Genomic DNA, 72,089 nt, shown 5'->3' with positions numbered 1-72,089 from the left:
CTGTGGAAAATTCTGAAAGAGATGGGAATACCAGACTACCTGACCTGCCTCTTGAGAAACCTATATGCAGGTCAGGAAGCAACAGTTAGAGCTGGACATGGAACAACAGACTGGTTCCAAATAGGGGAATGAGTACATCAAGGCTGTATATTGTCACCCTGCTTATTTAACTTACAGAGTACATCATGAGAAACGCTGGGCTGGAAGAAGCACAAGCTGGCATCAAGATTGACAGGAGAAATATCAGTAACCTCAGATATGAAGATGACACCACCCTTATAGCAGAAAGTGAAGAAGAACTCAAAAGCCTCTTGATGAAAGTGAAAGAGGAGAGTAAAAAAGGTGGCTTAAAGCTCAATATTCAGAAAACTAAGATCATGGCATCTGGCCCCATCACCTCGTGGGAAATAGATGGGGAAACAGTGGAAATAGTGGCTGACTTTATTTTTGGGGGCTCCAGAATCACTGCAGATGGTGATTGCAGCCATGATATTAAAACATGCTTACTCCTCGGAAGGAAAGTTATGACCAACCCTAGATAGCATATTGAAAAGCAGAGACGTTACTTTGCCAACAAAGGTCCATGTATTCAAGGCTATGGTTTTTCCTGTGGTCATATATGGATGTGAGAGTTGGACTGTGAAGAAGGCTGAGCACCAAAGAATTGATGCTTTTGAACTGTGGTGTTGGAGAAGACTCTTGAGAGTCCCTTGGACTGCAAGGAGATCCAGCCAGTCCATTCTAAAGGAGATCAGTCCTGGGTGTTCTTTGGAAGGACTGATGTCAAAGCTGAAACTCCAATACTTTGGCTACTTGTTGTGAAGAGCTGACTCTTGAAAAGACTCTGATGCCAGGAAAGATTAAGGACAGGAGGAGAAGGGGACAACAGAGGATGAGATAGTTGGACAGCATCACCAACTTGATGGACATGGGTTTGGGTGAACTCCAGGAGTTGGTGATGACAGGGAGGCCTGGCGTGCTGCGGTTCATGAGGTCACAAAGAGTTGGACACAACTGATCAACTGAACTGAACTGAACTGTTGAAAATTGTTTTTAAGATGGTCTTCCTTCGGATGGCTATTCCTTGTGTCTCCTCTGCCAATGAAGCCACGTGTTGTCTGGATGCACCTGTTAGAAATTCTGCTTTGGAGAATCTTGACAGAAAATTATGACTTTTTGATTCTTCACAGTGCCTTCTGTATCAGCTTTTCTCTTCATTTCAACCTAATATTGTCTCTTGTGTTTTCATTCTAACTGCATACATGTTATACCATTTTTCATTAGTTTTTAGAGTGACAAATACTTTCATGACTTTTCTGTCTGGAAACAGCACTGCAATATTTTCAGAGGTGGTTACTTTTCATAAATGTTCAGGATGATTTTCTATTTCCCTATTTCAATTGTTCATCAACCATAAGGGTTTATTTTTCCTTCCCTCCCTCCTTCTATCTCTTCCTCTCTTCCTTCCTCCTTACCTCTTTCCTTCCCTTGCTCCCTTACTCCCTTCTTTACTTTCTGATTATTTCATCTCAAGTGAAATGACCTTCCATAAGACTCAGTTTTCCTTAAAAGTAAGTGTTGGAATATACTTGCCTTGGCTCCCTTTTGTCTTGGTGATGGTTATAGGTCCCTCCAGCCCCACAGCTAGAATTTAAGTTGATGTGTTCATCTGTCAGTCTAACACTCAATTTCTAGAAAAACATTCTTTGGTGAAACATGATTTTCCCCATCCGTATTGCTCAAAAAGATACTAAAGCAAGCAAATAAGCAAAAAGAAAATAAGAAAAACCTTCCATTCTCCAAACTCAGTGTCCTTAGGGTTAAATTTCCTTGAAAAAAATCACACTTTACTTTTTGGAATTCTTTCACCCAGGCAGTAGTGTAATACAGGATATATCTCTTCCACCCACACCCTACTCATACCTAGTTTCTTCCAGGTCTATTGATTTAAAGGCTAGTTCAGTTCAGTCACTCAGTTATGTCTGACGCTTTGTGACCCCATGGACTGCAGCACACCAGGGTTCCTTGTGCATCACCAACTCCCAGAGCTTGCTCAAACTCATGTCCATTGAGTCGGTGATGCCATCCAACCATCCCATTCTCTGCCGTCCCCTTCTCCTCCTGCCTTCAATCTTTCCCAGCATCAAGATCTTTTCCAATGAGTCAGTTCTTTGCATCAGGTGGCCAAAGTATTGGAGTTTCAGCTACAGCATCAGTCCTTCCAATGAATATTCAGGACTCATTTCCTTTAGGATTGACTGATTTGATCTCTTTGCAATCCAAGGACTCTCAAGAGTCTTCTCCAACATCACAGTTCAAAAGTATCAGTTCTTTGGTGCTCAGCTTTCTTTATAGTCCAAATCTCACATCCATACATGACTACTGGAAAAACCATAGCTTTGACTAGATGGACCTTTGTCAGCAAAGTAATGTCTGCTTTTTAATATGCTGTCTAGGTTGGTTGTTGGCTCAGCTGGCAAAGAATCCACCTTCAATGTGGGAGACCTGGGTTTGATCCCTGGGTTTGGAAGATCCCCTGGGGAAGGGAAAGGCTACCTACTCCAGTATTCCAGCCTGGAGAATTCCATGGACTGTATAGTCCATGGGGTCGCAAAGAGTTGGACACGACTAAGCAACTTTCACTTCCACTTCCACTAGGTTGGTCATAGCTCTTCTTCCAAAGAGCAAGCATCTTTTAATTTCATAGCTGTAGCCACCATCTGCAGTGATTTTGGAGCCCCCCAAAATAAAGTCTCTCATTGCTTCCATATCTATTTGCCATGAAGTGATGGAACTGGATGCCATGATCTTAATTTTTTGAATGTCGAGTCTTAAGCCAACTTTTTCACTCTCCTCTTTCACTTTCATCAAGAGGCTCTTTAGTTCTTCTTCACTTTCTGCCATAAGGGTGGTATCATCTGTATATCTGAGGTTATCGATATTTCTCCCAGCAATCTTGACTCCAGCTTACACTTCATCCACCCACATTTCACATGTTGTACTCTGCATATAAATTAAATAAGCTGGGTGACTATATACAGCCTTGATGTACTTCTTTTCCAATTTGGAACCAGTCTGTTGTTCCATAAAAACACACTAGCTAGCTATTTCACAATTAATGTGTTGCATTGGTCAAAACGTTCATTCAGATTTTCCCATAAGATGTTACAGAAAATCCCAAAGGAACTTTTTCAGCCAACCCAGTAGAAAGCTAGAAGCAGATGGAAAAGAGCTTTCTGCTTAAAAAAAAAAACAAAGCAGAACTGTCAAAAATGACTTCCCATTTTTTCTGAGTGGTACAAATTATAGTGCTCAGGCAGAGGCAACGTGCCATATTTGGAGTCTGTATCATAATAATGTTAAATGACTCACTTGCTTTTAGATATATCCCTAGAATTTCACCGCAGCTTTCCTTTTCAGACCTCAGTTGTGAGTGTGGATTATTGTTTGAGCTCTGTTCTTAATAAAGTAGTATACAGACTCTCAAGATTGCAGACGATGCAGCCATATTGTTTAAAGCTGTTGAGTTGGGAATATTTCTCGCCATTAAAGTGTGTAAAAATATGAGATCATCTAATTTAATTTAACAGCAGTAATTCACTAGTAGAATACTATGAAAGGTAGAAATAGTAACATTTCAAGAGGGTAGATAAAATCATAATGAAATATTTGGCAGTGGAATGATTGATATTTTCACATGTGCAGAAGAAATAAGGCAAACTCAGTTCAGTCAGTCTGACATGACTGAAGCGACTTAGCAGCAGCAGCAGCACAGAGATTAACTAAGAACTGAGCTTAAATTTGAGATCTGCGACTATATGAACTTAGTAACTGCTCTGTTTGTGACCCCGAATAAGGAAGCATAAAATTTCCAGTGGAATAGAGAACATAATTTCTGACCTTAAGAAATCTGCAATTTGATGGATATTCCAACCTTTTGATGTTTTGCAGACCAAATAATTCAATATATTTTTTAAAAAGTAAAGCCATACACATAGCTGATCCTTGAAATGCTGATTTTTCAGCATGGATCACAACAGCAATAAACAGAAAGGAGGGAAATGGCATAGTTTCCTGTGAAGGGTAAATGATTTAAAAGAACTTGAATTTTGAAAGTTTTATTAACTCAGTGTATTTTAAGTGAATTTAATTTGTTCATAGTGTTTTGCCTTCTATTAGAGTTTATTGACTAGCTGAACTCCCAAAGTACAAGGACTCAATACTGAATAAGTAGTAGACTTACATTAATGTATCTTGAGTGATAAGTAAATGAATTAATATAATGTTACTAATTTAGAATAAGGAAACAAGATTTATCTGTCTTTAAAGTTTTTTCCCATGGAAGAGGTTTTGACAAAATTCTTTAAAACTTTGTCAAACTCCTAAGAAGTGTGCAGGTGAGTAAACAATTCTTTTGCACTGGTTAAACAATACACAATTGATTAGTGCATTAAAAGGCATGCTTTGATTCATTATTAACTTCTTAATGTCAACTATATTTAACTTCTATGCAGAGTACATCATGAGAAATGCTGGGCTGGAAGAAACACAAGCTGGAATCAAGATTGCCGGGAGAAATATCAATAACCTCAGATATCCAGATGACACCACCCTTATGGCAGAAAGTGAAGAGGAACTAAAGAGCCTCTTGATGCAAGTGAAAGAGGAGAGTGAAAAAGTTGGCTTAAAGCTCAACATTCAGAAAACGAAGATCATGGCGTCTGGTCCCATCAGTTCATGGGAAATAGATGGGGAAACAGTAGAAACAGTGGCAGAATTTATTTTTCTGGGCTCCTAAATCACTGCAGATGGTGACTGCAGCCATGAAATGAAAAGACGCTTACTCCTTGGAAGAAAAGTTATGATCAATCTAGATAGTATATTCAAAGGCAGAGACATTACTTTGCCGACTAAGGTCCGTCTAGTCAAGGTTATGGTTTTTCCTGTGGTCATGTATGGATGTGAGAGTTGGACTGTGAAGAAGGCTGAGCGCCGAAGAATTGATGCTTTTGAACTGTGCTGTCGGAGAAGACTCTTGAGAGTCCTTTGGACTGCAAGGAGATCCAACCAGTCCATTCTGAAGGAGATCAACCCTGGGTGTTCTTTGGAAGGAATGATGCTGAAGCTGAAGCTCCAGTACTTTGGCCACCTCATGCGAAGAGTTGACTCATTGGAAAAGACTGTGATGCTGGGAGGGATTGGGGGCAGGAGGAGAAGGGAACGACAGAGGATGAGATGGCTGGATGGCATCACAGACTCGATGGACGTGAGTCTGAGTGAACTCCAGGAGATGGTGATGGACAGGGAGGCCTGGCAAGCTGCGATTCATGGGGTCGCAAAGAGTCGGACATGACTGAGCGACTGAACTGAACTGAACTGAATCTTAAGTACTGATTTCTGTTTAGTGAACTCTATCACTGGGTTGCCATGGGCCTTTGTAATGTAAATTCTTAATTTAGCAAAACTCTAGCAGCATATTTGTTTACTAGAAAATCTGGTAAAAATCTAGGAACATTATATAACATTCTGCTTGCTAAATTAGTCCCTTTGCCCCTCCATGTCAGCTCTCTACTTTTCTCTGCCCTGTTCTCTGCTCCCAGAAGGCTGAGTTGGGTGGACACTACTGGCTTCTGACAGAATTTGGCCCATTGAGAGCCTAAGAAGCAGACTGGAAGAAAGGGCTAGTAGGGTATGGAGACCCTTTGAAAGAAGCTTATGGCTTCGCTCAAGGCAGCCCTTCCCTGTAACTATAGCATCTTCTGACCTAGCCTTGGGGACCTAGGGTTAACCCTGTGATCTGACATGCTCTCTAATAGTTTTCTTTACAATATACATGTTACACTTATTTGTTAATATTCTTTGTTAAATCCTTCTGTAATGATTATAATTGGGGACTCAATCTACTTCCTATTGGGACCCCACAAAAAAGAAAGTTTCCTTACTTTTGTGCTCAATACTACAGTATCAGAACACCATGTTTGTCAAAAAGACTCCAACTTGACATGGTAATGTTAAGAGAACCTTTAGGAAAAATAATAATGATACCTTTAAGTCTTTATCTGAATCTCTACAAAGCTGTTTTTGTTTTTTCCTTTTTGAAAATGATATTATAGAAAAACAGAAAAAATTTCTCACTCAGTGATTTTTTTCTTTCTGTTTTACAAGTTTATCAGAAAGAATGTACCAATCATGCATGATGAAGCAAAATTGTTCAGAGAAATGCCCACAGACATCTGAATTAATGAACTAAATTTGTCAATTTCAAAATGCTAACCTTCTTGAATTTTTCAAGGAAATGAAATCTCCTGCCTGAAAATTAAAAAATATATATATGTTCAATTGAAACACTGACAATTGGTATTATAAAACCTATTTTATCAATGCAGTGCAAGGACTTTTTATTAGTGTTGTATAAATCAAGCTGCTTCATAATATTATTATTCATCAGACTTGTACTCTGAGAATGTTATTCGTCCTTGAATTCAGACTGTATAAATCAATTTATACTCATGATCTTGAAGTAAACACAGTCCACATTAATCTTTTGGTTATTTGGTATTTTCTTAGCGCCCATGCAAGGAGCCTCTATACATTATATGTACTTGGTTATGACTCTCTTAGCCTTTTTTCCAAATTGTTTCTCATGAGAAAAAACATCCATCTCTTTTTCAGGATTATGAGGGCCTTTGGATCATGGATTGTGTTTTGTACTCCAGTAGGATTCTCAAAAGTACATGTCACAGTTTATGCATACACTATAAATGTTTATTGTTAGTGTCCAATGATTAAAGCTGTTCCATAGTATATGCTGAACTGTTTGATTATGGAAGGCCTAGGGATATAAGAATAGTTTTCTGAATCAAGGTTTAGAAACATGAAATTTTGGCTTTGGAAAAGACAGTCTTATGCTTATCTCTACTCACTAGTCTGTTAGCAAATGTTACAATGTATACCATAGAGCCAACATTGTTTTGAGCAGAGTGAAGAATGTAAAAATGAGATATAATGAACCTGTAACTTTCAGTTCAGTTCAGTCACTCAGTTGTGTCCAACTCTTTGTGGCCCCATGAATTGCAGCACACCAGGCCTCCCTGTCCAAAACAAACTCCCGGAGTTCACCCAACTCATGTCCATCAAGTCAGTGATGCCATCCAGCCATCTCATCCTGTCATCCCCTTCTCCTCCTGCCCCTAATCCCTCCCAGCATCACAGTCTTTTCCAATGAGTCAACTCTTCACATGAGGTGGCCAAAGTATTGGAGTTTCAGCTTTAGCATCATTCCTTCCAAAGAACACCCAGGACTGATCTCCTTTAGAATGGACTGGTTGGATCTCCTTGCAGTCCAAGGGACTCTCAAGAGTCTTCTCCAACACCACAGTTCAAAAGCATCAATTCTTCGGCGCTCAGCTTTCTTCACAGTCCAACTCTCACCCATACATGACCACAGGAAAAACCATAGCCTTGACTAGACGGACCTTTGTTGACAAAGTAATGTCTCTGTTTTTGAATATACTATCTAGGTTGGTCATAACTTTCCTTCCAAGGAGTAAGCGTCTTTTAATTTCATGGCTTCAGTCACCATCTGCAGCGATTTTTGAGCCCCCCAAAATAAAGTCTGACACTGTTTCTATTGTTTCCCCATCTATTTCCCATGGAGTGATGGGACCAGATGCCATGATCTTAGTTTTCTGATGTTGGGCTTTAAGCCAACTTTTTCACTCTCCTCTTTCACTTTCATCATGAGGCTTTTTAGTTCCTCTTCACTTTCTGTCATAAGGGTGGTGTCATCTGCGTATCTGAGGTTATTGGTATTTCTCCCAACAATCTTGATTCCAGCTGGCGCTTCTTCCAGCCCAGCGTTTCTCATGATGTACTCTGCATAGAAGGTAAATAAGCAGGGTGATAATACACAGCCTCGATGTACTCTTTTTCCTATTTGGAACCAGTCTGTTGTTCCTTGTCCAGTTCTAACTGTTGCTTCCTGACCTGCATATAGGTCAGGAGATAGGTCAGGTGGTCTGGTATTCCCATCTCTTTCAGAATTTTCCACAGTTTATTGTGATCCACACAGTCAAAGGCTTTGGCATAGTCAATAAAGCAGAAATATATGTGTTTCTGGAACTCTCTTTTTTTTTTTCCATGATCCAGAGGATGTTGGCAATTTGATCTCTGGTTCCTCTAGCTTTTCTAAAACCAGCTTGAACATCTAGAAGTTCACAGTTCACGTATTGCTGAAGCCTGGCTTGGAGAATTTTAGTAGCGTGTGAGATGAGTTCAATTGTGTGGTAGTTTGAGCATTCTTTGGCATTGTCTTTCTTTGGGAGTTTAGTGAGCTTATATTATAAATTTCAAAATTGTAGAAATCTCTAAGCATTTTCACTTACTCGAATTTAAACATTTTCTCCATTTGGGAAGCGCTTTCATGGAGTAAGTTGTGCTAACAGTCAAGGCTCCACTGTCACCATACTGAAGCTGAGAAAATTAGATTGTCCTTTTTCCAGTTGCTGGGAAGAGAAGACATAATTTGCTGAGACTTTGAATCCTGAGATTTTATAGCAAATATATAGGGAGTTAAGACATTATTTTTTGGCATGGAGGTTGAGGTACTGAATCAGTAGCAGATAGCTCATCTTAATCAAACTGTTTCTGGAACCAACCTGAACTATTTTTCTGTTTCCTAGCATGCCCAGATCCTGCTTATATCCCAAGCCTGATTCTACAGTCTTCCTTAATCCTATAAATCTAGAGTTGGTTCAGTTGCTTACAGTCAAGAACCAGATGGATGTGTAAGATAAAAGCTAAATGCCTACAAAAATTTAGAAAGTTAAACATTAGCCATGGTAATATCCATGTGTGATGTAAGATGAGTGTGGGCTTGAGTTTTCATGGAAGATTCCATGGAATAGAAGATACATATTTTGGAACTTGATGGATGAGTAGAATCTGAATAAGCAGGAAAGAAAAGAGAGGGAATTCCAGGTCCTATAATCAACACTGTAAATGCCAGTGGTTCAAGGAAGTGTGGGGTTATAGAGAGATAAGGCCTATTTTTCCAGAATAAATTGTCATCATTTCTTTTGAATTTCACTGTAATTTTCTTACATATTTTAATCTTGTTACTTTATCTATAATCTCCAATTTAAAAAAAATCTGGTGATGGATAATGTGGCTTGTGGTTTATATGTATTCACAAAACAAACATAGATATATTTTTAAGTATGTATGTGAATGATACACACATGTTCATATATGAACCACTTTATCCCTGAATCAATAGGTCCCAATCTGCTATGTTCTTTCATTGAATGAATCCCCAGGTGCTGTGAGGGTTCTTGCCATGCTTGTTGGCAGTGAGAGGAGGCAGGTATAGGCACATAAGAAATACTTTAAGTTGAGAGATTCAAAGTATTTCTTACATACCTATACCTGCATTGACATGTCTATACTACCACATGTGAAATAGCTAGCGGGAAACAGCTATATTATCATAGGGAGCTCAGCTTGGTGCTCTAAGATGATCTAGAGGCGTGGGATGGTGTGGTGGGAGGGAGGTTCAAGAGGGAAGGCATATATGTATATATATGGCTGATTCACATTGTTGTACAGCAGAAACCAGCACAACATTGTAAAATAGTTACATTCCAATTAAAAAAGAAAAAAACTTTTGAGTCAATCAACTCTTGAACTCTTGATACCTGGGTGGATCAAAACTATGTTGCAGTGACTTTGGGTAATGTTTACAAAGGTTAAAGAAATGTTAAATAAAGTTTAAATTTAATTATATCAGATTGAGAACAAATAAGAAAACTGAGGTTCAAATTGTCAATTTTATGTAAACATTTGTTTTGAATTTTTCTGCCTCAGTTATTTAGTTGATTGTTCTAACTGTATTTCTCAGTTTCAAAAAAAGGCTGAAAGAGAAATGTCATTAAGCCCCTTTTACTCAGTGAATAAGAGTTCAGTGTTTAAACTTGGTTGAAACTGGCTAAAAATAAGCAAACGTTTGTGCTTTAAAATTCAATTAAGTTAAGCAAAATTTTATTGAATCTCTTGTAAATGTTAGTGTCTTAGTGGGAAAAGAACAATGATAACTAGGATGAAATTCCAGACATCAAAAGCCTTGCATCCAAGAGAAAAGAAGAACATTCTTTTGTTCAATTCTAGGGGTCAGAGTGGGCTTCATGCAGGGCTATAAATGGGAATTCACCTGCTGTGTTTCAGGCCAACAGTTTTTTCCCATTAAATTGTGGAAAATCCTCAAACAAATACAACTCCAAGAGGGCTACCTTGAGATTATACCCCCCCAGAGATTAGTATTTCTTAGTTGAAAACTGGGAGGTAAATTGCTTTCTGTCAGCATTATTAGACCTATTTTATAACTGTTTTATGATTCTTCAGGAAGGAGGAAATGAACACTGGAATCTTGGGGCACCTTGTATCTAAAACTTGGAGCTGCCTCTAGATTCCCTTTTTGTAAGTTCTCTATGCAAAACCGCTGTGTAATAGTATCCTTAATATGTCACATTGTTTTAATGGTAGCAGCTCTTTCATGGTAAATTGCTGAAAAGGAAAGTGCAATAGAAGAAAATTCAGAATTGCTTTTATAGTCCTGGTTCATGTGCTTACCAGCTGTGTAATACTTCAGGAGCACAATAATCACACCCAATTTTCCGATGTCATAGACATATACAATAATGAATATAAAATCTTCAGTGAACTATGAAATGCTGCAAATAGAGGCAATTACATTTTTAAGGTTTTAAAAAGTCCACTCAGAAAATAGAACAGTAATTTAACAATTAGTTTCTACCCTGTGTCATCCCTGACTTTGGAAAGGTTATCATTTCTTAGGGGAGAAGCACAGGGTTATGTTTACCTTATATATAAAAGGTAGTGCTGTGATCAACAATACTTGACATAGATTTTTCACAACAAGAAATCATTCAACAAGGATTTGTAAAAGAGGTAATTTACCCTTAGTCCAGTTTGCCAAGATGTATGCCCTCACCCTGGATTATGTCAGCCTTGAGGAGGGGATTCATTATTCAGTGACTCAATCATCTCTGACTCTTTGCAACCCCATGGACTGCAGCATGCCAGGCTTCCCTGTCCTTCACGATCTCCCAGAGTTTGTTGAAACTCATGTCCATTGAGTCAGTGATGCCATCCAACCATCTCATCCTCTGTTGTGCCCTTCTCCGCTTGCCCTCAGTCTTTGCCAGCATCAGGATCTTTTCCAATGAGTCAGTTCTTAGGATCAGGTGGCCAAAGTATTGGCGTTTCAGATTCAGCATCAGTCCTTCCAATGAATATTCAGGGTTGATTTCCTTTAGGATTTACTGGTTTGATCTCCTTGCTGTCCAAGGAGATCAAACCAGGAAGAGATACTTTATGTATCTGAACCTACTTCTGTTTTGCAATAAGATTGTCTGATGTGTTAGGGACAATTCAAAGAACATGATTTTGAGCAAGCTCTGGGAGTTGGTGATGGACAGGGAAGCCTGGAGTGCTTCCATGGGGTCGCAAAGAGTCGGACACAACTGAGCGACTGAACTGAAGTACCTTCTAAAGATTAGGAATGAAATATTCAAATTATCCATTGTCATTTATATGTATAACATAATGTCCATAGTAGATTCTGGATATCTCTTAACATGAGGTTTATTCTGAGTAGAGGTAAAGAAATGGTCGTGATGATTTGTTTCCTTAAGACTGATAATCATGGGAAGTCCCTGGCATTCCAGTGGTTAGGACTCTGTACTCTTGCTGCTGAGGGCCCCAGTTTGATCCCTGGTCAGGGAACTAAAAATCCTACAAGTCATGTGGTGCAGCCAAAACCAAAAAAAAATTGATAGTGTCCTATCTCTCTATTTAGACAAATTTAATAAAACTATCAAATTGTAATATGAAATTGCAAGCATTGTGGTTAACATTGTTTAAGATTATCAAAATTTGGTGATACCTATTCATCCATGATCAAGATAGTCCCTACATTTAACTATTGCTCATCTTAATGGTTAATTTATTATTCCCCCAAACTAATACAACAATAACTCCTAACTTTTGATACTGTGTATCTTGAATTATAGTGAATTCTTTGATACCCTTCAGTGTGTTTTGAAAGCAATATTTACTGCCAGAGAGATCAATGAATATGAGATAACACTATGATGAATTAAATAGACATTTAATAAGAACCATATAAAGTGAATATATATGTGGGTCCTATATTAAAAATATTCTGCATAAGTACTGTTATCTAAAAATCTTGAAAAATACAAGAAGATTAATTCCTCTCCTAATATACTAGCTTTAGAACTTATTTTCTTTATAAACTAGTCTACTATATTATCAAAATAATACAGTATTCAACAGAGACACAACTTTCAACATTCCATGCCTCCTCTTATACTGGTGAGAAGCTAACATTATATAGCCACCATCACATTTAGTTTTGTGTATATTTTTACTGAAGTAACACGCTGAACTTTAAAAGAAAGATAAATATTTCAATCCACTCTGCTTTGCTTTCTCTGCTTTATTATTTCATCAAAGTCACCCTTTCACTGTGAAATCCAGATGGCATATAATAATGGAAAATGCCATCAATAATAGAGTATCTGGTTTTTCATAGGAAAGAATAGCAAGGTATTCCTAAAATTCTGAGACTGCCTTCCCATATTTGATATGATACATGTCTACTGATGGGCCTCCTTTTTTGCTGGATAATGTTTCTCACACACATACATACATTTTAGTATAAGAAGAATCACAAAAATTGCAATTAGTTTAAATGTTTTAAAAAAGCCAACTAATATTTAAGTTTTAAACTTTAATATCAAATTTAGGATATACATGCATGCATGCTCAGTCATATCTGACTCTCTGACCCCATGGACTGTAGCCAGTCAGACTCCTCTGTCCATGGGATTTCCAAGTCAAGAACACTGTAGTGGGTAGCCATTTCCTTCTCCATGTGTGCTCTGCTGTACTAAGTTGCTTCAGTCCTGTCTGACTCTTTGCAACACTATGGACCATAACCTGCCAATCTCTTCTGTCCACAGGATTCTCCAGGAAAGTATACTGGAATGGGTTGTTGTGCCCTCCGCCAGGAGATATTCCCAACTCAAGAACTGAACCAGAGTCTTGTGTCTCCTGCACAGGCCGAAAGATTCTTTACCACTAGCACCATCTGGGAAGCCCCAGTTATTAGGGTAGACCTTAATATATTTGTTTTATTATTTTTCATAGATTTCCAGCTTTTGTTAAAAAATATCATTTTCCTTTGTAGGAATTATAAGTCAGTTCAGTTCAGTTGCTCAGTTGTGTCCAACTCTACAACCCCATGGACTGCAGCACGTCAGGCCTCCCTGTCCATCACAAACAACCGGAGCTTGCTCAAACTCACGTCCATCAAGTCGGTGATACCATCCATCCAACCATCTCATCCTATGTCCTCTCCTTGTCCTGCCCTCAATCTTTCCCAGCATCAGGGCCTTTTCCAGTGAGTCAGTTCTTCACCTCAGGTGGCCAAAGAATTGGAGTTTTAGCTTCAACATCATTCCTTCCAATGAACACCCAGGACTGATCTCCTTTAGGAAGGACTGGTTGGATCTTCTTGAAGTTCAAGGGTCTCTCAAGAATCTTCTCCAACACCACAGCTCAAAAGCGTCAATTCTTCTATGCTCATCTTTCTTTATAGTCCAACTCTCACATCGATATATGACTACTGGAAAAAACATAGCCTTGATCAGATGGACCTTTGTTGACAAAGTGATGTCTCTGCTTTTTAATATGCCCTCTAGGTTGGTCATAAGTTTGCTTCCAAGGAGTCAGTTCAGTTCAGTTCAGTCGCTCAGTCGTGTCCGACTCTTTGCGACCCCATGAATTGCAGCACGCCAGGCCTCCCTGTCCATCACCAACTCCTAAAGTTTACCCAAACTCAGGTCTGTTGAATTGGTGATGCCATCCAGCCATCTCATCCTCTGCGTCCCCTTCACCTCCTGCCGCCAGTCCCTCCCAGCATCAGGGTCTTTTCCAATGAGTCAACTCTTTGCATGAGATGGCCAAAGTATTGTAGTTTCAGCTTCAACATCAGTCCTTCCAAAGAACACCCAGGACTGATCTCCTTTAGGATGAACTGGTTAGATCTTCTTGCAGTCCAGGGGACTCTCAAGAGTCTTCTCCAACACCACAGTTCAAAAGCATCAATTCTTCGGTGCTCAGCTTTCTTCACAGTCCCAACTTTTACATCCATATATGACCACTGGAAAAACCATAGCCTTGACTAGACGGACCTTTGTTGGCAAAGTAATATCTCTGCTTTTGAATATGCTTTCTAGGTTGGTCATAACTTTCCTTCCAACGCGTAAGCATCTGTTAATTTCATGGCTGCAATCACCATCTGCAGTGATTTTTGGAGCCCCCAAAAATAAAGTCAGCCGCTGTTTCCACTGTTTCCCCATCTATTTGCCATGAAGTGATGGGACCAGATGCCATGATCTTCATTTTCTGAATGTTGAGCTTTAGGCCAACTTTTTAACTCTCCTCTTTCACTTTCATCAAGAGGCTCTTTAGTTCCTCTTCACTTTCTGCCATAAGGGTGGTATCATCTGTATATCTGAGGTTATTGATAGTTCTCCTGGCAATCTTGATTCCAGCTTGTGCTTCCTCCAGCCCAGCATTTCCCATGATGTACTCTGCATATAAGTTAAATAAGCAGGGTGACAATATACAGCCTTGACGTACTCCTTTTCCTATTTGGAACTAGTCTGTTGTTCCATGTCCAGTTCTAACTGTTGCTTCCTGACCCATATACAGATTTCTCAAGAGGCAGGTCAGGTGGTCTGGTATTCCCATCTCTTTCAGAATTTTCCACAGTTTTTTGTGGTCCACACAGTCAAAGGCTTTGGCATAGTCAAGAAAGCAGAAATAGATGTTTTTCTGGAACTCTCTTGCTTTTTTGATGATCCAGAGGATGTTGGCAATTTGATCTCTGGTTCCTCCGCCTTTTCTAAAACCAGCTTGAACATTCGGAAGTTCAGGGTCCAAGGAGTAAGCATCTTTCAATTATCTTTTAGGATTTGAAATAGCTCAGCTGGAATTGTATCACCTCCACTAGCTTTGTTCATATGGTGTTTCCTAAGGCCCACTTGACTTCACACTCTGGAATGTCTGGCTCTAGTGGGTGGGGGCTGGTCTCACCATCCTGGTCATCTGGGTATTTAAGATCTTGGGAATGGTTTTGATCACTGCCTTCTGTACAGTTTTACAAATCTCTCTCCATAGTTTTAAGGCACTGTATCAGATTTAATCCCTTCAGTCTATTTGCCATAGCCTCTCTTATTATCAATAACCACCACCAGAGTGGTACATTTGGTGTGATCAGTGAACCCATACGGACACATCATCACCCCATCATAGTTTACTTTAGAATTTACTCTTGGTGTTGTACATCTGGATTTTGACCAATGTATAACAGTATACATTCATGTTTAAAGTACAATGAAGACTGTTTTCACTGTACTAAAAAATCCTCTGATCTTCCTATTCATCCCTTGCACTACCTTTAGCCCCTGGCCAACACTGATCTTTTTACTGTCTCCATAGTTTTGCTTTTTCCAGAATGTCATGTTGTTGGAACCATATATTATGTAGCTTTTTCAAACTAACTTCTATTTAGTTATATGCATTTAACTTTCCCCTATATTGATGGAGGAAGCTTCATGGCTTTATAGCTCATTTCTTTTTAGCACTGTGGTGTTGGAGAAGACTCTTGAGAGTCCCTTGGACTGCAAGGAGATCCAACCAGTCCATTCTGAAGGAGATCAGCTCTGGGATTTCTTTGGAAGGAATAATGCTAAAGCTGAAACTCCAGTACTTTGGCCACCTCATGCAAAGAGTTGACTCATTGGAAAAGACTGTGATGCTGGGAGGGATTGGGGGCAGGAGGAGAAGGGGACGACAGAGGATGAGATGGCTGGATGGCATCACTGACTTGATGAACGTGAGTCTAAGTGAACTCCAAGTGTTGGTGATGGACAGTGAGGCCTGGCGTGCTGCAGTTCATGGGATCACAAATAGTCAGACACGACTGAGCGACTGAACTGAACTGAACTGACTGAATATTACATTTTTGAATACCCAATGGCTCATTTATCCATTCATATATTGTAGGACATCTTGATTGCTTCCAAGTTTTGGCAGTTATGAATAAAACTACTGTAAACATCCATGTACAGGTTTTGTTTTTGTTTTTGTTTTTTCGGGGGTTGGGGTATCATAAGTTTTCTCTTTCTTTGGGTAAATACTGAAGAGTGATTCCTGGACCAAATGATAAGAGTATGATTAGTTTTGTAAGAAACTGCTGAACTGTCTTCCAAAGTAGCTGTACTATTTACATTTCCACAGTTAATGAATTGAGAGTTCCTAAAGTCCACATGCTCACCAGCATTTGATGTTAGTGTTCCAGGTTTTGGCCATTCTTATAGGTGTTTAGTGGTATCTCATAGTCGTTTGGGCTTCCTTGGTGGCTCAGATGGTAAAGAAACTTCCTGTAATACAGGAGAATAGGGTTCAATCCCTGGGTTGGGAAGATCCCTTGGAGAAGGGAATGGCTACCCACTCCAGTATTCTTGCCTGAAAAATCCCATGGATGCAGGAGCCTGATGGGCTACAGTCAGTGGGGTCACAAAAGATTCAGACACAACTGAGCAATTAACACTTCCTTTCATAGTTGTTTCCATCTGCATTTCGCTAGTGGTAAAGAATCTGCCTGCCAATGCAGGAGACACAAGAGACCTGAGAAGATCCACTGGAGAAGGGGATGGCTACCCACTCCAGTGTTCTCGCCTGGTAAGATCCCATGGACAGAGGAACCTGGAGGGCTACAGTCCTCAGTGTCACAAAGAGTCAGACATGACTGAGTGGCTAAGACGTCCCCTTTCCCTGATGACATACGATGTTGAGCATCTTTTCATGTGATTACATGCCATCTGTATATTTCCTCTGGTAAGGTGTCTGTTAGGTCTTTGACTCATTTTTTATTTGGGTTGGTTGTTTTCCTATTGTTGAGTTTTAAGAGTTCTTTTAATATTATGGATAACAGTTCTTTATGAGATGTCTTTTGCAAAGATTTTCTTCTAGTCCGAGGTTTGTCTCTCATTTCTTAAGGTTGTCTTTCACAGACCAAAAGCTAATGCTACGTTAATGCTAATGAAGTCCAATTGATCAATTTGTCTTTCATGAATTGTGCCCTTTGTATTGTATCTAAAAAGTTATTGCCATGCCTAAGATCATCTAGGTTTTATCTGATGTTATCTTCTAAGCATATTATAATTTTGCATTTTACATTTAGGGCTATGATCCATTTTGAGTGAAGTTTTGTGAAGGGTGTTATATATGTGTCTAGATTCATGTTTTTGCATAGGGATATAAAGAGCCTCCTGATGAAAGTGAAAAAGGAGAGTGAAAAAGCTGGCTTAAAACTCAACATTCAAAAACCAAAGATCGTGGCATCCAATTTCATCACTTCATGGCAAATAGGTGGGAAAACAATGGAAACAGTGACATTTTCTTAGGCTCCAAAATCACTGCAGATGGTGAATGCCACCATGAAATGAAAAGACTCTTGCTCCTTGGAAGAAAAGCTATGACCAACCTAGACAGCATATTGAAAAGCAGAGATACAACTTTGCCGACAAAGGTCCATATAGTCATAGCTATTGTTTTTCCAGTAGTCATAAATGGATGTTAGCGTTGGACAATACAAAAAGCTGAGCCCTGTAGAATTGCTGCTTTTGAACTGTGTTGTTTGAGAAGCCTCTTGAGAGTCCCTTGGACTGCAAGGAAATCAAACTAATCAATCCTAAAGGAAATCAATCCTGAATATTCACTGGAAGGACTAATGCTGAAGCTCCAATACTCTGGTCATCTGATGCAAGGGCAGTCCCAATAGAAAAGACGCTGAGGCTGGGAAAGATTACAGGCAGGAGGAAAAGGGGATGACAGAGGATGAGATGATTGGATGGTGTCACCTACTTGATGGCCTTGAGTTTGAGCAAGCTCTAGGAGTTGGTGATGGACAGGGAAGCCTTGTGTGCTGCAATCCATGGGGTCACACAAAGTCGGACGTGACTGAGTGACTGAACTGAATGGAACTGATATAGTCGTTGGGCTTCCTTGGTGGCTCAGTGGTAAATAATTCACTGGAGTGCAGGAGACACGGGAGACATTCAATCCCTGGGTCACGAAGATCCCCTGGAGGAGGAAATGGCTGCCTACTCCAGTATTCTTGCCTGGAGAATCCCATGGACAGAGGAGCCTGAGGGGCTACAGTCCATAGGGTTGCAAAGAGTCGGACACAACTGATGCTACTTAGCAAGTCTGGCTTCACTTAGTGTGATAATCTCTAGGCCTATGTTGCTGCAAATGGCATTACTTCATTATTTTTTATGGCTGATGAATAGCCCATTGTATTTGTGTATATGTGTGTGTGTGTATACACACTACATCTTATTATTCCTCAGTTGGTGGGCATTTGCATTGTTTCCATGTCTTGGGTATTTTAAATAGTGCTGCTGTGGACATTAGGGTGCATGTATCTTTTTGAATTACAAGTTTCTCTCTCTATGCCCAGGATTGGGTTGCTGGGTCATATGGTAGCTCTGTTTTTTGTTTTATAGGGATCTTCATACTGTTCTCCATAATACCTATATTAATTTACATTCCCACCAACAGTGCTGGAAAGTTCCCTTTTCTCCACACCCTCTCCAGCATTTATCATCTGTAGACTTCTTGATAAGGACCATTCTGATTGGAGTGAGTTGGTACCTCATTGTATTTTTTATTTACTTTTCTCTAATTATTAATGATACTGAGCATCTTTTCATGTGCTTCTTGGTCAGCTGTATGTCTTATTTGGAGAAGGGTCTTATTTAGATCTTCTACCCATTTTTTATTTTTTCTGGGCTCCAAAATCACTGCAGATGGTGATTGCAGCCATGAAATTAAAATATGCTTACTCCTTGGAAGAAAAGTTATAACCAACCTAGATAGCATATTCAAAAGCAGAGACATTACTTTGCCGACTAAGGTCCGTCTAGTCAAGGCTATGGTTTTTCCAGTGGTCATGTATGGATGTGGGAGTTGGACTGTGAAGAAAGCTGAGCACCAAAGAATTGATGCTTTTGAACTGTGGTGTTGGAGAAGACTCTTGGGAGTCCCTTGGACTGCAAGGAGATCCAACCAGTCCATTCTGAAGGAGATCAGCCCTGGGTGTTCTTTGGAAGGAATGATGCTAAAGCTGAAATCAGTACTTTGGCCACCTCACACGGGTAGTTGACTCATTGGAAAAGACTCTGATGCTGGGAGGGATTGGGGGCAGGAGGAAAAGGAGACGACAGAGGATGAGATGGCTGGATGGCATCACCAACTCGATGGACGTGAGTTGAGTGAACTCTGGGAGTTGGTGATGGACAGGGAGGCCTGGCGTGCTGCAATTCATGGGATCGTGAAGAGTTGGACATGACTGAGTAACTGAACTGAACTGAACCCATTTTTGATTGGATTATTTGGGTTTTTTGATGTTGAGCTGTATAAGTTGTTTATATATTTTGGAGATTGATCTATTGTTGGCTGCATTGTTTGCAAATAGTTTCTCCCCTTCTGTAGGTTGTCTTTTTGTTTTCTTTATGGTTTCCTTTACTGTCCAAAAGCTTTTAAGTTTGATTAGGTCCCATTTGTTTATTTTTTTTCTTATTTCCATTACTCTCTGAGACAGATCTGAAAAGATAATACTGTGATTTATGTCAAAGTGTGTCTTGTCTATGTTTTCCTCTAGTAGTTTTATAGTATCTAGTTTTACATTTAGGTCTTTAATCCATTTTGAGTTTATTTTTGTTCATGGTGTTGGGGAGTGTTCTGATTTCATTCTTTTACATGCAGCTGTCCAGTTTTCCCAGCATTGCATACTGAAGAGAGTATCGTTTCTCTACTAGATATTCTTGCCTCCTTTGTCATAGATTAATTGACCATAGGTTTATGTGGGTTTATTTCTAAGCTTAAATACCTTTCTGCCTACTTAAGTAAAACCAACAAATATATATATATATATATATATATTTTTTTTTTTTAACAAATATCTGACAAAAAATAACTTTAGGTAGATGGTTAAACTTTACAGTTCAGTTGAGTGTTTTTAAAAGGAAATGACATAAATATGTATGTGTTTTGTAAATATTTTATGGAATAAAAATAGTGCTTTTTATTGCAATTTTATATTATGTATTCTAGAAATGCTACTTTATTCAAACTTTCAATCAGAAATCTTTACCCTGAATTAAGTAAATTTTAGATGATATATTATTTAGATGATATGTTATTAGCCAGCTATTATGAAAGAAATCACAGATGGATTACATTAAAAATTGAACATTAATTTGATCTGTTTAAGATATTTGAAATGTTTGTTTCCAATTAACTCATGAATGTTTACAAGAAATCAGTAGTTGACCTTGCCTGGTGACTTAAACCCTTATTTTAAGCCCAGAAATGGACACCTTTATGTAGCATGAGTTTGGAAATCACAGGGCACTCCAAGGCCCTTTGCTTTGGGGACCTTCAGGGCAATTACACTGGTTTGAAAAAATAACGAGCTCTCTATAAGGCTGACTACGAAAACTTATCTGTCATTCTGACATGTTAGAAGAAATCTACTGGAAATGTTGGTGGCAAGAACATGAAATGGACTTGTTGAGATAAAAGATATCCAAAAGGAGATACATTTAAAGACATCTCATTAATCAAATTGACAGTGGAAAAGCCCATATAGAGAGGAAAAAAAAGTACAGATGTCTTACTAAACCATGGCTCATTAGTTTTTCCTTTTCCCCCTTTCATTCTCTATATTTTCCATTAGAATGTCTCTGAATATAGTCAGTTTTTACATGAATGATTTAAAGCCTGACAGTCACATTACATTACATAGCAATTTGTTTTAGAAGTATAAATAGTTTTTAAAAATTCAGTGTTAGTTAATTTTGAGATTCAAATTTTTTCTAATCTAAGATGAAAATAGGATACAACAATGTTAGATGAGATATCTGAATGTTTTCACACATGTGGAATTCAAAGTGTTAATGAGCCACATGGTTTGCAAAGTGTACTAACAAATGTTAGTAACAGTGCTGACTTTGACATTTGCAGTAACTAAAGTTTAAACATGGTATCATTTTTAAAAGATCTTTAAAAAACTTAAATTTTAAGTTTTATTTGAATATCATATAAACTATAAAACTATATAAATATGTAATACAATTACATATAATAATTTAAGAAGCATAACTCATGAAGTGTGAATGTTTTTTTTCCCCACTATGACTTTAGATTTTGTAGTTCCAGTTCTTCCCATAACTAGATAAAAAGACTGCTTTGTCTTCTCTTGTGAATATTAAGTATAAGAAAGTTCTTTGACCATTGGCTCACAGAAAACTGATTCTATTGGGAACTTAATGTGTCTGATCCAGTGCAATAGTGATACAAATTCAAATTCCATTTCAGTCTCCACTTTTTGGCCTGAAGTCAAGCTGTAATGAGACAGAGCTGGCAAGATCAGGCTCTTCTAACTCTTTGTTAGTTCCAATCTCTCTACTCATTTAGCCATGACTTCTGAGCCTTGGAAAGGAAGGGAGGGACTGGTGATAGTCGTACCTATCTGGGGGTGTGCTGGTATTATCCTTTTCTGAAGCTAGTAGAGTCTCATCAGGTGCTTTCCTTTTCCTTGTGAAAATGTCTACCATCCCCAGTTTCAGTGCGTTGATCAAACATAGTTTTCAACCATACTTTCACTATTTCCCTTGGTTCTTTAGTTGTTCTTCAGTGTCTGTGCATCCAGTATCAACTTCAGCTTATTTTTCCTAAGTTTTTTTTTGCTTTTGTCTGGTTATCTATCCTCAAGTATCCAGCATAATCCAAAAATCCAACACCAACCTTTTTTTCTAATTAAGACCCATATTTGGTCCAAGAAAACATTAATTCTCTCTCCCAGCTAATTCTGGGAATTTCCTAGAACTGTGGCTCATGTTCTGCTATGGCAAAGACCATCAGCCAACCCCTCTATTGACATTTCTAAAGAATGACAGAGACATTATTTTACTGATCATCTCTCAAATAAAACAGGATGTTGACCAAGCTTTCTACTGAATAGCTTTGAAGCCTTTTCACTGGGCTTGTGTTCAAAAGTAGAGTAAACTCTGTATTCTTCTTTGGGAATGGTGACACTCGAAGCAAAATTTTTTTCAAAAATCCTCTTTGAATTTCAACCTTACTTTCTGACAACTTTTACACCAGAAGTATGTGGTTAACCAAGAATACATAACTGATTGTCTTGCAACTTTTATGCAAGTCCTGCATCTTGGTCTCAAACACTACTCTGGAAAGAAGTCTGAATGATCTCAGCAATTTAGTTGAAACTTTAGAGTGAGATACACCATCTAAAAATTAAGACAAAATTATCATTAGGAAATAAAACAAAAGTGGATGGTCTTGAAGCTCATTCCTTCTAATTTCTGGTGAAAAGTGAAAGTTGCTCATTCATGTCTGACTGTTTGTGACCCCATGGACAGTAGCCTGCCAGGCTCCTCTGTGCATGGAATTCTTCAGACCAGAATATTGGAAGAGGTCCAGGGGTTCTCCCCAAACCAGGGATCGAACCCAGGTCTTCCACATTGCAAATGGATTCTTTACCATCTGAGCCACCTGGTAGCTTAACAGAATTAGCCCAGTAGAAGACAGGGAATTACAAGCTATTGAAATACTTCTCCACCGGGAGCCTTCCATTGCTATATAGACACATACAGACACATAGATGTTCCCTGCTTCTTATGCTTATAAATAACAGGACATTTCAAAGATCAGGTTCCTCTCTGTTGAAATATATGCCAATATTGTATGGTCTAACTCTATCTGGTCTAGGTATATCTCTCTGGAAAAATTTAAAGCCTAGAGATTATAGTGTGCTCTGCTACTTCAGTAGTTATTTTTTTTCTTGCAAACCCAACTTTTACATTTTTACTAGCTAGGTGAGTATATCATTTGCAAAAGAGTTGGAAACAGTGAAAGTCCCTGTGCATTGTGTTATTGGAAGTGGTTGTGTTTCACTGGCTTATCTTGGAGATGAAAAACATCCCTTCCTATAGACAGTGGCTGTAGGGAGACTGTAAAATGTGACAGATTTGCTCAAAGAGCCACTTTTCCTGCCGCAGATAGGGGACTACAGTGTTATTTTATAGCCTGGGATCAAGCTGGGTGGCTCCAGTGTTCAGATGCCTTGAAGTAAGCACAGTAACCAGGGAATACAGAAGCCCAGGGGCCTGTGGTGACTGCTCAGTTATCATAAGGACTGTAAGGGGTGGTACTCAGCTGCTATAAGCCACAAACAAGCACGGATTTCTAAAGAGAAGTAGATATGTCACAAAAGGCAATCATGGGTAGTTGGGGCTACAGTTAGCCAGTGAAAAGGAGGCTGGATTTTGCAGAATCTGGAAATTTGCCTGAATAATACTGTATTATGGCTGAAAAGTGGTAGACGACACATTTACAAAGATGAGTTACCTTAGCTATTGCTGCAGACTTTTCTGATAATATTAAAGGGACACATAAACTGAGTTGAACTGGATCTTACCAACTCATGAAAAAAAAAATTCTGAATTGTTTGTTTGTTTGACTATTTCTGGGGGCCAAAGACTCAGATACACCAGTTGGTTGAAGAAAAATCCAGACTTCATAGAATGACGTTGACAAAAAATAAGCCAGAACAAATCTAATATCTAGTGTACACAATCTCAGCTTCCTTGGGGAGTTGAGCTATCCACATTTCTAAACTTACTAGATACCAGAGCTAAGGTGGCTGTGGTTCTACTGTTCATTTTTGGATTCGCTTGCTATTTTTTATGTCAACTTTATAAACATTGATAATGATATCCAAGTGTATGAATGTGTTATTGTTAATTAGATAAATTCATTTACACCCCCATTGTTGGATTCTGTAATGAGCCATGTGTATGTTTAAGAAAGGCTTGAGAGCATAAAACTTGCCAGGATTGTACAAAGGAGACATTGTTCTCACGCTAAGCGATGAACAAAAATTTTGTCTTTTCATACAAGACTTAACATAGTTGGGGTTAATATGCAGTGGTATCTTTTGATTTAATATCCCTTTCTGTCTGGTGAAATGACTAATGCTATGCACCACAGAGGAAGTAGTCACCACTTCTCCCTCCTGTGCCTGACATCATTGCAAATTGCTGACACTACTGGGTCTTGACATGCTGTTTTGAATATTGCTAATACATTTTTACAGAATCACTGCAGATGGTGACTGCAGCCATGAAATTAAAAGATGCTTACTCCTTGGAAGAAAAGTTATGACCAATCTAGATAGCATATTCAAAAGCAGAGACATTACTTTGCCGACTAAGGTCCGTCTAGTCAAGGCTATGGTTTTTCCTGTGGTCATGTATGGATGTGAGAGTTGGACTGTGAAGAAGGCTGAGCGCCGAAGAATTGATGCTTTTGAACTGTGGTGTTGGAGAAGACTCTTGAGAGTCCCTTGGACTGCAAGGAGATCCAACCAGTCCATTCTGAAGGAGATCAGCCCTGGGTGTTCTTTGGAAGGAATGATGCTCAAGCTGAAGCTCCAGTACTTTGGCCACCTCAAGCAAAGAATTGACTCATTGGAAAAGACTGTGATGCTGGGAGGGATTAGGGGCAGGAGGAGAAGGGGACAACAGAGGATGAGATGGCTGGATGATATCACTGACTCGATGGACATGAGTCTGAGTGAACTCCAGGAGTTGGTGATGGACAGGGAGGCCTGGCGTGCTGCGATTCATGGGGTCGCAAAGAGTCGGACATGACTGAGCGACTGAACAGAACTGAATAGATTTTTACATTTCTTTTTTTAATTTAAAGTAGCGTTGATTTACAATATTACTTTCAGGTGTGCAGCATAGTGATTCTATGTTTTTATAGATTGTACTCCATTAAAAGTTTTTAAAGATTAATGGCTATAACTGTCTACATTATACAATAATATATCCTTGTTGCTTATCTGTTTTATACATAGTGGTTTGTATGTCTTAATCCTATATCCCTAACTTACCTCTCTTTTCTTGCCTTTGTCCTTTGGTAAGCACTACTTTATTTTCTATATCTGAATCTGTTTCTGTTTTGGTATATACTCTTCTTTTATTTTTCTTAGACCATACATAATTGATACAGGATTTATTTCTCTGACTTATTTCACTTAATATAATATTCTGTAGGTCCATCCATGTTGCTACAAGTGCCATTATTTCATTCCTTTTAATGTCTGAGTAATATGCCATTATATGTGTGTGTGTGTGTGTATATATACATATATATATATATCTTCTACATCTTTTCAAAAAATTATTGAACTATATTTTATTTACAATGTTGTGTTAGTTTCAGGTGTATAGCAAAGAGAATCTGTTATACATAGACATAAATCTACTCTAATTCAGATTCTTTTCCAATATAGGCCAAAACAAAGTATTAAGTATAGTCCCTTGTGCTATACAGCAGGTCATTATTTATTATCTGTTTTACAAATAGTCATGTGTACATGTCAATCCCAGTCTTCCAATTTATCCCTCCCCCTCACTTATCCCCTGATAACCATGTTTGTTTTCAGCATCTGTGACTCTATTTCTGTTTTATAGACACATTCTAAAAAATAAGTTCAACAAATCTACTTTTCTAAAGTAGATTCTGCATGTAAGGGATAGCATATGATGTTTGTCTTTTTCTGTCTGACTTAGTTCATTCAGTGTGACAGTCTCTAGGCTTACCCATGTTGCTGCAAATGGCATTATTTCGTATATTTCTATGACTGGGAAATATCCCATTGTATATATGTACCATGTATTCTTTATCGATTTCTCTGTCGGTAGACATTTAGGTTGTTTCCATGTTCTGGCTTCTGTATAGTGCAGCAGTGAACACTGGGGGTGCATGTATCTTTTTCTGTTATGGTTTTCTCTAGATATTTGCCCAGGAGTGGGATTGCTTGATCATATGATAGCTCCATATTGTTCTCCATAATGGCTGTACCAGTTTACATTCATATCAGAAGGGCTCTCTTTTCTCCAGAATTTATTACCTCTCAAGCATTTATTGTTTGCACAGTTTTTGATGATGGCCATTCTGACAGATGTGAGGTAATAACCTCATTGTAGTTTTTATTTGCATTTCTCTAATAATTAGTGATGCTGAACATTTTTTCATTTGCTTTTTAACCATCTGTATGTCTTCTTTGGAGGCATGTCTCATTAGATCATTTGCCAAATTTTCTGTTGGGTTTTGTTGTTGTTGTTACTGAATATTATGAGTTGTTTGTATAATTTGAAAATTAAGCCCTATTGGTCACATCATTTGAAAATAATTTCTCCCAGTTTATAGGCTGTCTTTTCATTTTGCTTAAGGTTCCTTTGTTGTGCAAAAGCTTATAAGCTGGATTAGATCTCATCCATTTATTTTTGAAAAACTATTATTTTCTCACTGTGTAGAATCAAGTAATTAGGAAAATTTCAGAAGGCATCTAGGAACTGCAAAAATAGCCAAATGTGAGTTCTACAACTGAAAGACACAATAACTAAAGCATGAGTAAATAAATAAATAAAATCAATAACTAAAATTACAGTTCACCGTAGACACAGCAGAAGAGTTAATAAGTTAAATGTGAAATAGATGAAAAGGAAATAGCCAAAATGTAGTCTGGATGGATACATGTGTGAAAAATACAGAAGAGAAGATATATTTCAGAAAAGATATAGAATGACACACACAAGCAGCTTCTGAAGTGGGGGGGATAGCAAATTGGGGCATAAGTAATATTTAAGAAAATAATGACTAAGAATTCATTAAAACATTACATATAACAGACTGTCAAATTTTTCCTGAACTGTTGTCTGTGGGTCTGGAGGTTTACCACCAAATGGAATGACATGTCTACCAGAGAAAATAATAATGATTCCAATAAATCTGAAATGAGATCTCAGAAATTTGAGCCCCTTATTAGGTATGAGAACATAATTTTGTGTTTGTTTTATATAAAGGTAGACGTATTACATTGTTGGATGAATACATAATAAATTTTCAATAGTAAATCACCAGTCTATGTCTGACGCAGGATACAGCATGCTTGGAGCTGGTGCATGGGGATGACCCACAGAGATGTTATGGGGAGGGAGGTGGGAGGGGGGTTCATGTTTGGGAACGCCTGTAAGAATTAAAGATTTTAAAATTTAAAAAATTAAAAAAAATATTTCTACAGCATGATGGAGGCCAAATGAACTTAGAGTAGAATGCAGAGGATTCCTTAAGTGTTTTATCACCTTGCCATGTGTAAGGTTAACTGAACTTTATTGGAGCACTGAATACAGACCAATATAGTCAAGTTGGACTTAGATTCACCTAAATAAAGATATCTTGCAAAAAGTCTTATTGGAAGTACTGGCTCAATACTGTAGAACACAGAAATGAGTAAAGGAAAGAGCTGTTTACTAGCTGCAGAGATTACTACCCACTAATGAAATGGTTTCCCTGGTGGCTCAGTGGTAAAGAATCCACCTGCTAATGCAGGAGTTGCAGTTTCAATCCCTAGGTTGGGAGATCCCCTGGAGAAGGAAATAGCAATATTCTTGCCTGGGAAATCCCATGGACAAGAGGAGCCTGGCAGCTCTGAAAAGAGTCAGACTCGACTTTACAACTAAACAACAATAAAATTCATAGTTATTTCTTATTTTTTTAAAAAAATTAAATAGCGAGTCTGAGTGAACTCCGGAAGTTGGTGATGGACAGGGAGGCCTGGCGTGCTGCGATTCATGGGGTCACAAAGAGTCGGACACGACTGAGCGGCTGAACTGAACTGAACTGATGGTTATTGAATATGTGTTTACTTTCCCCAGTCATTCTTTACTCGATATGTCGGTAACATCTAAAAATGTCAAAGGTAACAGAATGGCATTCACATTGGTATTGAATTTTGATGCCAAAAGCTGCATATACCATGGTTCTATGTATCATTAATATAGAATAAATTGTCTGAATGTGTGAGGAAAGCAAGTGCTTTTAATCACACATGGGATGATATTATATGTGTAGGTAATATTAAAAAATATTGATGATCATGGGTACTGGATGTACTATTTCTAATTCCTGGTTTCTCTTCATCTCTTAGATCTATTCAGCCATGTCAAATGAATGATAATTTATACCACATAATGATCCTACCCTCTCACTCTCATTGCTGACCACAGTTGATTGAATTTGATCTAAGAAAATCAATCTATAAACTGATTAGATACATATAATTTATGTACTGATTAAATAAAAACATTTAGGAAATGTGTCTCTTCTGGCTGACTGGAGATTTGGGAAAATAAAGTTGGTCAGTGGTAGAAGAGTCTAAATATAGACTAAAGATGGGTCTAGGGAAGCAATTACTGCCAAGCTGCTGGTCCCATGAGTTATTACTGCATATTTATTCATATCCTTAAATTTGTCTCCATTAAATATTCATAATAAGGTGTGGAAAATCTAGAGGAGCTCATCTCTGTTTCTCCAGAGGAAGTGTCTGAAGATAGTGATGGTGCATGTATATATCCTCAGGATCAACATTGGCAGAATTGAATACAGACTAATAATACTGGGAATTTCTAACTGTTAATAGAGGCAGTGGTGAAAACGAAACTAGTTTTCTCCCACTGAGGCTGGATCTATGCTTCTCTCTAAAGTTAGAATTAATTTATTACAATTTAGAACTTTGAGGATAAACTTAAGAGGTAAAAAAGAGGTACATGAAGAGGTAAAAAGCATGGCAAACCCAATCTTTCTCTTTCAAATGCAGTCAAACCCTAGCAAGGCTTTTTCTAGGTTTAAATATTATTTAGGTATTCAGGAAAATGCAAAAGAGAAAGATTTTAAAAAGAAATTGGGATGAAAACAGGAAATGTGGAGTAAAACTAAAAGAAGAGAATAAAAGGTGGCAGGTTTTTTAAATTCTTAATTGTTGGTGTCTTGTTTTTACTTTGAAGGAGTCAAGAACTGAAAATTGAAAGTCCCCAGCCAAGCACAGAAACCTTTTTGTAGCCACATTTCTGATAACCTTAATTCCTTTATCCATTCCCACACGCACAGGCCTGTGTACTGAGTCGTTTTAGTCGTGTCCGACTCTTTGCAACTCCATGGACTGTATAACCAGCCAGGCCCTCTGTCCGCGGGACTTTGGAATGGGTTGTCATTTCCTTCTCCGGGGGGCCTTCCTGACCCAGGGATCAGATGCGTGTCTCCTACTTCTCCTGTCCTGGCAGGCGGACTCTGCTACTAGCGCCACCTGGGAAGCCCATGTGCCGGAAAGCCCTTCATCAGCGTACTGTTCGCTCTTCTTAGGTTACAAGTAACTTTATGTGAGGAGAAGGGGACGACAGAGGATGAGATGGCTGGACGGCATCACTGACTCAGTGGACATGAGTTTGAGTAAACTCCAGGAGTTGGTGATGGACAGGGAGGCCTGGAGTGCTGCGATTCATGGGGTCACAAAGAGTTGGACACGACTGAGCAACTGAACTGAACTTTATGCAAAAAGATCTGTGTTGAGTGTATTTGTGGACTATGTTAGAACTGAAAAATTTTCCCAGGAAATGAAGAAACATTAGGTGCTTTGTTAATACTGTAACTTCTTTCTCTTCCATCTCTCTTCCTGCTCCCTCTCTCTCTTTCCCTCTCCCTATCTCTCTCTTGATCTCTGTTTCTCTTTTTCTCTTTTGCAAAATCCTAGGAAAACCATGGTGCTCACCTTCTGCCACATGTAGAAATATGCTTTTGAAGTGCGTCATTTGTATCTTGTTCTTACCAAGCCCTCTGGGAATCTGATATTGTCAAGAATCTTCTTAAAAACTGCTTTTCTTTTGGTTTCTGATTTACCTCATTATTTCAAATAAATCCCTGTATTCTGGAATATACATTCTATTTCTTAAGGAATTCTCAAAGTTAGATCTTCAAAATAATTTTCCATATTTTTCCCACAGTTTTAGCATTCACTTCTATGCAAATGTTTTACAAATTCTTATTTCCATTTCAAAAAAAATCAACTTTTATTTATTTTTAAAATTTCTAAACACTAATATATTTTATCTTATATCAGCCTTAGTGCATGTTTGGTGCTTGATGAATTAAAAAAATGTCACTCATTATGCTTTCCTGAGTTGTGAACTCATTTACAAGTAGAACAAATGAATGGGCAGATTGAGAAGCCAAATCTCAACTTAATGGAAAAGCTGTTTCGGAAATTTTTGCTTATGCCTAATCCTAATGTTGAGACCCCCAAATCAGACAGATTTAGCCACCTCATCACTGACAGCTCTGGCCTAGGTCAGGGCCCTCATGGAGGGGTTCAAGTTGGATCCTCTAGAACTACTGGGTTGGAGATGGGACAGAGCAGAATACTTTCTAGAGACCACTCATCCAAAAGGAAAGAAGGTGGAAGGGGCAGGGATATTCTGCCAAGATCCTCTTTAAATGATTCCTCCATCCTTTGGGAGGAGTGAGTGAGCAGAGAGAGACTAGAACGGCTATACTAATGACACTCCTTCCACACAGGAGGAAACTCAAGGAGGGAAAAGAATGGATATTCACACCATTGAGATACGCAACTGAATTCATTGACTACCAGTTCTCCCTTTCTGCCTTTTTCTTTTATGGTCTAAGATGTTTTGTTTCCTGCCAAAAGAAATTGCATATTTCCACTTCACGTTTTTCAGAACATTTATTTATCTTATATTTTACTTCATGTTCTTCTGTTTTGGCCATCTACCATCTTTTCTTATTTCCAATCATCTATACAGTCTATAGTCTTAGTTTGTTCCTGGGTTGTTGTTATAAACTTTCTGATTTATTTTTTTCCCTCATTATATTGGACTTCAATCTCTATTTCAGGAAAGTGAGTGCTTTTCTGTGTACACAATTTTCACTGGGTTCAGTTCTATTTAGTTCCTCCTTCATATACCATAGTTAGGGAGAATATTTTCTAAAGATATGACTGTGATAGTTATCACAATGGCTAAGAGCATAAGCAATGGAATCCATGGAACATGAGCTAAATTTTTATGTCTGTCAGTAAATGGCAACAGAAAATTGAGTAAATTACTTTTCTCTCAGAGAATGAGAAAAAGGAATTTGAACAGATCAATAAGCAATAAAGAAGCTGAAATGGCCATTGAAGTTTTCCTTTCTCAAGTCTATAGCCCAGGGAGGCTTTACATGCAAGTGCTACCAAATCTTCAAAAAGAGAGCTATTCTCTGTTTTATATGGGAACACATGCAAAATTCATAAGTGGATTATTGGCTAAGTGAATTTGATAATTTAAAATAATAGATTATGAAAGTATAGGTTTTATCACAAAACATGTTTTTCAATATCTAAAAATCAATTAATATACTTCAGATATTAACAGCCTAAATGAGAATAATCATAAATTACTTCAGTCAATGAAGAAAAAACATTTGATAAAGTTAAATATTTTTTGTTAAAAATAAAACTTAGCATACTAGGATAAGGAAAAAAACTTCCTTAATTTAAAAAGGTTTTATAGCCTAAGCCCTAATGAAATACTGTATTCATTTCCTTTAAGACAGGGAAAGTAACAAAGAATTCTATAGTCATCATTAGTATGTAAAAGAATATTGAAAATTCTGTCCAATTGCATAAGAAAAGAAATATAAAAGACTGGCATAAGACTTAAAGGAGAAGAAATACGGCTCACTCCTTGTAGATTGTATGATCATCCACCTAGAAAAAGCAAAGACAGAACAACAAACAATTGGAGCTAATTAGTATTATCTATTAGTTCTGGAGAGAAAAACAATTTGCAAAGCAATAACCACAAGAAAAAAAAATAGTAAGCTGAAATGTTCTTTATAATGACACATTACAACTAACAAGAATTTAACCTAATTAAAATTACAAATGAACTGTCTGATGACATAGAAAGACCATAGATGATCTGGCATTATGCGGAGCTATTCCACAAACTTCTCTGATGAGTTAGTAGTATATTCATGCCAATTCACAGCCATTGCCAGGTTGTGCCTAGTGTTACTAGGCAGAACGGAGCCTGTGCTGAAACACACACTCCAGATTACAGGAGGGACAAGAAAAGCTACTGGAGAAGAGCTACACACTGTTGTAGAAAAAGAATCTACGAACTTTTCAGCTAAAGCAATAATAAAGATGACGAAGATGTTATTGTGGGCCATGACGAGAAAAACTGGATTTTCTTATGTGAAGTGCTTTTAGAGAGCATCTCTCCCAATGCCATAAAGTAGAACATGGAATATGTGATTAGGGATGATTCAAGGATCTGAGGGGATTGTTTGTGCCATTTCTAAAGCTGGTGGTTATGCACAGTTGTTCATTTAATTATTCTTTTAAAAAATACATGTAAGTTACATATATTCTCTATGTACCCCATTATATATAATATATAATATAATATATTTAGATTAAAAAGGAAATATATATACATGTTTTCATATATAAAACAAAGAGAAGTTTTAAAATATATTTAAAATTTTATAACATTATGTATTTTTGGTTAAGGGAAAAACGGTTTGGAGAAAAGAAGTAAGAGATATTTTTAACTTTCCAATCATGTGTATTATATATTAAATAATAAGTTAATCATTTAAAAATAAATTTCAACAAAAGACTACTGAAAGAGGATCAAATTTAGACAACTTAAAAGTGAAATGTTGAAAAAGCATGAAACTGTAGAAAAAATGATAAAAATAATGTCAAGATGTAAAAGGACAAAAAGTTCTAATTGTATAGGAAGATATCAGTTTACTTAATTATTCTATATATTCAATCAAAATCAAGCAAAATTTCTAATGGAACTCAATAAGTCTATTTTTCAAGTACAATGGAAGGATGTAATACAGCCATAATAGTTTTGTGAACCTGTTCTATCAAGTATAAAGAGAAATTGAAGACATAATAATTATTACAGTGTAATTGGTTTAAAGATATAGAAGGAGACTCATCAATAAAAAGAAAACTAGGAAATAGGCCCATATGCTGCTGCTTCTAAGTCGCTTCAGTCGTGTCCAACTCTGTGCGACCCCATAGATGGCAGCCCACCAGGCTCCCCCATCCCTGGGATTCTCCAGGCAAGAACACTGGAGTGGGTGGCCGTTTCCTTCTCCAATGCATGAAAGTGAAAAGTGAAAGTGAAGTCACTCAGTCGTGTCCGACTCTCAGCGACCCCATGGACTGCGGCCCACCAGACTCCTCCGTCCATGGGATTTTCCAGGCAAGAGTACTGGAGTGGGGTGCCATTGCCTTCTCCCAGGTCCATATAAAGAGTGCTAATAAATGACAGGGCTACCATTGGCAATCAGGATAAGAGAAAGGACAATTCAATTAATGGTACTGGAACTACTCATATGATATATTATGATGACTCATACGTTATGATAAATATTACAAAAATATCTTCTAAGGATTTAAAGATATAAATTTGAAAGTAAGGATTATAAATGTTAGAAGGACATTTAGGAAAATATCTTCATGACTTGGGGCTGGGGAATTTTTTCTAAGAAGTAAATGAAAACTTTAAATGAAAAACTAAATTTTAAAAAAATGTATGCATCAACAAATTATAATATAAGATGCAAACACAACCTTGGAGATAATTTTCACAAATACTAATATTGAGAGTTTATAATGATTTACTGTAAATCATAAGAAAAAGGTGACTCTATAGAAGAATAATCAAATATATATATGTATATTTAGACATTTCTCAAAAGAGGAAACCTGAATTATTATAAAGAAATGAAAAATAAATGCTTTACCTCATAGATAACCAAGTAACTACAGCATGAAACCTCAACAATAATAAGATCATCACACATTCTAGAAACTAGGACACATTAAAATATTAGAAGACCAGTATTGGCAAAAATGCAGAATATTGTGAGCACATTAACTTTCCTTGAAATACTGTAAATTCCTTCAACTATTTACCAAAAAGACAGAAAAACCACTTTGACAGGTTAAAATGTATACACACTTTTCTCTAGCAATTTCTCTCCTGGAAAGATTCAAATTTAGATAAATATATTCATTTACAAGAATGCTCTAGCTTCATTTCATTGTAGTTAAGAAATTTAAAAATCCTTGAAACAACATAAATTAAATGCAGTTAAATTATTAGAGCTATATTTATAATATTTGTATACATATCCTTAATTTGTATAAAAATGTGTATAATTCTCAGAAACTCTGAGAGTGAGAACGGAGCAGCTAGCTGCTGGATGAACTCAGTGGTCTGGCAAAGGGGATATGGGGGGGGTACCCAGAGCATTTATGACAGCCTACCACTTGTAGCACTCAGATCTTCTTGCTTCTCACATTGATTTATTACCTTCAGGCACAGCTTATTTCAATTTCTGCTGCTGCTGGGGCTAAGCCACTTCAGTCATGTCTGACTCTTCGCGACCCCATGGACTGCAGCCTACCAGGCTCCTCCGTCCATGGGATTTTCCAGGCAAGAGTACTGGAGTGGGGTGCCATCACCTTCTCCGATTTCGGTTTCTAGTTGGTCACAATTTCTAGGAAGAGTAGGGTTTTATGATCTGTCCCTCCTTCGGCTAGCATTCCTGCTTATCCAGATGGCTTGCCCAGGGGGTGGCCATCTGAGGGGTCATGGCTTATGAGGCTCTTATCAGGCCCTGACTGCTATACTTGTCCAATTAAGACTGGACAACCCTAACTGATGAATCTATTTGCAGAGCAAGAATAAAGATGCAGACACAGAGAACAGACCTGTGGACACAGTGGGGGAAAGAGAAGGTGGGGCAAATTGAGAGAGTAACTTTGAAATAATATACTACCATGTGTAAAATAAACAGCTAGTGGGAAGCTGCTGTACACACAGGGAGCTCAGCTTGGTGCTTTGTGATGACCTAGACAGGTGAGCTCAGGAGGGAGGGGAGACATGTATACTTACAGCAGATTCACGTTTTTGTATGGTAGAAACCAGCACACCCTTGTAAAGCAATTATCCTCCAATTAAAAAAAAAATTGGATGTACCACGCTCTAGTGAAATGGTCACAGCTGAAATGTCAGTGACAATTGAGATTAATCTTGGTTTAGGTTTGCCATAGTCTACTTTCATCCATCACACATTAGCTAATTTTTCCAGGGTTTAAACTGATGACTTAAAAAGGAATATGATGAGGGCCACTACCCCTGCATCCTTGTATCATTGGAGGTCAGACTTATTTCTGCTGTTGCTCACTTTTTTTGAAGTTCAGTCACTCAGTCCCGTCCAACTCTTTACAACCCCGTGGACTGCAACACACCAGACTTCCCTGTCCTTCACCATCTCCCTGAGTTTGCTCAAACTCATGTCCATTGAGTCGGTGATGGCATCCAGCCATCTTGTCCTCTGTTGTCCCCTTCTCTTCCTGTCCTCAATCTTTCCCAACATCAGGTCTTTTCTAATGAGTCAGCTGTTCGCATCAGGTGGCATAAGTATTGGAGCTTCAGCATCAGTCCTTCCAATGAATATTCAGGACTGATTTCCTTTTTTTTTTTTTTTTTTGATGATTTTTTTTTTTAAATTTTAAAATCTTTAATTCTTACATGCATTCCCAAACATGAACCCCCCTCCCACCTCCCTCCCCACATCTCTCTGGGTCATCCCCATGCACCAGCCCCAAGCATGCTGCACCCTACGTCAGACATGGACTGGCGATTCAATTCTTACATGACCGTATACATGTTAGAATTCCCATTCTCCCAAATCATCCCACCCTCTCCCTCTCCCTCTGAGTCCAAAAGTCCGTTATACACATCTGTGTCTTTTTTCCTGTCTTGCATACAGGGTCGTCATTGCCATCTTCCTAAATTCCATATATATGTGTTAGTATACTGTATTGGTGTTTTTCTTTCTGGCTTACTTCACTCTGTATAATTGGCTCCAGTTTCATCCATCTCATCAGAACTGATTCAAATGAATTCTTTTTAACGGCTGAGTAATACTCCATTGTGTATATGTACCACAGCTTTCTTATCCATTCATCTGCTGGTGGACATCTAGGTTGTTTCCATGTCCTGGCTATTATAAACACATGAAAAGATGCTCAACATCACTCATTATTAGAGAAATGCAAATCAAAACCACAATGAGGTACCACTTCACACCAGTCAGAATGGCTGCGATCCAAAAATCTGCAAGCAATAAATGCTGGAGAGGGTGTGGAGAAAAGGGAACCCTCCTACACTGTTGGTGGGAATGCAAACTAGTACAGCCACTATGGAGAACAGTGTGGAGATTCCTTAAAAAATTGCAAATAGAACTACCTTATGACCCAGCAATCCCACTTCTGGGCATACACACTGAGGAAACCAGAATTGAAAGAGACACATGTACCCCAATGTTCATCGCAGCAGTAATTTCCTTTAGAATTGACTGCTCAGAACTGCGGAGAAGGCAATGGCACCTCACTCCAGTACTCTTGTCTGGAAAATCCCATGGATGGAGGAGCCTGGTGGACTGCAGTCCATGGGGTCGCTAGGAGTCGGACTGAGCGACTTCACTTTCATTTTTCACTTTTATGCATTGGAGAAGGAAATGGCAACCCACTCCAGTGTTCTTGCCTGAAGAATCCCAAGGATGGGGGAGCCTGGTGGGCTGCCATCTCTGGGGTCACACAGAGTCGGACACGACTGAAGCGACTTAGAACAGCAGCTCAGAATTGACTGCTGAAGAATTGATGCTTTTGAACTGCGGTGGAAAACTCTTGAGAGTCCCTTGGACCGCAAGGAGACTAGTCAATTCTTCACTAGTTGCAACTGTTTTTGTTGTTGTTTTTAATACACTGTCTTGGCTGGCGAGTGCTGTTTCAGGGTATGGTAGGCAGAATTTTAAGGTGGCCCCTCTGCTGGACAGAATAATGAGCCCCTAAAAATGTCAGTGTCCTAACCCTCAGAACCTGTGAATATGGCAAAGGGGAATTAATGTTGCAGGTGGAATTAAGATTGCTAATTGTTACTTAATAAGAGGGAGATTAACATGGATAATGCAGGTGGGGCCAATGTAATCACAAAGTTCTCAAAAGGGAAAGGGTGGCAAAAGGCACCAGACAAATGGCAGTGTGAGGAAGGCTGAGTTTGACATGGCTGGCTCTGAAGGGACTGTAAGCCAAGAAGTTGAAAAGCTCCTCCTTTAGAGCCTCCCTAAGCCATGCAGCTCAGCCAGCACTTTGATGTAGGCCCAGTGAGATCCATTTCAGACTTCGAGCCCCAGGAGATAAATTTCTATCATTTAAGCCCCTGAGTTTGTTTTTGTTTGCACAGCAATAGGAAACTGATACAGCCTACGTGATTTTTGTCCCAGGCATTACTTTCATGATTGGGCTACATTACATGGCAAAAGATATTATCTTGGTGGGCCTAGCCAAGTCATGTAAGCCCTTTAAAACCAGAGTGTTCTTGCCAACTTGGGGCGAAAGAAGTCAGAGAGCTTTCTGCAAGAGTCACTCAACCTGAGGGAGGCTCTCTCTTGCTGAGGCAGAAGAGACACAGAGCAAGGACAAGATGGAAAACGAATTCCTCCCAAAACCGTAACAAGCATGGACGTGGGTACTTCTCCAGAGTCTTCTGATAAGAGTTCAGTTTAGCCCTATGAGACTCTAAGCAAAGAATACAGTTGAGCCCACCTGGACCTCTGATGTAAAGAATTGTTTACTTTTTTTTTTTTTTAAGTTTCTGTGATAATCTCTTTTAATGTAGCATAGAAAACTGAGACATAGAACTTTCACTTTGCCTATCCAACTACAGCAGCTTTTAAGGGATTTTTTTTTTTTTTTTTTTACCAACTATAAGTCTGTCCATTTCAATCATACATTTGAGAACCTGGGAAATAACCTGGGAAATAACCAATACTGGTTGAGTCTACATGTCCAATGGGCCTGTGATGGTATGGACCCTAGCCTAAGTCAGGACTGCACTTTCTGCCTTGTCAGATGAGACTCTATTCAGCCACCCTACAGAAACCTGAACATTCCTCTTCTTATTGCGTATTACCCAAGTACATGGCTCTAGGTCCCCTGGAAGAAAAGGACTGGGGAAATTACCCTGGTGTGTCATCAGCATGGTGGTTCACAGTCCTTCTTGATGGAGATTTGGTCACTCCTTTAGTTAATGGGCTCTGAGTTTGAGGACTGGCTCAGGTTTGAAAACTGCAAAAGATCATGATTTTCCATTTGTATAGCTGAGCCCAAAGCCTTTTCATCTCTACTTGATTTATTTTTATTGTATATGTTCAGAAATATCCTTACTGTCTGCCACTCTCACAAATTTCTAGGAAAATTATGTTTTACTGTCCATGACAATAGATTCCTGCAGACTGATCTTTTCAAATTGTGTTCTGACCTTGTTGCTTATTATAGTAATGATGTCCACTGCTGTTTGAGGATACTAGCGTCTTGCTGCTACTCAGGAGCCTTGTTCTTGCACAGTATCTCTTACCATCAGTCCCACCCAGCCTGCAGAGAGCAGCCATTGGTGAGCTTCCCAACAATGCTACTGGCTCTTTGCAGTCTGCTTCTCTTACTGCCATGGTCTATGGGGTGTGTTCCAGACTCTTCCAAGAAATGCAGTCAGTTACTGCTTTGTTAATATTTAAATAGTAGAACCATTCTAGAATACCGACTGCTCTGAGTTTTTATCTCTTCTTCCAGAGTCTGAATTGGCAGTCCTGGCACCTCATCTTTATTTAATTTGAGCCTTTTTGTTTTGTAAGCTTCTAAAAGCCATACCCAGAAGTGTATTTGGTCCATTTTAGCCATGTTAATCTCTGTGTCATAGGAGAGTGTCCCGATACTGACAAACTCTCCCATATCTGTTTTGATATTCTACTTCTCTTGATGCTACAGCCTCAGGGTTCACTTCCAGGCATTTTCTTGTTTCCTGCTTGCACATGTTAGCCAAACTCTGCAGCTCTTTGATATATAATATCCGTCCTCTCTTAGCAGGCCTAGAACACTGCCAGCCAGATTTTGCTGAAAAAAAAGACCCAAATTGTGGATCCAGGGGGCCAAGAATGGAGGTGGGAGCAGATCCTAAGGAAAATAAGCCCGTTGTCTTACAGGTTATCTATGGAGCACGTGCTATATTTATGAACTCTGGATGGTCTTTAGGTAAAAGGTTGCTCCTGTTTCAAACAAAGAAATATGGCTCCGTCTGTTATCATACAAGATTCAGGGGAATCTGGGAGTTCAGGTACTCAAGGTGATTTAATCCCAGATATGCCCATGCAAAGCCTCAAGGCTCCCACTTCTTGCCTAGCAGGGCTCTGAGTCTGTTATGAAATACTCGGCTTAGGAAAAAAATGCAACCTTCTTGAAACTCCTGCCTCTCTCACAACTCAGACCTAGGCCCGATCTTCAGCTCTACCACTCTTTAGCTACAGTTGAATTATTGGCATTTTAAAATCTTTCTAGAAGGCTCTCTGGCTCATACTTTGCTTGAAAAGTTGTTATGAAATCTAAGCCTCTTCTTCTCTTTCCAGTATGACAGAGCACTTTGCCATAGTCACCTGACTCCGCAGTACTTATGGTCACTATTTCTCCCTTGTGATTGCACCAACTAGTGCCTCCCTTCCTACTCTATGTTGTGTCCGTTCGCCCAGTGCCAAAGAATAAAGATTGTGAAGGGCACACCAGCACACCTCAGGGCTGAAGTATACCAGAGACTTTCTTTAACTACCACTCACGATGGGTTCACATTGATTGATGAGTAATCAAACTTGAGACTCCTATCAGTAGAGTATGCATCCTCTGACTCCTCCGCATACCAATAGCCTGAGCTCCGTTTTCCTAGGAGTAGAGCCTGAATTACTGTGTAAGTGAATTACTGAGAGTGCTCTCGGGTATTATGGTAATAAATCAGGATATTGCTGCTGCTCAGTCTCTTCAGTCCTGTCCGATTCTTTGATCCCATGGACTGAAGACTGCCAGGATCCTCTGTCCATGGGGTTCTCCCAGGCAAGAATATTGGAGTGGATTGCCATGCCCTCCACCCTTGGATCTTCCTGAGCCAGGGATCGAACTTGTGTCTCCTGCATTGCAGGCAGATTCTTTAGGGCTATGCCACTGGGGAAGCCCCAATAAATCAGGATATGATATAGGAAAAGGTCACTGGGATGGTTTCTGCTGGAGGCAGGGTTCAGACTGGGCCCATGGAAGATCTGGAGCATGAATTGCATCATGGAGTTGGTCCCATTTTTGTGGCACCCTACATAGGTCAGTCAATGGCTACTGGTTGCTCCCTCTTCTCTGGAGGCTTAATTTTATGGGCAAAGCAGCTCCCATTTGGCCATGGACAATTCTGAGTAGGAGGAGGGATCTGGGAGCTATTTGCAATGAATATTCACCCCAGCTGGGGGATGGGCTGCACCTCTTCTGTGAATGGAATGTGGATAGGGCACCACTAGTACTTACTATGGGCTTCCCTGGTGGATTGGTGGTAAAGAATCCACCTAAATGCAGGAAACAGGGGTTTGATCCCTGGGTAGGGAAGATCCCCTGGAGGAGGAAATGGCACCCCACTCCAGTATTCTTGCCTGGGAAATCCCGTGGACAGAGGAGCCTGGCGGGCTACAGTCCACGGGGTCACAAAGAATTAGACATGACTGAGCACACACAGCAGCAGCAGCACCTACTACAGCAGGATAGTAGGAGGACTTCCACTGTATTATTTTATTAGTTGGCTTGGATTATAGGTTACCTGTTTATCAATTTTCATATTATATTTTATGTTGCAATATGTTATGATCTTATGATATGATCTTTGATGATATGATCTTTGCTTTATTCAGACTTGAAGCAATGATAAAGAAAGTGGATAATAAAATTTTATCCTCTCTCACTAACATATTAAGTTATATATGTTCATTTATTATGAACAACGAGCTGAATTGTGTAATTAAAACTTCACTTATTCTTTCAGGCAATGTTATCGAATTGAAGACACATTTATTTTTTAAAGATTCTATAAAGAGTATGAAGCATATAAGAAAAGTTTAGCCACTAGTTTACATAACAGTAAAAGCAGACCTATTCTTTTAGGGCTAAGAGGTAATTTCCCCCTATTTTGTGCCTAGCCTCTGTAACCGGAGAAGGCAATGGTACCCCACTCCAGTACTCCTGCCTGGAAAATCCCATGGATGGAGGAGCCTGGTGGACTGCAGTCCATGGGGTCGCTGAGAGTCGGACACGACAGGGCGATTTCACTTTCACGTTTCACTTTCATGCACTGAAGAAGGAAACGGCAACCCACTCCAATGTTCTTACCTGGAGAATCCCAGGAACGGGGGAGCCTGGTGGGCTGCTGTCTCTGGGGTTGCACAGAGTCGGACACAACTGAAGCGACTTAGCAACAGCAGCAGCCGCCTCTGTAATAGGGCTGTGATAATGAAGTACCAGTGACAGGCTTCTGGGTAGGGCATTGCTACAGCAGGATAATTGAGGGATTATCCTTCAGTTATTCAAACAATAGAACTTCATCTTCTTTCAGCTCTGGAGGCTAAATGTCACAGGTTGGTTCCTTTTGATGGGTGTGAGAGAAGCATCTGTTCCAGAACTCTTTCTTGGCCTGTAGAGGGGACAGTTTGGCCCTGGTCATCACATCATCCTGACTCTTTGTGTTCGTGTCCATGTTTCCTCTACTTAAAAGACACAAGTCATATTGGGTTAGGGTCCACCATGATGACTCTATTTTAATTTCTTAAAAAAGTTATTGAAGTATAATTGATTTACAATGCTGTGGTGATTTCTGTACAGCGCAGTGACTGGTTTACAGGTATATACATATATCAGTTCAGTCGCTCAGTTGTGTCCGACTCTTTGTGACCCCACAGACTGCAGCACGCCAGGGTTCCCTGTCCATCACCAACTCCTGGAGCTTGCTCAAAATCATGTCCATCGAGTCAGTGATGCCATCTACCATCTTATCTTCTGTTGTCCCCTTCTCCTCCTGCCTTCAATCTTTCCCAGCATCAGCATCTTTTCCAATGAGTCAGTTCTTCGCATCAGGTGGCTAAAGTATTGGACTTTCACCTAGCATCAGTCCTTCCAGTGAATAGTCAGGACTGATTTCCTTTAGGATGGGCTGGTTGGATCTCCTTGCAGTCCAAGGGACTCTCAAGAGTCTTCTCCAACACCACAGTTCAAAAGCATCAATTCTTTGGCGCTCAACTTCATACTCCATCTCTCTCATCCATACATGACTACTGGGAAACCATAGCTTTGACTAGATGGATCTTTGTCAGCAAACTATTGTCTCTGCTTTTGAATATGCTGTCTAGATTTTTCATAACTTTTCTTCCAAGGAGCAAGCGTCTTTCATTTTTTTAAAATATAAATTTATTTATTTTAATTGGAGGTTACTTTACAACATGGTATTGGTTTTGCCATACATCAACATGAATCCATCACAGGTATACACGTGTTCCCCATCCTGAACTCCCCTCCCTCTTCCCTCCCCGTACCATCCCTCTGTTCATGGCTGCAGTCACTATTTGCAATGATTTTGGAGCCCCCCAAAATAAAGGCTCTCACTGTTTCCATTGTTTGTGCACCTGTTTGCATGAAGTAAGAGGACTGGATGCTATGATTTTAGTTTTTTGAATGTTGAGTTTTAAGCCAACTCTTCTACTCTCCTCTTTCACTTTCATCAAGAGGCTCTTTGGTTCTTCCCTTTCTTCCGTAAGGGTCGTGTCATCTGTGTGTGTCTTTTTTATCTTCCAGTATGGTTTGTCACAGAATATTGAATATAGTTCACCTGTGCTATACAGCGTGGCCTTGTTGTTTGCCATCCTGTATATAGAATAGTTGGCCTCTGCTAATCCCAAGCTCCCGATACGTCCTCCCCTACACCCACTCCCCCTTGGCAACCACAAGTCTGTTCTCTCTATCTGTGAGTTCTCTAAAGACCTGTGTCCAAATATGGTTGCATTCTGAAGTACAGGGGTTAGGACTTCAATATATGAACTTTAGGGAGGACAGAATTTAGCTCAAAAGCTCCTACCTTAACGTATCTAAAGTTTTTCTGGTATTACAAATTGGTGTTCTTTCAGACCATAAATGATTTTAAGGACATTTTTCATTTTGGAATAGAAAAGGATAAGAACGATTCCAATTTAGTTCTTCTTTTCCCTTTTGTACTATAAAGGAATCATCTTTGAATACTAAAATTAAATTAATATGAAAATGAATAAATGGTACAATCTTGTCTTTTCTTGACATAATTAAGTAAAAGAATAATATCAGGCACAGACCCGTGTGTCTGAAAAGCTAGTACAGGAATTATTTTTGTAGGAATTTAAGTTCCGAGAACCAAACATGGTTTATCTTTATTTAAATGAAAGGTTCTAGTTAATTAGAAATTGAATGAGAAGGAAATACATTTCCTACATATTAATAAAATATTACTGAGTTCAAATTTGAATACAGTTTTCCTAAACTGCATGTTTTCAGTGCTTGAATTAACTGAGACCAATACTATATAAAACCTGAGGGGCTTATTCTTGAAGATAGTCCTTGGTATGACAATGATCAGGATAATGGGTTTTGATTAATAAGAACTAGGTCTTCCAATGGACAGATTTTTATGAGCAAATAAAAACTGTGCTTATTCAAAATATCAACTTTAATTTCTACAAATATCATTTCAAGAAAAGCTTATAGTTATGTAGGAGAAGAGGAAAAACTGTTGACAGAAAGAAATCAAAGTGAATTCATACACCAAGGCAGAAGAAGTAGGGACTAGACTAATGAAATCTATTTTACCCAAGGGATACATGAAATAAAATAACTAATGATAAGAACATTTATAGTTTACAAGGCATTATCACATATACGTTAGAGATTGTGCCTTTAATATCATATGAAGCAGCAAAGTTTTTTTTTTCATTTTACAAATTAGGAAATTAGCGCTTATGCTGGTTCATATGTTTCCAAAATCTGCATGAGTGTGTGCTAAGTTACTTCATTTGTGTCTGACTCTGTGAGACCCTGTGGACTGTAGCCTGCCAGGCTCCCCTGACCAAGGGATTTTCCAGGCAAGAACACTGGACAGGGGATCTTCCTGATGCAGGGATCGAACCCGAGTCTCTTTATGTCCTTCCTTGGCAGGCTGGTTCTATACCACTGGCACCACCTGGAAACACTCCAAAATCTATGAAGGCAAATTTATTGTTGTTATTCAGTTCCTAAGTCATGTCCAACTCTGCAACCCCATGGACTGCAGCTTACCAGGTTTCCCTGTCCTTCACCATCTCCGTGAGTTTGCTCAAACTCATGTCCATTGAGTTGGTGATGTCATCCAAACATCTCAGCCTCTGTTGCCCCTTCTCTTCCTACCCTCAGTCTTTCCCTGAATCAGGTCTTTTCCAAAGAGTTGGCCCTTTGCATCAGGTGGCCAAGGTATCGGAGTCCTTTAACATCAGTCCTTCGAATGAATAGTTAGGGTTCTATTCCTTGCTGTCCAAGGGACTCTCAAGAGTCTTCTCCAGCACTACAGTTTGAAACATCAGTTCTTTGGTGCTCAGCCTTCTTTATGGTCCAACACTCACATCTATGCATAATTACAGGAAAAAGCATAGCTTTGACTATACGGACATTTGCTGGCAAAGTGATGTCTCTGCTTTTCAATATGCTTTCTAGGTTTGTCATAAGCATCTTTTAATTTCTTGACTGCAGTCACCATCTACAGTGATTTTGGAGTCCAAGAAAATAAAGTCTATCATTGTTTCCATTGTTTCCCCATCTATTTGCCATGAAGTGATGGCACTGGATGCCATGATCTTAGTTTTTTGAATATTGAGTTTTAAACTAGCTTTTTCACTCTCCTGTTTCACCCTCATCAAGAGGCTCTTTAACTACCTTCTGCTAAGTAGGAAGAAATGGATTACCTAGGGATAATGAGTGTACTAGGTGATCTGCTAGTCACTGGAAATAAGGTGATGAACAAAAATAATAAAAGTCTTTAACTTTTGGAGCTTAGAGCTGATGCTAAGAGCAGACTCCCACCTTTCCTCTTCCCAAAAGCTGATCGAAATATACAGAGACCAAAGGGAAAAAAAGATGGAGGGGAATTAAAACAGCATTTAAACAGATGGGGAAACAATGATAAACACAAATATAACATAGGAAAAAGTTTGAAAAATGTAACAAAATAATTTCTGCCTTATAAAAAAGAGTAAAATGTGGCCAATGAAAGGGGACAGCTGCAAATTGATGGGTTCTGAGGTCACAGATGGGAGATAAACAGTAAAGTGAAGACTTCAGCAAGGGAGAGTGCATGCGTGCTAAGTCCCTTCAGTCGTGTCTGACTCTGTGACCCCATGGAATGTAGGCTGCCAGGCTCCTCTCTTCATCAGATTCCAGGCAAGAATATTCCAGTGGGTTGCCATTTCTTTCTCCAGGGGATCTTTCCAATCCAGGGATCGAACCCAGGTCTCTTAAGTCTCCTGTATTGACATGCGGGTTCTTTACCACCAGCACTACCGGAGAAGCCCCCAGCAAGGGAGACTTAGCACTAAAGTAGAATTTTCTGCTTGGATAGCCAATTTACATTATTTAGAAGAATGGTCTGTATGACATCAGAATGGGGACTCTGCAAAGGACTGAGGCCAGCTAAGCAACCTTTAAGAGGAGAAATCCTTAAACATGGTGCAGGTTATATGTCTGTTCAAATACTTTCCACACACATGTCCCATTTTGCTTATTTAATGTTTTGTTTGGACTTTAAGTGCCCTTTTAAGTAACCCCTTGCAAAGATACTGTGGATCTTTTTGGAAATAGGAGAAATCAATACATAGTTTAGATTTCTTTGCAGAGATTTTTTTTTTGAACTATTGATATTCTATAAATAATTTAACTTTTAAAATGTTATATGTATTTTTAAAAATCTGTTGAACTGCTTCTGTAGTCATATATTCCCAGGGATAACAAACGATTACTAGTGTTAAATATACTTCAGTTTGGGATCTGCCCTGTCAATTTCCATAGACTTTTTCAATATTTTTTTTTCAACTTGGATTTTGAGGTCTTCTGTTTCTAGTTGGTTGGTTCTTTCTACGCATGTAAGAATTAAAGATTTTAAAATTTAAAAAAAATAAAAAATTAAAATTAAAAAAAAAATAAAGCAGATAAATTTTCAGATAAAAAATTGTTTATATTCTGTAAGTACTCCTAGGAACTGACAAGAAAAGACCCAGGATTAGTCTGATTTTATGTTGACATCTAAGGGATGATGAACCTATTCATCTAGGCAAAGTTGAAAGTTGATGTTTAATGTGTTAAAGTGCAGATTCCGGGCTTACACTCGAAGAACCTCGAACCTGAAGATAAACATGGGAGAAGTGCCAAGAAAGGGTAGTGAGTCTGCCAATACTTCAATGCTTATTAGAGCCAGCTGTAAATACAAGTCATGTGGATAACAATAGCTGATGCAAATAGTGAGCTGATTCATTACCTCATTGCTTTAAACTTATCAGCAATATGAAACAATTTGGCCATAAGCAAGAATACTGGTGACCCAGATCTACAGTGTCACAGGGCTCTGATAATCAATATCTCTGAAACCCTGGGCAAGTTAATTAATCTCTGTCTCTCCTTCTGCTCTACATCATGGGGCTAATATTGTCCTCATTAAGCTATTGTGATGATAAAATGAGATGATATGTGACAGGCTTAAACACAGTACCTGTCAACTATCAGCACTTGGAAATGATAATTTAAACTTTTAATTGCACCATTCTTTTTCTCCCATTCTTGCTGCAGTTCTGGGTAGAGCTGATTCGTTTGGAGTTATTAAAAGAACTTTAGAGAGTCTTGTTAAAAGTGCAGAAGTTGAGTCTTACTGATAAAGCAAAATAGGCATTTATTATTACTTTTTAAATGGATGGCCTATAGAAAGCTAGGGTAAATAAGTCTAAATAACCAGGCTCAAGACTCAGCTTCCAGGAACACTGCCCAAAACCATGCCACAGAACCAGCTTGTGGCTAAACTGCTGCCACTCCCTCTCTATATGCCCCCTGCCAGGAGCTCCAACTCACCGCCACCTCTACCGGAATGATTTCAGAGCCAGGAATGCGATCTCGCCACCACTGCCGCTCTCAGAGCCAGCTGCCTCCGCCACCACCCTGTAGCAAGTGAGTTCTGTGTACATTTTCCTTCTTCATGCGGCTCAGTTCTGAAGTGAGGTCTTGCATTTGTGGTCACCAGTCTCATTACTTGAGCCTGAGCAGCAAAGAAAAGGGAACCAAGTTTTGTAGGTTATACCTTCAGTTCAGTTCAGCTCAGTCGCTCAGTCGTGTCCAACTCTTGTGACCCCTTGAATCACAGCATGCCAGGCCTCCCTGTCCATCACCAGCTCCCAGAGTTCACCCAAACTCTTGTCCATTGAGCCGGTGATACCATCCAGCCATCTCATCCTCTGTCGTCCCCTTCTCCTCCTGCCCCCAATCCCTCCCAGCAACAGAGTCTTTTCCAGTGAGTCAACTCTTCACATGAGGTGGCCAAAGTATTGCCTTAGAGAAGCTCAACCAGAAACATGGAAGTCCTCCAAAATAGTAAGGATGTTCAAAAGTTGTGATACAGCCAGAAAAACAGAAAATTGCCCACTGTAAACCACTGGAGAGGGATTATTTTGAGAAACTACTGTGAAAGAAAAAGCTATGTTCTTGTTTATAGGTGAAGGGTCTGCTTGATTTGTGATGCTTTGCCTCTAGTCCAGCTCAGAATATTTTTGGCTACTTGTCTCATGATGTATTATAATCGACTTCTTCCATTTGCATCATTCAGTAGCACATTTAAAACCATATGCAAAAGTAGCCTGGCTGATACTGTTAACTTCTAAATTATTTGTATATATTGTGATCAATTTGGATAATACATATTTGTATTAGGATTTCACATTTAGAGTAATGATTCCATTCAGCATGGAATAAAGGGAAATGATTTAAATATAATGGCAGGATGAGGTTGCTAATAATAATGATTTGGTGTTAGTTCAAACTTCATTTGGTTCAGCATGATGTAATATCCAGGCCGTGAGTACCAGAGGACAAGTTCTATCATAGTAAATGCTACACAGTGGAATAAGGGAAAAAGAGAAACATGGTATTAACATTTCATGACCAAGGAAGATAAGAGTAGTAATAGTTAAAAATTTAATCTTTCAGTTAACATAGTTAATTTAACATAATCTATGTTTAAAAGAACATACATAAGGAAAGAATCTATAAAATCATCTCCAGAGTTATATCTTTCAACACTCCTGAGAGGCAATCTAAAAATAACAGAGAATAAATATTTTACTTTTACTCCATGGAAAAAAAGAACTTGTTTTTTTTTTTTTTTTCCTCCAGATGGACCAGTTCACAAGAACTACTTTTCATTCAAGTTACTATTTAATTTTTTTTCAGTTGAATTTGTTACTCCTGGGCATTTGTAACTAATGTGCATTATATGCACATCTATTTTTAATAACAGTAAACGATAAAGTTTTTAACTGATGTTAGAGAAACTGAAGCTTATATTTCAAATTTACAAACGCTGCAGCTCTAAGTGAACCAAATTTCAACTTAAGCAAGAACTTTTCTCTCTCCCAGTTCAACTGTCTAAAATAGCCTATCATTAACATTAACTGATTTATTTTTACTATGCACTTTTTGACCGCCCAGTTTTATGGAGAAGAGGACTCTGATGTTTTGAAAGTTGAGTCAGCTGATCAAGATGACAAGAGTGTATCAAAGCAAGAATTTGAACACAAACAATCTGACTCTGTATTTTCCCACTGTAAATACTAGATTTAATATGTCCTGTAGGTTTTCTATGTGCCAGGTACTTTGTAAGCACAGTATGAGTATTTTATCATTTAACCTTCTTAATATAGCTATGAGGTAAATATGATTATCTTCATATTACACACGAGCAGACTGAGCACAGAGAAGCTTAAGTAACTTGCCCAAAGTCGTACTGCTAGTATGGGGCAGATCTAAATTCTAAATCAGCTCTCTGGCTCAGGATCCAGGCTGCTGAATTCCCTCTCCCCAGAATTTAAGTTGGCTTTCAAAAATATTTCAGTTTCTGATATGTCTACAGTCTGAATCTAAAGCTAGAAATGTCTTCTTTAAAGTCCTAGGCATGTGATAGAGGCTGGTGTGACCCAAGGCAGATGGAGTCACACCTCGATGAATTGAAAAGTTCACAAGAGATAAGTAGGAGAGACGAGAGGATACGAGAGAGCATGTTAATATTGGGGAAAAACAAAGACTAGTAGGAAGACAGTTGGGCACATGATTTAATCTAACAGGTCCGAGTAAGTCTCCTGACTTATGCAGTGTTTAAACTGATACGTGAATGATGGACCAGTATTATCCAGGGACTGATGGGGTAAATTTTAGGCAGATATTGCAAAAATTATGAATGTATGATAATAGAAATTGTTACTTAGATCAACTGAAAGAAGTTTAATACCTGAGAAGGGATGGTAAGCATTTACACTATCGGAGGGTGGAAACTGTATTGGAAGAATTCATGGAGGGGGTTTAACAAATGTGGGTTTTATCCTAATGAAAATGGGAAATTATCAAGGGAATAGAGAATCATCAAATTTGTGTTTTAGGTAAGATTGGCCTGCAGAATCGAGGTTAGATTGTAATGGAGCAGAGATATAAGTTCTAAAGCTCTTCCAAATGCCTAAGCAAGAAAAGTTGGTGGTTGGAGGACAGAGAAGTAGACAGATGATGGAAATATGCAGGAGGTAGAATTTGCAGGTTGTGGCTGAGTAAATGTGAAAGATGACAGTGAAGGTGATGTCCAGGGTAACACCTAGATTTCCTACCAGAGTAGCTGGGATAAATGGCAGTACTATTTTAGTAAGACAGGGAGCATGGCAGCAGAGCAGGTTTTGTGGGAGGATGGTGAGCTTAGTTTTAGAATGAGAACTAATGAATGTGCTGATAAGTAATAGAGGTTGCAAACCTCAGAAGAAAAGCTTAAGCTGGCAACAGACATTTTGAAAGCAATAGTTATACAGTAGAAATCAACAGGGAAAACTTTCAGAGAGGTTACCCATTTCTTTTTAGAGGACTGTAAAGATGAAAGGTTTTTAATGGGTTCCCCCAACCTGAAATTTTAGTTAATTACATGCAGAATGTATTTATGAAATTATAAATGTTGAAATGACATTTTTGTAAATGATTTTTACAAAGATAGGAAAGTAAATTCTTAGAAAACTGGTTATAATTCTGATATTGTTGATACCTGCTGTATTTTAAATTGTCAATAATGTTTAATGTTATATAGCATAAAGGCAAGGCAGGCATTAGCATTGAGAGCTATTTAGCATTGAGAGCCAAAGACAGAAATTCTGATGTATAAAGGTGACAATTTCCTTGTACTAGAAAGGAGTATGGTATCCTTGTGATGACTTTGCTTGCCTGCAGTAATGAGTGAATGACTTTGAATTATACAAAGGTTAATTAACTGGTCATTCTTGATGAGAGTGTAATTCTGTGGTGGGTCATTTGTGAGACACAGTAAATTCATGGCAAATTCAACTTGCCACTCCTGTTTCAGGCCATCCTTTGTTTTGAACACAATTCTAAATGCACGTTCTGTTAAATTTTGACTGCTGCCATATGTATGAATTAGCACAATCTAAACAGCTGGATATATGTACAGATTAGATATGTTCGATCTATTCAAAGGCATGAGTGTCTGGAGAGAGAGGGTTTTGAAATGTCTCTAATGGAAAAATGGCTCAAGGTTTTTCTGCAGGAGCAGTCAGTGCCAGACTAATGGAGTAAAAAGAAGTTTCACAAAAAGTCAACCACTCCACAGACAAGAGAAAGGCCACTATTTGAAAAGTCGTGAATAGTTTTTGAAAAGGATAAGGAAGAATAGTAGGCTAGAAATTAGAGATGACATACTTTTGCTTAAATAGTAGATTCTGAAAATTATTTCACCCGAAGGCACCACATGTGGCTCAGAGTTATGTCCAGTGAGAATGTCGCCTCCTGGTGGCGAGGCTGGCTGAACAGTCACCTGTTCCTTTATGGATCTGTGAAGGATTCTGCTTCCAGCAAGCAATTATTTTTTGTTTAAGTCAAATAGCTGGGGGGATAGGGGGAAGGAGGAGAAGGGGACGACAGAGGATGAGATGGTTGGATGGCATCACTGACTCGATGGACGTGAGTCTGAGTGAACTCCGGGAGTTGGTGATGGACAGGGAGGCCTGGCGTGCTCCGATTCATGGGGTCGCAAAGAGTCGGACACAACTGAGCGACTGAACTGAACTGAACTGAAGTCAAATAGTTCACCCTAACAAACAAGGTAAAAAAGAAATCAATTATGTTTTTATAAAGCACTTCCATATGTTACTGGCTTCCCCAGTGCCTCAGACAGTAGAGAATCTGCCTGTAATACAGGAGGCACAGGTTCAGTCTCTGGTTGGGAAGATCCCCTGGAGAAGGAGGTGGCAATCCACTCCAGTATGCTTGCCCTGGAAATCCATGGACAGAGGATCCTGGAGGGCTACAATCAATGGGTTTGGAGAGTCAGATAGGACTGAGAGAGTAAGCACACCACAAGTTATATTGCTGATTTTTATAAATATAAAGCACATGGCTTAGTCAATTTTAAACTTATGGTTCAGTGTGTAAATCCCTAATATATAATTCTGAATAATCTAAAACATATTAAGGATATTGCTTTATGTATACAATATAAAGCATTATCTTTCAGTACTTCATATATTTAGGGTTTTTAATTGTTCCATTTAGTCAATTATAGTTATCTGAAAGTATTCTAGAATTGTTGAAAATGTTAATTCAGTTTAAGGCAACAAAATGACACTTGACTGGAATCTATTATAAGTGACATTGTGACTCTTTTGATTTATTTTCAGTGCTGAACACAGATATCATTTATTTTAATATTCCTTCTCTCTGGCAATGTAATAAGGGCCTAGTAAGCCAAGACTTATAAATAAAGCATGTGCTCATTTCATTAATATTTTCATGATTAGCTGTTTGGAGATTTATGGATATGTTATAAGGAATTAAGATTGAACTAGGGTATAGATTCCCTCCAGACAGAGCCAGATGACATGTATTTTTGTAAATATGAATAAGTTCTGTTGATTGCTCAACTTTTATTATAAGTACTCAAGTTAGTCCAAGGATAACAAAACAAAGCAAAATATGATTGATTTATTTTAAGTTATCTCATGATTGTTATGTGGTAGAGAAAAAGATTTTGTATGCTTTAAAGGTTTTGTGTGTGTTTGCTTGTGTGTGTGTGTGTGTTGAGTAAAATGAAAGTAAAGAAAGAGAAGAGGAAAAGAAACTCCCCCTTGTTACCTTAATGCTCCAATACCTTTTTGTAATGTCAAGTACACACAAGCGCACACACATACCAAAAGGTACATTCAGGTTTTTACGTAACATCTTATAGAAAAACATGAACAAACTTTTTGGTCAACCCAATGCCTTGCTGTTTTCAGGATTTCACTATTTGGTTTGGGTTTATGTTGTGCTAATCTGCTTATAACATCAGACACACTGCACTGTATAACAGTGAATATACTGCTGCTGCTGCTGCTAAGTCGCTTCAGTCGTGTCCGACTCTGTGCAACCCCATAGACGGCAGCCTACCAGGCTCCCCCATCCCTGGGATTCTCCAGGCAAGAACACTGGAGTGGGTTGCCATTTCCTTCTATACTATGACAATTTTTGTTTCTCATTCTGATAATCAAATACATTTTTTAGTGCATGGATATGTTTTCCTCATGTTACTCAAATTTTATAAAGTTATGATTTAATAAATGTCATACAAAAATAAGTATTTGAATAAGTATAGATTTGGAGTAGAAAATGGCAACCCACTCCAGCATTTTTGCCTGGAAAATCCCAAGGACAGAGGAGCCTGGCAGGCTACAGCCCATAGGATCACAGAGTCAGACATGACTGATCTACTGAGCATAAGTACAGATTGCAATTTATTTTACAAGGATATTCAATATAACATGTTATAAAGACTCTGGTTCTGGATTTTGATATATCTGTCTCTGTTCCATCTTTTACCAGGTATGCATGTCAACCGTTATCATTGGTTGCCCTGAAATCTGCTTTTTCTTAAAATGCTTAGTTCTATAAAATGGAAAAGCAATTCCTAGAGATGACAATACTTCAAATATTTAATGACTAGAAAGGCATGGTCCAGTCAGAAGAAAAGGTGCTAATTAAGTCATACTATCAAAACACGTAAATGTCAGGCCCTAGAATATCCATCTTACATGAGAGGTGTGATCAATCTGAGGTGTAAAATAAATAAGACAATATATATAATGCACAAGGAGAAAATGCTTATCAGATGTTAGCCAAGTTAACAAATGTTAGCTGAGAGCTTCACCTCCTTATTTGACTGATCTCTCAACATTAGTTGAACAAACTGTATAAATTAGAGGGCAAGGTATTTTACAATGTCTAAAATAGAATCAAGGACTGATAGAAAGGATGAATCATATCCAATTCTCGTTTAAACCCAACCAAAGGCAAGGTGAGCTATTACCGAAGAAAAAGTTTCCATCTACTTTGATGAAATTTATAATGTAGATTCCATGATAAGTGGAGGACACAGGAATCAATACATTTTCTGCTTAATCATGACCTCTCCTTTTGCTTATTTGCAATTCCTTGATTGTGAAAATAAAACTTGATAAGTTAATACTTGTGCAGAAAGCATATCCGAATTGCCCTGAAAAATCTTAGTGAAAGACACAGTGATTAGGACTGTGTGCTCAGGGTTGTTTATCTTTAAACACTAATGGGTAAATTCTGAAAGCATAATAAAATAAATTGACTGAAAATGACAGCTTCTTTCAAAAGACACTATGTAGGATTTCTTACCATGGCATGTTCAAATTAGGTATTAATCACAAAGCAATTCGTTTAGCTTCTGAAAAGGGTTAATGCCCAAAATGCCATGAGAATATCTGTTTTAAAATTTCCATTACTGGTTATAAATATCCATCCTACCCAGCAGTTTATAATCTTTAATAGCTACTTATGTCATTAGTTTTTCAACTTGTAGAATTTCCTTCTTTTTGTAACAAATTTATCATTGGTATGCATAAACTGAGAACTAAAGGGGTTTCTGTTACATTTTCCTGTTAAGTCAGCAAAAAGCTTGCAGATAACATTTTGAGCTTGGATAGTTTCGGGTTTGTTGTTACTGTTGTTAAGTATATGGCAACTCCTTGCTCTAAGAGAATGGTGTTCATAGAGAAATTTTACTTGTATGTAGTCAAATCAAGTTAAGTTGTGAATACCTTTTTTAAGTCTAGCATTATTCAAAGGAATGCTATTTTATATGTGTGAATGATGAGATTTACACATGTAATGATTGAAGGCAGGAGGAGAAGGGGACGACAGAGGACGAGATGGTTGGAATGCATCACCGACTCAATGGACATGAGTTTGAGCAAGTTCTGGGAGATGGTGATGGACAGGGAAGCCTGGCGTGCTGCAGTCCATGGGGTCCCAAAGAGTCAGACACGACTGAGCGACTGAACAACACATGAGAAATGGGCCATGGCAGAGACTGGTCGGCTGTTCACCAGATTCATTTACCTGCCACTAAAGATCAAAGCTAAATTCCCCTTGCAGTTAAAGGTGGCTATATTAAGGAGTTCTGTCAATGGAATGAGATTGGAAGTGATATTGACCAGTCACATGTACTAGCCCATCAAAGCTTCTGTTCTCCCTCAATGATCTCTATCTCCCAGTCTTCAGTGGAGTGAGAGATGAATTTCACTTGTAAGCCACATTTTTGTAAAGCAATTGATTTTAATTTTTTGGCCATGCCACACAGCACGCAGGATCTTATTTCCCCGACCAGGGATCGAATCTGTGTCCCCTGCCGTGGAAGTGTGGAGTCCTGATCACTGAATGGCCAGGGAATTCCCAGAAGCCACATTTTGAAGACAGTATTGCCACTGGCAGCCGGGATTCCTGAGTGACTTTGTAAAGGAGAATCTCCCTGTACTAAAACAAAAATACCCATTCCTATTCTTCAAAGTCATTGGGAGAAATTTACATCCCTGCTAGTATCACACAAGAATTCTTTTTTTTTTTTTCCAGTCTCAACTGAAAGCAGGGCATCTTAATCAATACGTCTTCTTCTGGAAGCCCAGACTTTAATTTTTGTTTCCCCAGCAATACAAGGTTGCTAGAAGCTCTGCCTAGATTTTTAGCCTTTCTGGTTCCACTCTGCTAATCTCAGCTTCTGATCCCATGAATCTACAAGTCTCAAGTGAAAATTCAGCTCAAAATATTCTCTGTCCTCCATTGTTTCCTTTTTTCCCTAGGGTCTTGGTCCCACAAGTCCTGGCTACTTCTGAGCCCAAATTGCAATGATTCTGTCCCACTATTGTGAGATTCCTGAAGGCTCTGCTTAACTCTCCATTTCTTAGATGCCACTTTAATTTTGGCTTCTTCTCTTAATGCATGTGGATTAAGAACAAATATTTAATACTGCAAGGAAAATGAAGAGAAAATATCAGTTCACTTCAGTGATTTTATTTTTTCCCTGAGATTGTGGCCCCTCAAATTCTGATGCCTTGATTGCTTTGTAATACCATACAAATCTGTGATTTTCACTGCTTGTTTTCCACTTTGTTTTTGTTTCGTTTTATTCAGTGACTATGGCTGTTGTTGATATGAGGGTACCAGTTGCTCTGTATGTGTAACTAGGAGCAGAGGTCTCTTGGCTTTCTTTCAGATGTGTGTGACATTCTCGTTGCGGACTGATGACAATCTACCTTAGTGCTGATATTATGAATTATACTTTTAAAAATTATTTCATCTGTGGCCCTGAGGTTTATGCATCAAACTATAGGCCATTCCAGTAACTGTAAGGTCATGCCCTTCATGTGCAACTCTTCATTTTCCTCAGTAATACCTTGTAGTATCCTCCTCCCAATATCACCATTTTTAAAAATAAAAAAACAGTGTATTATTTTCAGCAATGATAACCTTCAAATACAATGTGCACATTTGCACTTATTCAGGATAAGAATATTATTATACTCAGAACTCTGAACTTAAAACTTTTTTCAGTTCAGTTCAGTTCAGTCGCTCAGTCGTGTTGGACTCTTTGCGACCCCATGAACAGCAGCACGCCAGGCCTCCCTGTCCATCACCAACTCCCGGAGTCTACCCAGACCCATGTCCATTGAGTTGGTGATGCCATCCAACCATCTCATCCTCTGTCGTCCCCTTCTCCTCCTGCCCCCAATCCCTCCCAGCATCAAAGTATTTTCAAATGAGTCAGCTCTGCGTGAGGTGGCCAAAATATTGGTTTCAGCTTCAACATCAGTCCTTCCAACGAACACCCAGGACTGATCTCCTTCAGGATGGACTGGTTGGATCTCCTTGCAGTCCAAGGGACTCTCAAGAGTCTTCTCCAACACCATAGTTCAAAAGCATCAATTCTTCGGCACTTAGCTTTCTTTATAGCCCAACTCTCACATCCATACATGACTACTGGAAAAACCATAGCCTTGACTAGACGGACCTTTGTTGACAAAGTAATGTCTCTGCTTTTTAATATGCTATCTAGGTTGGTCATAACTTTCCTTCCAAGGAGTAACTGTCTTTTAATTTCATGGCTGCAAAACATTTTTGGTCAGCCTCAACTCTTTAGGAGATAACCTTCCCTCCATTTGAAGAAGACAATAATATTGGTTAGTCCCATAAGATGACAATTATGATATGGGTGAAACTGGAGCCAATTATACAGAGTGAAGTAAGCCAGAAAGAAAAACACCAATACAGTATACTAACACATATATATGGAATTTAGGAGGATGGCAATGACGACCCTGTATGCAAGACAGGAAAAAAGACACAGATGTGTATACCAGACTTTTGGACTCAGAGGGAGAGGGAGAGGGTGGGATGATTTGGCAGAATGGGAATTCTAACATGTATACTGTCATGTAAGAATTGAATCGCCAGTCCATGTCTGACATAGGGTGCAGCTTGCTTGGGGCTGGTGCATGGGGATGACCCAGAGAGATGTTGTGGGGAGGGAGGTGGGAGGGGGGTTCATGTTTGGGAACGCATGTAAGAATTAAAGATTTTAAAATTTAAAAAAAAATAAAAAATTAAAATTAAAAAAAAAAAGAAAAAAAAAGAAAAAAAAATAAAAAAATAAAAAAAATGACACTCAGAACTGAATTTAGAGCAGCTGAGTGGATGCTCATGCCATTCACTGAAACAGGAAACTGGACACAATGCAGAAAAAAAAAAAAAAAAAAAGATGACAATTATGATATGGTCTTCTACAAGGAGGAATCGTGCTTTAAATGTACACCTTCAAGCAGGTCCTATTATAGGTTTACTTATAAAAATATTTTTATAACTTTATTGGAAAAAATTATGTTTATGTAAAACTATGCATGTGAACTTTTCTGGGGGCTTCTCTGGTGGCTTAATAGTAAAGAATCTGCCTACCAATGCAGGAGACACAGGTTCAATACCTGATCCAGGAAGATCGCTTGGAGAAGAAAATGACAACCCATTCCAGTATTCTTGCCTGGAAAATTCCATGGCCAGAGGAGTCTGGCAGGCTGCAGTTCATAGGGTCGCAAAAGAGTCAGATAGGACTAAACAGACGGCACAAAGATTTTCTGATAAATCAAAGGCATTGGGGCAAAACATGCTGGTTTATATTTTCCTTTCTTTTATTAGGTGAAGTGTTAACTATATATAAATAGATAATTACAATAAAACACAAGTGTGAAATAAAGCAGAATGTGTAATTTCTGAATTGCTGAAGGGAATTTGAAGAATCCTGGAGAAGATATATTTTTCACTTTCACTAAGGTTAGATACCCTCCCCCTCTCTTAACCTTTCCTTGTCTGTATAGCTCTCCAGTGTCTGTATTTTACCATAATAATGAAACATTTGGTACATGTCAAAGACTGTACCAGGCAGTGAGGATAAACCTTGACTTGTTTATTAACTTTCTCCAGATTCATGGATTTGATAATTCATAATCTTCATTATTTGAAATCTTATGTGTATATTGCTAAGTGTTTTAAAGCTTGTTGTTTATATTATTCTTTTTCTCTATTGTCATGTAATGAATCATTCCAAAAAGAGGAAAACAAAAATTTAGTGACTTGAAACAGCAATTTATGAATATCGCTCACAGCTCTCTGTGTTGACTGGGCTCAGCAGGGCAATTTTGGCTTGCAGTCTTTAGTACTATTGTAGTCATAAGTTGAAGGCTCAGCTAGACTGAATGTCCGAGATGGCTGATATACATGGCCTGTAGTTACTGGCTGTTGTCTGGGGACTACTGGCTCCCCATGACTTAACCTTCTCATAGCAGGCTGGCTTAGTTTCCCACAGGAACAACTGAGAGTGAGTGTTCCAAGCGAGAAGTGGAAGCCGCTCTGCTAAGACCTGGGCCTGGAAACTGTGTCAGCATCAGCGCTGCTGTATTCTGTTAGTCAGTCCAGCTCAGTAGACAGATCCTTGATCCGAGGAGAAGGTGCACAGATGCGACCTGTAAAATGGAAGAAAAATTGTGGTTGTTATTATTCCCTCATATATATGTCTATGTGCGTTTATAATCACACAATAAGGGAATCCATGCTTGTTTTAAAACCTCAAACAAAGAGTGGAAACTTTCTCTTTCTGCCTCACCAAATTGTACTCCTTTAAAATATTTTTAGTGTTAGTTGGTCTTTAAACATTTGAATATTTTTCTACTTTCTAGGGATATTTTGATTTTGCTTACTTAAAAAAATTATTTTTGCCTGAGTTGGGTCTTTGTTGCTGGTGAGTGGAGTTGTGGTGAATGGAGGCTACTCCTCATTGCAGTGGCGGGCTGTTCATTGAGATGGCTTCTCTTATTATGGAGCTCAGACTTCAGTGGTTCTGGCACATGGGCTGTAGAGCACAGGCCCAGTAGCTGTGGCTCATGGGCTTAGCTGTAATGTGGCTTGTGGGATCTTCCTGGACTGGGGATGGAACCCGTGTCCCCTGCATTGGCAGACAGATTTTTTAACCACTGGAACACCAAGGAAGTCCTGATTGTGCTTACTTTTACATAAATAGAATCAAGTCCCCATTTTTCTGAAAACTACTCTTTTCATTTATCAGTATATTTTAGATATCTATATATATGGACATAAAATTTAAAATTACTACCTAGTATTCTATAATGTTGATATATTTATTATATTTTGTGGATGTAGGTTTTTTACAACTTTTCATTATTCCATGCATTATTGTTCATTTTCAATCCTCTCTGTGTGTGTGCAAAAGTTTCACTAAGGTATATACCCAAAGTGAAATTGCTAAATTGACAGATAGTAACATTTTTAAAAGGGTGATGTTTAAATGAGAGTTATCATTTTACACTTTCTTCATCAGGACTTTATAAAAGTGCTTCTTTTTCCTCCTCATTGTCAATTCTGGATGTTATCTGTCTTACCAAGTTTTAAAAAAACTAATGGATGAAAATGTTTTTTAGTGTGTGCATTTCAATTTTCAGTCCCTTCAGTTTAGTTCAGTTGCTCAGTTGTGTCCTACTCTTTGCAACCCCATGAATCAAAGCACGCCAGGCCTCCCTGTCCATCACCAACTCCCAGAGTTGACTCAAACTCACGTCCATTGAGTCGGTGATGCCATCCAACCATCTCATCCTCTGTCGTCCCCTTTTCCTCTTGCCCCCAATCCCTCCCAGCATCAGGGTCTTTTCCAATGAGTCAACTCTTCGCATGAGGTGGCCAAAGTACTGGAGTTTCAGCTTTAGCATCATTCCTTCCAAAGAACACCCAGGGCTGATCTCCTTTAGAATGGACTGGTTGGATCTCCTTGCAGTCCAAGGGACTCTCAAGAGTCTTCTCCAACACCACAGTTCAAAACCATCAATTCTTCGGCGCTCAGCCTTCTTCACAGTCCAACTCTCACATCCATACATGACCACAGGAAAAACCATAGCCTTGACTAGACAGACCTTTGTTGGCAAAGTAATGTCTCTGCTTTTCAATATGCTATCTAGGTTGGTCATAACTTTTCTTCCAAGGAGTAAGCATCTTTTAATTTCATGGCTGCAATCACCATCTGCAGTGATTTTGTTACTGCTAAAGTTATGTATTGAATCAATTTTGTATTTTTTTTGTGAATTGTTTGTTTTTACAATGGACCTATTTTCCTATTGGCATACATGTCATTTTAAAACAAGGTCTAAAGATACTATTTACAAAATCTATATGTCCATTATTTCTTAGTTTATGTATATCACATGGAATTTTATGAAATGAATACATGAGGACTCTTTTTTGCTCCATGTCTTGTAACAGTGTTGGATATGTGTTCTCATCCTTCTCGATCCCCGTGGGGAGGTTGGAGTCAGTCTCAGGTTGGTGAAGGTGGGTGACCTGCACCATGCTCACTTGAAAAGCAGTCTCTGGGTGATGGAAGGTCAGCTTGCATAGGTTGTATGTGTGTGTGCTAAGTTGCTTCAGTCGTGTCTGACTCTTTGCGACCCTATGGAGTATAGCCCACCAGGCTCCTCTGTCCATAGGATTCTCCAGGCAAGAATACTGAAGTGGGTTGCCATTATTCCTCCAGGGGATCTTCTTGACCTAGGGATTGAAGCCAGGTCTCTTATGTCTCCTGCATTGCCAGGCAGGGTTTTTTTTTTTTTTTTTTTAACCACTAGTACCACCTGGGAAGCCCTTGCATAGGTTGCTGAGATGCAAAGACTGACACACATGGGGTGTACCTTAGCAGCAAATGAGTCAGGCAACAGAAGCCTAAATCACTCACTGAAATCTATGAACTTATGTGTGTATTTGTGCTTATTTTCCAGTAGTGAAATGAAAGCATACACAATGAAATCTGAGTCATCATCTCTACCAGGAACTGAACTTAGGCTGAACTTTGTGATCTGGCCAATTAGTTTGGTGCAGTCTACAGGGTAGGCTGGAGAAAGCAGTGGCACCCCACTCCAGTACTCTTGCCTGGAAAACCCCATGGGCAGAGGAGCCTGGTAGACTGAAGTCCATGGGGTCGCTATGAGTTGGACATGACTGAGCAACTTCACTTTCACTTTTCACTTTCATGCATTGGAGAAGAAAATGGCAACCCACTCCAGTGTTCTTGCCCGGAGAATCCCAGGGATGGAGGAGCCTGGTGGGCTGCCATCTATGGAGTTGCACAGAGTCGGACACGACTGAAGCGACCTAGCAGCAGCAGCAGCAGCACAGGGTAGGCAGGAAGGATGTCATACTTTCAATGGAGGGCAAGTAGGAAAAAATAACAAAAATAAACATGAAATCCAAAGATAATGGATCTCATTCTTTCCATTCACATCCATTATTGGGGGAAAGGACCTGCAGTATCCCCATTGAGCTTGAGCAGGGAGCTCTTTGTGAAGACATTTAGAGAGAGGCTCTGATGGGCAAGGCTGATGAGATGCTGCTGAGTCACTCTCCAGAGTGTCATGAATGACAGGGAAATTCTGTTAAGTGTTGTATCTTGCACCTCTAGCCAAATGGAGTGCTGAAGACTTGGCATGGTATCCTTTAGCAAAGAGATCAAGCCTGGGTTGTCTCAGGTAAGATAGTCACATGGACACATTCAGAGGCCTGGGGAGCTGAGCTGGCCTCCCTTGGAAAACCACCACATCTTCCACTGTCTGCCATCTATTTATGACAGACTGGTTTGTAGAAGAGTAGCTCCTAGTCACAATACACCTTCTTCTAGGTGTACCCCTGGGTTGAGTTATCAGAGAAAATATGGGACTCCTAGTTAAATCTGAATTTCAAATAAACAATTAATATTTTCTAGTAAAATGTGTCTCCAGTAATATATGGGTATACTGATATTGAAAAGAAAATTGTTTATATGAAATTTCAATTTACCTGGATATTTTAATCAGCTAAATTTAGCAACATTATGCCTAGCTTTCAATTTCATACAGTATCTGCTTTTGGCCTGCACCTTACAGCATTTAGAACCAGTGTAGAACAGAGTTATTTGCCAATATTATCATTCTGGATTCCTTAACAGAAGTCTGCGGAACTTACCAAGTTCATGTAAGCCTTTGTCTGTGTTCTCTCCCATGGAGTGGGAACCATGAGAACACACCCTTGTCAGTGAGTCCTACAGAGTAAAGGTTAGCAAACAAGTCTGGAGGAACTGTCTAGTGAGGGCAGGACAGATAATCACTACTTCATAACTGAGGACTCTGAGGTAGAACACATCAAGTCACTGAAATGTAAAGCCTTGCAAACTGCAAAAGTCATGTAATCTAAAATGCAAGTAAGTTTTTGCCAATTTGCAGAGTTATCATTCCCATGCATGACCAGCAGCAAGAGGCTGGTTGTCCACAAGGTCTGGACACCTGAGTTCACAGTCAGGGGTGGGATCTCTGAAGAGCATGGCAGGACTACTGCACCAAAGCCGCCAGCAGCCTTATGATGTGAGAAAAACACTGAGTGTGGAAATAGGTGATTTCTATTTGCTTAGAAACCCCATGAACCAGATTTCAGATTTCCTTTTAACTGGCACAAAGAGCCTTAGGCTGAGGTGGGGATTCTTACTGAAGTGGTTTACTGGAAAGGGAAGGGAATCAGGGAAGGGGAAAAAATGTAAGTAGAGAATGTGAGACTAGCTTTATCCTGATCCCAAAGGGGACTCTGGAGCTGAATTATATCACAGAACTCACCCAGCTTTGAAGCTGGTGAGGTGAGAAGTTGAGGATAGGGGCAACCTTTTTATCTCATATTAGGTGAATTGCTGAGAAGCGGTGATGAGGGTTGCTTAACATTCCAAGACCCAAGTCAACTCTTTGGCAAAAGGGACAGCTGTGAGTCATGAGTAAACAATATTCACAGCTGAATACGGGTACATTAGCCTGGTAAAGGGGACTTACATGGGCATCATCAGCATCTATGCACCATAGTTTCTGTGGTTTATGTATGCTTAATGCTATAGGTTTTGCTGGTTCCATTTTAAACAAATTCTCATTATTGCCAGTATTGGACCTTACCTATCCTTGTCTTCTGGCTTGGCTTTACCTTAATTCAATCAGATATCTTAATTTTCCTGCCAATAACATAAGGAGATTTTTTTTATACATTAGTTGGATTCATGTACCTTTGAGTAAATGGGAAATTAGGGACCATTTCTAGACACCCATGTACATTTATAATAACTCTTTCCCAATCTTTTATTTTTCTTTCTTTCCCAGTATAGTTAAGATCTGCTGTTACTTGTGTCTTAAATCATTCTTGTACAAGAAAAGAATTATGCTTGTTAATAATTCTACTCAAAATCACTAGATGTTTAGGCTTGCAAATAGATGAAGATGAATTTCTCACCACAAGAATAACAAAAATTGATAGTGTTTGTGTCCCTGTTAATATATTTAAGATATGAAGACAAGAATTAATTATAGAGCACAGCACTGGAAAAAAAATATTCTCAAAGTGAAGGGTGAGCAGAAATATCTGAGTGATGTTTCAGCATCTCCATAAAGAACTAGTTTTGAAGAAAAAAATAATCTCTTTCAGAAAACTGAACAAAACAATAAAATATATCTAAAACCGTATATCTATGCTAAAACATGTATCCGTTTAATTAACCCTTTTTGAAAGTGCTTTAAAATAAGCAAATGAATGTCTCAAAAATAATAGCCAGCTTGTAAGAAATATGCTTATATGTAAATACAGAAGTCAAATAATACAGGTATCTGTTGTTGGTGCCCAAAGACATTTGGTTGATATTGTATAATACGATTAGGCACTTACCTCTAATAATCATCACATATCAGTAAGGACAGTAGAATGGTTCTAAGATACTCTTCTATGTGAACTGCTTTTTGCTTTTCAAAGAGTCTGTATAGACTTTCTCCTCTATGAATGGAGTAATCTCACCACTGCTTTTCTGTTTATTTGGTGCATTTCTCGTGGAGATTGAATGAAGAGTGCTTCTCAAATATCATCGTTAATTGTAGGTAGTTTCAGGACTATGACGTGATGGTTCAGGCCTCTGTGGTAGGTAAGGGCAGGGCACGCTGATGAATACTTTTGACAATATCGTCCTCAATTGTATGACTCTACACAAGATTTTCTGTGTATGTAATGTTTAGTTATTTGGCTGTGACAGGTCTTGGTTGCATTGTGAACTTCTTAGCTGGGTCCTGCGGGATCTAGTTCCCATCCAGGCCCCCTGCATTGGGAGTGCAGAGTCTTAGCCACTGGACCACCAGGGAAGTCCCACTACATAGGATTTTAACCTCAGGTGAAACTGCAGATTCCAGTGGTTTGTTCATTTTCTGGTCTTTATATACATAAAACAAAGTTTGTACCTTAATGTATATACCAAAAGGGGAAAAAAAAAACACAACAACACCTGAACTGTTAGAGCTTCAGACCATCAATCCTAGGCAGGCTAGTTCATTGAGAGGGTCAAGTAAAATTCAGACCACGTGGGCACTGACTGGACTTTTTAGGGCGGAGTGATGGAGGCTTCTTCTAACCTGATGGTGCTTAACCTTGGCTGCATTTTGGAATCTCCTGCTGAGCTTTTCAATGTTCTCCTTCCTGGGTCTCATCTCAAGAACTTAATTAAAATGGAGCGGGTGTGGCTTGAGGATGAGGATTTTTTTGTTTAACTCCTGAGTCTGTCTAATATATAGCTAAGGATATATATCCAAAGCAATGGGAAGGTTTGTGTGCGTGTGCCAGAGGCTGTCAGAGACTCAGCATTCCAGCAGGTAGTCATATGCTCGAGTTAATGGACCAAACAGAAGCGCAAGCTTCATTAAGCTCTGCTCTGAAGGCTGTCCTCTTAGTCTCACAGGTCGGAAGACCTTTTGGGTGGTAAGCTTGTGGCATTTGCTTATAAATGATTACAGTGCCCTCAGTTCTAAGAACGTGCTTTACCTCTTTGTGATAAATGGATTTAAATACTGTATTTTCCCAGTTCTTAAGTTCAGTTTTATCAGAATTTCTTGTGTCACACATAATTTTACCTGTCAGGGTAGTTAAAAAAGAATTTTTAATTAAAAATTTAAAGGTCATGCCTAAAAAAATATTTTTTCCTCAAAGCTAACAGGTGTATCCTGTGATTTATATTGTTTTAAAATGATTTTTATTACTTCATGCAAGCACAGCTAATATTTATTGAATGTTTACTTCATGACAGATAGTGTTCTATGTTAAAATTATTTTACAGATGAAGAAATCGAGTCAGAGAAAGGTTGTGTTATTCCAAGGTTTTACAGAGCTAATTAGTGAAAGGGCCATGATACATACTGAAGCTGGCTTCAGTGCCTTTGCATCTATGTAAGCCTGTTGTTGAAAGAAAAATAAAAATTAAAAACTTCACCTTTAACAAATAAGCACTGAATTGATTTCCAAGTAGTTCCACAACTTCCCTTTTCCTAGCATTATGTAACGGTTCTAATTGCTCTGCATCTTTGCCATTATTTCACCTTTTGAAATTGTGAAATCTTGTTTAGAATAATTAGCTGGTGAGTACAAAAGCTGATCTCACTATGATTTTAATTTCACTTTCTTTGAAAGCTCCTAAGGTAATGCATCTTTTATATATTTATTGCTCATTTATCTTTTCTTATTTTCTCTTTTTATAATAGTATCTTTCCCCACTTTTCTGGGGGGATTGTCTGTCTCATATTCATTTGTAGATTAAAAAAAAATATTTTCTACATATTTTTAGTTTTACATGATGCAAATATTTCACCAGGTTTGACTTATCTTTTATGAATATAAGTCCTAATTAACGTAGTAGAACTTGTAAGCTTTTTGGTTTGTATGTTTTTTTAAATATAAATTTATTTATTTTAATTGGAGGTTAATTACTTTATAATATTGTATTGGTTTTGCCATACATCAACATGAATCCACCACAGGTATACATGTGTTCTCCATCCTGAACTCCCCTCCCTCCTCCCTCCCTGTACCATCCCTCTGGGTCGTCACAGTGCACCAGCCCCAAGCATCCAGTATCATGCATCGAACCTGGACTGGCGATTCGTTTCATATATGATATTATACATGTTTCAATGCCATTCTCCCAAATCATCCTACCCTCTCCCTCTCCCACAGAGTCTAAAAGACTGTTCTGTACATCTGTGTATCTTTTGCTGTCTCACATACAAGATTATCATTACCATCTTTCTAAATTCCATATATATGCGTTAGTATACAGTATTGGTGTTTGTCCTTCTGGCTTACTTCACTCTGTATAATAGGCTCCAGTTTCATCTACCTCATTAGAACTGATTCAAATGTATTCATTTTAATGGCTGAGTAATACTCCATTGTGTATATGTACCACAACGTTCTTATCCATTCATCTGCTGATGGACATCTAGGTTGCTTCCATGTCCTGGCTATTATAAACAGTGCTGTGATGAACATTGGGGTACACGTGTCTCTTTCAATTCTGGTTTCCTCGGTGTGTATGCCCAACAGCGGGATTGCTGGGTCATAAGGCAGTTCTATTTGCAGTTTTTTAAGGAATCTCCACACTGTTTTCCATAGTGGCTGTACTAGTTTGCATTCCCACCAACAGTGTAAGAGGGTTCCCTTTTCTCCACACCCTCTCCAGCATTTATTGCTTGTAGACTTTTGGATATGTTTTTATATTTATTTCATTAACATTTTATCCAGCTCCAATATCAGATACACATTCTGCTATATTGTCTTTAATAGCCTTATGATTTCTTATTTTTACATTGATTTTAATCCTATTAGTGGGGATCCAATTTCAATTTTCAATATGGCTAATTACTTGTTCAAAAACCATTGACCATGTTTTCATACGTTTGTCAGTCGTCTTTGCTGGACACTATTCTGCTGCATTACTTTGTCTATCTCTATAATTCATAATGTAACTGAAAGTAGGGTCCGACTGCTTGCTGCTCAAAAGCCAATAAAAAGGGTAGGCTGGTGGGAAGGAAAGTTGGCTTTATTTTGGATGCCAGCAAGCAGCAGTTTGGTTTGGGGTGTGGGGGGGGGCAGGTGCGGAGGCGGGAGATGGCAAGGGGAGGGGATGGAGCAGGGGAGGCAGATGCCTGTGCAAAGAGGGACTCCTTCCAGTGACAGCGGGCAAGAGTTTTGATAGGCAGAGGGAGGGAGCCACATGCAGAAACAGCACAGTCAGCTCTGACAATGATCCTGAGATCGGTCATTGGTGGTCTGATCAGAGTCACTTTGATTTTTTTAAGGACAGTTAACTTTTGGTTCCAGGGTCAGTCTTTTTTGAGAGGCCAGTTCTCAGAAGCGTGGCAGCTTGTGTTATGGCTGCAGTCTGGTCATCATGTAGTTAACATTCTGCCCGGTAGGGGCTTCAAGATTTATAAACAGGTCATAGGATATAGCTCAGAATATTATCTATAGTCCTCGAGAATGAACTCGAGGTCCTTGACTAAACGTAATGACTAAAGTTTTATTACTTGGTCTCCTTTGACTGTTTTCCTTTGTTTCTGAACTTTTTTCACTTCTCTGATTAAATTTATTCTTTTGCTAATGTTTGGGTAAACTCCGGGAGTTGGTGATGGACAGGGAGGCCTGGCATGCTGCGGTTCATGGGGTTACAGAGTTGGACACGACTGAGTGACTGAACGGAACTGAATGTTTTTCTTGCAATGGAGGAGCCACAGAAGACGTGGGTTTGATACCTGGGTGGGGAAGATCCACCCAGTGGGAAGAATTGCAACCCACTCCAGTATTCTTGCCTGGAAATCCCATGGACAGGGGATCCTAGCGGGGTACAGTCCAAGGGTCGCAAAGAGTTGGACATAACTGAGCAACCGAGCACACACAGTTTTCCACATAAAGAACACAGGTGGAGAGCATGGGAGGCAAGGGCCATAGGGTCTTGTTCTATTTCAGTAATATTTTATGTTCATTTTTGTGGTGTTGTACTTACAATAGGTAAATCTCTTCATTGTACTTCTTCAGGAGTGTTTTTGAGATGTTCAACTGTATTTTCTCAATCCATTAATTAGTGAATCACTTTCTAATGTTGTACCAGATTTTATTTTCCAAGATAAGTCCAACTTGCTCACGGTATATCTTGGTTTTATATATCGAAAGATTCACCTTCCTGATGATTTTTGTTCCTGTGTTGATGAATGGAATTTACCTACATTTTTCCATTCTCACATGTCCTTCCACAGCATATGTAAGATTATGCTGGAAGTTGAAGATATTTCCTTTTTAAAAATTTTCTGAGTCTTGACAGTTGAAATTATTTGTCTTTTGATTATTTGGTAATCCTGATAAGTAATATCAGTTAGGGTCTATGGGTTTTGGAGAGAGAGATACTTAGTTTTGTTGTTCAGTCACTCAGTTGTGTTAGACTCTTTGCCACCTCGTGGACTGCAGCACGCCAGGTGTCCCTGTTCTTCACCATCTCCCAGAGCTTGCTCAAACTCACGTCCTTTGAGTCGATGATGCCATCCAACCATCCCATCCTCTGTTGTCCCCTTCTCCTCCCGCCTTCAATCTTTCCCAGCATCAGAGTCTTTTCCAATGAGTCAGTTCTTCGTATCAGGTGGCCAAAGTACTGGAGCTTCGGCATCAGTCCTTTCAGTGAATATTCAGGGTTGACTTCCTTTAGGATTGACTGGTTTGCTTTCCTTGCTGTCCAAGGTACTCTCAGGAGTCTTCTCCAGCACCACATACTTCACTTGGTTTTAGATTCAGTGTTAAATGGTTGTAGTACTATTCAAGGTGTCAGTGTCTCTTCTTCAGCCCATTTTGATGCGTCTTATCTTTCTAGAAAGCTCTTCATTTCTTAGTTTTCATATTTATGAGAATACACTTCTCTTTATCACTTTCATCAGAAGTTTTTAAATATTACTCTTAAAAAACATTTTCTCTTCAGACTTTTATAGTTTGATTACTATTTCATGAATTTTTGTTATTATTTCTTTTTATATTCTCATGATATATTTTGGTCTTTTTCTTTTGATTGAAGTAGATTGTAAGTTCCTATTAATTTAAATCTTTATTCATTTCTTTTCTAAGTTAGCATCTGAAATACACTTTTAACTTTATTTTTATCTTACTATATCTCATATATCAATTCTATAAGTATTTCTGTATGATTTACATCTAAATTTTTTTTTATTTCTTAGTATTATTTATCTTTGATTCAGGATTTATTTAGATTTGCATTCTTAAATTTTGGCTTAATGGGAAGTTCTGCTGCTGCTGCTGCTGCTAAATCACCTCAGTCGTGTCCGACTCTGTGCGACCACATAGATGGCAGCCCACCAGGCTCCCCCATCCCTGGGATTCTCCAGGCAAGAATACTGGACAGGGTTGCCATTTCCTTCTCCAATGCATGCATGCATGCTAAGTAGCTTCAGTAGTGTCCAACTCTGTGCGACCCTATGGACAGAAGCCCACCAGGCTTCTCTGTCCACAGGATTCTCTAGGCAAGAATACTGGAGAGGGTTGCCATTTCCTTCTCTGGATGGGAAGTTCTACTTATCTTTAAATTGTTTTAAATTTATGGCATGGTGTTTAATAACAGTCATTTTGAATTTATAGAAATTTATATCAATTTTCATAAATGCTTGATCTTTGCTTAAAATAACTCCTGAGAAATATGGTCTTTATATGCCTATTGTATTAAGCTTATTAATTTTGTTCTTTAATTTTTCTATATACTTTCTGACTTGGGAAGAGCAATCTATCCCAGAGAGTGTGTTAAAATTCTGTTGCTGTGATAAATCTGGGATTTTCTCTTTATAATTCTATCAGTTAGTGTTTATTTTACAAAACTTTATTATTTGGTGCATATTAGCTTAGAATTCAGAGAAGGCAATGGCACCCCACTCCAGTACTCTTGCCTGAAAAATCCCATGGATGGAGGAGCCTGGTAGGCTGCAGTCCATGGGGTCGCTGAGGGTTGGACACGACTGAGCGACTTCACTTTCACTTTTCACTTTCATGAATTGGAGAAGGAAATGGCAACCCACTCCAGTGTTCTTGCCTGGAGAATCCCAGGGACGGGGGAGTCTGGTGGCCTGCCGTCTATGGGGTTGCACAGAATCAGACACGACTGAAGTGACTTAGCAGCAGCAGCAAAAAAAAAGTATTTATTAACATATGACTATTTTTAATATTGGTTTTTGTTTAAAGTCTAATCAATACTAACTTTCTTTTGGATGAAGTTTTCCTGCTATAGAGAAATTTTCCTTTTTTTTTTTTTAACCATGGCAATACCATGAGTTTTTTGTATAGTCTTATTTTTCATAATAATTTTATATTCGGTTTCATCCTATCATCTTCCTTTGGGCTTTATGCGTGGTCTTCTAAGTGCCATAGTGTCCTAGTCTTTGTCTCTTGTTCTCCTGTCCTCAGCAGGCATTGTAAATGCAAGCTTACTTATACTGTACTTATCCCGGCTACCTGAAACTGCTGAGAAGTTCAAAGAGAGCAGCCAGTGTGTTGACAAGTAAAGTATTTCATCTTGCCCAAGATCTACTTAGCAAGCTCATAAGCACTTAGTAAGCCAAAAGACGCTAGTAAAAATATCAGTGTTAGAAGAGATCATTGGTTCAGGATACTGAGAAACTGGGCGTTTTTGTGTAAAGGGCATTTGAATTATAAGCTATGTATTCGTGACTTGACTAAGAACCATATTCACGTTTAAGTTTTCTTTGTAGCACTAGGAAGTAGAAATGTTGCTGGCCACCCTCTGGGTACTTAGTTCTCTGCCATTCCCAGGCATGCTGCTGCTACTTGGCCCCGTTCTGTCTGTGGCTGTTCTGCCTCATGCTGCCATCTCTGTGCTCTCCTCCCCTCTTCTGTGCCAATAGTAACAGCTGCTGCTGTTTGCTGCCTGCGTTCCCAGATGCTTTTTATGTGTAGGATGGCAACAGGAGTAAGAAAGCTATGGCGATTTCAGAGACTTGATTAACAACAAAAGAAAGCTTAGACTTGGAGTGTTCCACTAACATTCTCACCACTTTTCAGAGGCCTTTGGGGTGGTTTCCAGTTCCCCACTTTCCGGGGACTCTTACTCCCTGACTTGGCCTCTTTGCATTCACCCAGTACACAACTGTTTCCATTTCTGTTGACGAGCCACAATTCTAAAACTTCACTGCAGGATAATACAAATGTTACCATTTCTCCATTTCTCCTTTTAAACATGATAGTGACTTTATTAAAATACACAACTATGTATACAGATTGATACATATTTACACATGTGCACACCTATAATTAGACCCAGATTAAAGACAGAGAAAGATTCATTCCTCCAGAAGGCTCCTTTGTATTTCTTACCAGCCAACACCCATATCTATTCACTCCTATACCCACTCACCATCAGAAGAAACCACCATTCTGACTTTTATTACTACCAGTTAGGTTTGCTTGGTCTTGAATTTCATAAAATGGAACATAAAGTATTTTTCGTGCATGTGTGAAATTTCTTACCCATATAAAATCATAGCCTTATACTTTGATGTGTGATGATGGGGAAATGGACAATTTAAATTAAAAAAGGAAAATGCTAATTTTATTGTTAAGCAATAGTTTAAGGGCCTGCTATATAATAACTCATGGAATTCTCACAACCTTCTGAATTGTGTGCTGTTATTATGACCAGTCAGATATTGATATAGAGAGGCAATATGTCAGTTTCCCAAGATCACAGAGGTGATAAATGGAGCAGCCAGGGTTCAGGCTTCAGAGCCTGTGCTCTTAGCAGCTATCTAGCCTTATAATAAAAACTAGGCTTGGGAAACTTTTGTTGTTGTTGTTGGACAGGCTTCAGCACATTTTTTTTTTTCCTTTTTCTTTTTTCTTCTTTTTTCTTCTTTTTGGCCAGCTAGTAAATATT

This window comes from Capra hircus, chromosome 17, assembly GCF_001704415.2.
Source record: "Capra hircus breed San Clemente chromosome 17, ASM170441v1, whole genome shotgun sequence".
NCBI classification, from domain to species: Eukaryota; Metazoa; Chordata; class Mammalia; order Artiodactyla; family Bovidae; genus Capra; species Capra hircus.
The sequence above is the reverse complement of the archived record's forward strand: the minus strand, read 5'-3'. Positions refer to the sequence as shown.